The 59,468-nt window shown below is 39.9% G+C and overlaps 2 protein-coding genes and 1 pseudogene across 2 annotated transcripts; 1 reads left to right on the top strand and 2 right to left on the bottom strand.

Moving 5' to 3' along the window:
- Nucleotides 1-17,286: 17,286 nt before the first annotated feature.
- On the bottom strand, nt 17,287-20,300 carry LOC117031562 (olfactory receptor 1L1-like; annotated as a pseudogene).
- Nucleotides 20,301-36,371: 16,071 nt separating this feature from the next.
- Nucleotides 36,372-37,413, bottom strand: LOC117032384 (olfactory receptor 1L8-like). Its single transcript, XM_033123887.1, has one exon. It carries the CDS (start codon nt 37,335-37,337, stop codon nt 36,393-36,395), a length of 945 nt encoding a protein of 314 aa, XP_032979778.1. The 5' UTR covers nt 37,338-37,413; the 3' UTR covers nt 36,372-36,392.
- Nucleotides 37,414-50,572: 13,159 nt separating this feature from the next.
- On the top strand, nt 50,573-58,558 carry LOC117032150 (olfactory receptor 1J4-like). Its single transcript, XM_033123429.1, has 2 exons — nt 50,573-51,069; nt 57,625-58,558. The coding sequence occupies exons 1-2, from the start codon at nt 50,573-50,575 to the stop codon at nt 58,556-58,558; spliced, it is 1,431 nt and encodes a 476-aa protein (XP_032979320.1).
- Nucleotides 58,559-59,468: the final 910 nt, after the last annotated feature.

The following is a 59,468-nucleotide window of genomic DNA, read 5'->3' on the forward strand; positions in this document are numbered from 1 at the left end:
GAAGCCTGAAAAGCTGCTCCCATTTATTTCCCCATCTGCTTCTGACTGCCCCCCGCCCCCAGCCACACTCAGTGACCCTCCAACCCCAGGCTCCCCCCGACCCCCATGGGGATACTCAAGTGCCTGTTTTTGTCGTGGTTTTCAGTTCCTGCCTCCAAGACAGGGACTCAAGACAAATCCGTTTCCACCTCCTCCTCACTCACCCTATGGGAGGCAGTAGGGGGTCTGGCATTTTTTTTTTTAAATTGTGGTAAAATACATGTACATTGGGATTTCCCCTAGCATTTTATAGATGACATGACAGAAGCTCAGAGACAAGAGATTTCTATGAGGTCATAAAACTTGTAAATGGCAGAATCTGGACCCGAACCCACAGCCACGTGCTGTGACCAACCCGTGCTATCTGATGACGAAGATCTAAGCGTCCTTCCTGTGATGAACAGAGCGTAGGTTAGGGTGGTGCCTAAGTTCATGTTCTTTCCATTCTGAAGGTCATTGGTCAGAAAAAAGGCGGTTAACACATGTTCAAATGACTTCTGCACTAGGAATTTTCCAGGATCTGGGTGGAGCTCGATGACAAAATCCCAGATAATGTGACCCAACACACTGTCGGTGGCCTCCAAAATTTTGGGATGGTGCTCAGGGCAGCAGCATAAGAAATAGTGTGAATCCAGATGTGCCCCAGGCTGAGGGGCAGGCAGGGAGAGTGCCAGATGTCTTGGTTCTTGTCCATTGGTCATTTCCCTAAATGGGAAATTTCTCTTCAAGAACTTGGGCTCCTGGCTCCCAGGACCATATCCACTGACTTCCCTTGTGGTTCCAGAAATGAAACAAGCGATTGCAATTTCCTTGTCCACAAAAAGAAAGGGGGATTTATTAGACTTAACAGAAAAATTACAATATGGCATGTAATCAAGGAAATATTTTCTTGGCTTATGTGCTGTTAAGGCTACTCTTTTTTGGATTCCTTATCTTACATCATATTAAACGTATTAAAATGCATCCATACGTCACATTTAATATAATTTACCTATGTATCATTTACATATATGTTGAGGTGGGTTTTAGTTGACTAGTTAACATATTGCATTTTGTAGACATTTAATTAAACATCTATAATTTCAATTTTATCATTTTATTTTAGTATTTTGGGCAATATATTATTTCTTCCAAGTCTCAAAAACTTCCAGAAGCCCTTGGAAAGCTTGACCATCAGGTGCTGTGCCCATGGGTTTATTGAGTAACCTGGCTTTGCCGCCTCTCTGGGTGATCCTGCATCAATGTTGGCGAACCTTCTCCTTCATCTAAATTTGACTATTCTTTTCATGCAGCCAGACAAGAGATCAGTGGTGAGTTCTCTGCTGATTTGGAAAAATATGGACATAAGTTCCCCAAGTAAATGTCTCCAATGAAATATTTTTACATATCCTGCTTTATAAATATAGCTGAACTGGTAGCTGCCATTCAAAATGGCAACTGTCTCTTATGCATTAGCTGGTCTGGACCCGACTAATTGCTGTCAAACTAGAAAGTAGGGGATCTTACGCTGAATGGGCTTTGAGCAATGTAAAAGTTTGCACAGTGTAGGAGTGCCTGTGGACATAACCTTGCCACTGGAAGAGCAGGGACAGATAAATCACCTGCAACTACCATTCTGACCGCCAGCACCATAGATTAGTGTGTGTGTGTGTGTGTGTTTTTTTTTCCTTCTTGGTTTATTTATTTATTTTCCACTGTATTTATTCCCACTTTAGAAAAAATTGAGGTAGGGCGCAGCCGAATGGGGTCAGTTGGTTAGAGTGTGAGCTCTCAACAACAAGGTTGCCGGTTCAATTCCTGCATGGGATGGTGGATTGTGCCCCGTGAACTAAAGATTGAAAACAGCAACTGGACTTGGAGCTGAGCTGCACCCTCCACAACTAGATTGAAGGACAACATCTTGGAGCTGATGGGCCTTGGAGAAACACACTGTTCCCCAGTATTCCCCAATAAAAAATTTTTTTTTTTTAAATTGAGGTATGGTTTTAGGTACACAACATAATAATTTGATATTTGTTTATATTGTGAAAATCCTGTTCTTGAACTTCTTATGAATGGCATCATAGTATATATAGTTTCTGTTTCTTGCTGCCTCTGATCAATGTAACGTAGGATTCTCCATGGTTTGTTTTTTTTTAATCCTGGGTGGCTTTCTATTGTGTAAATATACAGAAATTTATTTGCCCTTTTACTTGTTAATGGATATTTGGCTTGTTTCTAGTTTCAGCTATTATAAATACCACTATTACAAACATTTGATACAAGTCATTTGTGGATATATGTCTTAATTTCTCTTGGATAAACATTTGAAGTAGAATTTCTGGGTCATATGGTGAGTGTATATTTAACTTTAGAAGAAACTTCTGAACAGTTTTCCAAAGTGGGTGCACCGTGTTGCACTCCTATTGCAAGGTATGATTTGGTTGTTCTGAATCTTTGGCAACATCTAGCTATTGTCAGTCTTTTAAATTTTAGATATTCTCCTTGATATCTCACTGTAGTTTTATTTATTATTTTATTGGGGAATATTGGGGGACAGTGTGTTTCTCCAGGGCCCACCAGCTCCAAGTCGTTGTCCTTCAACCTGTTGTGGAGGGCACAGCTCAGCTCCAAGTCCAGTCGCCTCTTTCAATCTTTAGTTGCAGGGGGCACAGCCCACCATCCCATGCGGGAATTGAACCAGCAACCTTGTTGTTAAGAGCTCACACTCTAACCAACTGAGCCATCCGGCTGCCCCTCCAGAAGCTCAGTGGCAGCTCGTTGTTCTCAATCTAGTTGCGGAGGGTGCAGTTCACTGGCCCATGTGGGAACCGAACCAGCAACCCTGTTGTTCAGAGCTCGTGCTCTAACCAACTGAGCCATCCGGCTGCCCCTCACTGTAGTTTTAATTTTCATCTCCCTGATGGTGAATGATGTTGAGAGTTGTTGATCATTTGCGTATCTTTTTTTATGATGTGTCTGTTGAAAATTTTTGCCCACTTTTTAATAGGTTGTCCTCTTATTACCATTATAAGTTACAGCTATTGCAAATATTTTCCCCTTATCTGTGGTTTGTTCTTTCATTTTCTTAACATAATTTTAAAGAACATAATTTAAAACATTTTTATAAAGTCCAATTTACTATTTGTCCCCTTATGGTTAAAGTTTTTTTTGTTTTGTTTTGTTTTTCCCTGATCCAAGAAATTTTGCTAACGGCAGTCACAAAGATATTCTCCTACTTTTTTTCTAGAAGCTTTATAGATTTTAGGTCTAAAGTCCACTGAGCTTTTGTGTACCACATGAGATAGGGTCAAGGTTTATTTTTTTTTTTTGCATTTAAGCATCTAGTTACTCTAGCATCATTTGTTTAATAGATTATTTCTTCTTCCATTGAATTGCACTGGCACCTTTGTAAAGAATTAAGTGACTGCGTATGTATGTATGGGTCTATTTCTGGAGTCTCTGTCATGTTTCACTGATTTATTTACCCCTATGACAATACCACACTGGCTTGTAGTTTTATAATAAGTAGCTTTTTGCTAAGTCTTGAAATTGTTTAGTGCAATTTCTCCAACTTTGTTTTTCTTTTTAAGATTGTTTTTGCTGAAAAAGACAAAACAACAAAGGTCCTTTGTATTTCCATTCAAATGTTAGAATCACTTTGTCAATTTCTGTGAAAACACCTGCTGAGATGTTGCTAAGGACAGTGTTGAATCTATAGATCAAGTTGGGAAGAACTGACATCTTAATATTGAGACTTCCAATTCAGGAGCTGGTGTATCTCTTCATTTATTTAGGTCTTTAATTTTTATGGGTGTTATTTTGTAGTGTTTAGTTTACAGGTCTTGCACAATTTTGTTCAATTTGTCTGGAAGTATTTAAAGATTTTAGATGATATTGGAAATGGAATTGTTTTTAAAATTTAACTTGGCTTGGAGTTTTTTCCATGCCTATGTGCTTTATTCATGACAAAGGTGGTACTATAGAGTAGTGGTAATCAGACAGTATTTTTAATAAATGATACTAGGCCAAATATGCAATTGTATATTCATATAGAAAAAAATGAAACTTTTTTCCTACCTTACATAATATATAACAATAAGTCCAGGTAGATTGCAGATCTAAACAGGAAATCAACACAGCTTTGAATAAGTAATACTATCTTAGACTATCAAAAGCATTACCCGCAAAACAAAGACTGATGAATTGGGCTGCATTAAAATTAAGAATTTCTGTCCATCAAATGATAACATTAAGAGAATGAAAAGTTATGGCTTGATTTTATTTTTTGCTATTTTTTTAAAATTGATTTTTGGATTCTATAATCTTGTTAAATTCACATATTGGTTTTAGAAGATATTTTCGCAGATTCCTTAGGCTTTTCTATGTAGCTAACAGTGTTATCTTCAAATAAAAACAAATTTACTTCTTCCTTTTCAATATATTTGCCTTTTATTTCTTTTTCGTGCTATGCTGTATGGCTAGGACCTCTATTACAATATTTAATACAATTAGTAAAGGATGGCTACCTTCCCTTGTCCCCACCTTAGGGTGACTGCATTTAGTGTTTTACCATTAAGTGTGATGTTAGCTGTATTTTGTGGGATGACCTTCATTGGTCTGAGAAAATTCCCTTCTATTCTGAGCTCACCAAGAGGTTTTCTTTTTCAATTGTTGATTTTTTTTTTTTTTTTGTCAAATGCTTTTTCTGCATCTATTGAGATGATATTTTTTTCTTTTTAAATCTGTTGATATGGTGAATTGCGTTGGTTGATTTCTGAACCAGCTTTGCATTTCTGGGATTAACTATCCTTGGTCATGAGACCTTATCCTATTTATATAGTATTGAATTCAATTTGATAATATTTTAAGTGGATTTTTGTGTCAATATTCATGAGAGATAGTGGTCTTCAGATTTCTTCTCTTGTAATATCTTAGTTTTTTTTTAAAAAATCAGGGTAATGCTGGTCTCATCAAATGGATTGGAAAGTGGTCATATCTCTATTTTCTGAGTTTATGTATAGTTGGTATTATTTCTTCTTAAACTGTTTGGTATAATTTATCAATGAAACCATTTAGGCTTGGAGGTTTTGCTTTGGGAAGGTTTTGAATCATGGATTTAATCTTAAAAGAGATATAAAATTATTTAGATTTTCCATTTTTTCTTGAATTCGTTTTCATAATTTGTGACTTTCAAGGAATTTGTCTATATGTTACTGAATTTATTGAACTGTTCATACTATTCCTTTATCATACTTTTAATGTCTGTAGGATATGTAATGCTGTTCCCCTTTATCATTCTGGATATTGATGTATTGGCTTTTTGCTTGAGTTTTAGCCACTCTGCCTTCTGCAATCTGAGTGCTCTTAGGAGAAAAGCTAATTAAGTCTGAATCTCACTCAGTGTGGTCTCTGATTGCAAGGTTAATTGCTCTCCATTTTCCACCTGCTTTTGCTTACACTCCAAAGTTTTCAAACAAATATTTTTTCCCAGAGTGTCCTTCCCAATAATTTATAATTATTAATATAGGAGGGTTAGTCTCAGACAAGCTGCTTTGCCATTACTAGAATCAGAATTTTACCATCTTGCTATATATCTTCTATTTATCCTGCATGTTTTTGTTCTTTTTTCTCTCTTTGCTTTTCTTCTTTTGGATTATTTTTTAGTATTCAAATTTTGCCTTTCTATTAGCTTGTTAGTTATAGATCTTAAACTATTGTGTTAGTGTTTGTTTTAAACATTACAACATACATCCTTATTAAAGTCCAATACATATTTGTATTTTTAAAAATTATATCCTGATAAATGCAAGAACACTTGAATGCTATTTCCTTCCTTTTTGCCTTTTGAGCTATAGTTTTAATGTATTTTAATTCAATGTGTATTTTAAATCTCACAAGACATCCTTACTATTAATTTAAACAGGCAATATTCATTTAGATTTACTCATAACTTCATGTCATTCCTTCCTGCATTTTGTGCTTCCATCTGGGATAATCTTCCTTCTCTCTGTAGTGTTTCCATTTAAGGCAGGACTTCTAGTTATATATGATTATGGGTCTTTGCCAATTACTCACTCTGCTCTCAACATCCCGGGCTATTATGTAGCTAAACCCTCACTGGTATCTATAAGGGGCAGGGTCTTTCAATTTTTTGTTTTGGCTAGTCTTACAAGTTCTATTTTTTGTCTTCCTGTTCTCCTGCAACTATCCCTACTCTTTTGTTTTCCTTTTCCCACTAGAGCACCAATACCATTCTTGTTTGTGGCCTGTCTTCTCAGCCCACCCACTAACAACTTCTCTCTAGAAGTTATTCTTGCACAGCACCCGAACACCCCAGATCAGTGAAATACCTGCAATGATAAGCTTATGGTAAAAGTGGACCCGAGGATAAGGAACAATGCTCAGAGAAAGATATAGAGGAGTCAGGCCTTGAAGGACGGCAACTAGGCATTAACTACGTGGAGAAGAGAGGCAAAGATATTACGATCACATGTGAAAACATGGAGGTGTGAAGAAGTGTGAAGTGTTTGAGGAATGCAACATGGTTTGGAATTTGGAATAGGGCATGGACGGTGAACACAACATAGCTGGCATGCTACATTCCATATCCATGGCAGACATTGCTAATCTATCACAGAGCTTTATTTCTCACTGGGATTGAGCAGAGGTTTTAAATCATTCTCAAATTACCACTCCAGGCACTTGATTAAATAGTGGTGGCATAAGAGATGAAATCTGTTTGTTATTCTGGGAATAGGAGGATGATAAGTCATGAAGAGAAATGAGGCCGGGGAGTTAGGCAGGACCCAGACTGGGGAGGTGATTTTGATGATGGCGTCAGTGATTATAAACCCTTGAAGAAGCCAGGAGACTTCCAATGTGAACTATCAAGAAAGTTTCAGTGCTCTTGGAGCTGCCTCTGCGGGGCCTGGTCTATTCTATGACCTTATTAATGAGGCCCTAGAGAAACACCACTTGAGAATCTCTTGGCTACCCTGCTTTGGCACTAATTAGCCACTCAGGGAAGTTCTTTATGGTTTAATTAAGTGGTCTCTCTGGTTAAAAGTTTGGCTTTTCCCAAATGAGCAGTGATCAGGAAATAAGCATGGTCTCTCAGTGGATCGATCTCTTCTTCGGAAACATAACTTTTGGCTATTACCAAGTTCAAGTACTGCAGGAACAGAGATCCATTCTTAGGCTCATTGGTCCCACTTCCCAATCAGACAAGCAGGGCCTACCTAGGTGTGGTCTAGAATTACACCTGGAATTGAGGCACCAAATTGTAGTGTGGGTTTTGAGTGGCCATAGTCATCCTTAATAATTTCCAGGTGTTGAAAGAGGCATGTACAGTATAAGATGGGATTGGTGAAAGCTCTGAGGCAGAAGTGTGCCTGGTATGCTTGAGGAATAATAAAAGGGTGAGTGGACTGGATTGAATGAGCAAGAGAGGTAGGAGATGAGGCCAGAGAGGTCAGAGGGCCAGTTCATGTGGGGCCTTATGGGCCATTGCAAAGATTTTGGCTTTAATGCTGAGCCAGCTTTATCAATATTTTCTTGTCAATTCATTTTGATCTTATTGAGAAATATTTTCTTAGCCCAAGGTCTAAAATATAACTACCTTTAATTTTCTACAAAGTATTTTGTTTCTTAAAGTCAGGTTTTATTGTACATGATGTATAATTTATGTACAATAAAACTTATCTGTGTTAAATATTCTGTTAGGTGAGTTTTGACAAATGTATGCTGTTATGCAATAAGCACAGTGAAGACACAGCACCTTTCCATTACTCTGGAAAGTTCTCTCCTGGCCCTCTGAAGTCATTACGCTTTTCCCACCCCCAGCTCCAGGCAAACACTGATCTGATTTCCTGTTTCCTTTTCCTGAATGTCATATAAATAGAATTATATAGCATGTAGTATTTTATGTTTGCTTCTTTCACTTTGCATCCTGCTTTTGAGATTTATCTAAGTTGTTGCACGTATCAGTATCAGTTCATTCCTTTTTATTACTGAGTAATATTCCATGTATGGATGTACCACCTTTGTTCATTCATTCATCAGTTGCTAGACTGTCTCCAATTTTTGGCTACTATAAATAAAGTTGCTATCAACACTGGCATACAGTTCTTTGTGTAAAGATATGTTTTTATTTCTCTTGGGTAAATACGTAGGAGTGGGATTGCTGGGTTGTATGATAGGTGTTATGTTAAATGTTTTAAGAAACTTCCATTTTAAGCAACTTCCCAAAATGGAAAGTGGCTATTCCATTTTACAATAGATAAGATTTCCAGATACTGCCCTCATTAGGACTTGGTATTGTCAGCCTTTTAAATATTAGCTATTTTAGTGGATGTGTAGTGGTATCTTGTGGTTTTAATTTGCATTTCCCTAATGACTAATGATGTTGAACATCTTGCCATGTGCTTGTTTGCCATCTTTTAGTTAAATGTCTGTTCAGATCTTTTGCCCATTGTTTAATTGGGTTGTTTTTCTTATTACTAATTTTGAAAGTTGTTTATCTGTTTTGGATACAAGTCCTTATCAGACATTTACTTTTGCAACATTTTCTCCCAGTCTGTAGCTGTCTTTGCATTTTCTAAAGAGTGTCTTTCAAATAGCAGAAGTTTTAAATTTTGATGAAGCTGAATTTATCAATTTTTTTCTATTATGGTTTGTGGTTGTTATTTCTTATTGAAAAAAATCTTTGCCTAATTCAAGGTTGCAAAACTTTTCTCTGTTTTTTTCTTCTGGAAGTTTTATAGATTTAGATCTTAAATTTCAGTCTATGATCCATTTTTAATTAATTTTTGAATATGGTGTGAGTTAAGGATTGAACTCTTCTTCTCCTTCTCCTTCTTTCTCTTCTTTTCCTTTTCTTCTTTTTTGTTTTTCCTCACTTTCTCAATTGAACTGTCTTGGCACTTCCTTCAAAAATCAATTGACTATATATATGTATGGATGTATTTCTCAACTAGTCTGTTTCTTTGATCTATATAACTGATAGCAAGCTGTTTTGATTATTGTAACTTAGTAAGTCTTGATATTGGGTAGTGTCTTTTTTTTTTTTTTTAAATTTATTCTGGTTCTTCTAGATTCTTTGGCATTTCCATATAACTTTCAGAATAAGTTTTTCAATTTCTAGAAAAAGGCCTGGTAGAATTAAAAACCTTTTTTTGGCTTTTGATGTTTCTATTTACTTTTGACAAATAAAATAACATATTTAAGATGTACATTCTTACAATTCTAATGTGATACAGTTTGATTGCGATTGCATTGAACCAATCAGGGGTTGGCAAACTATGACCCATGGCCCAAATCTTGACCACACTCTTTTTGTATAGTCTGCAAGCTAAGAATATTTTTCACATTTTTAAAAGATTAAAAAAAATAAAAAGGAGAATAATATTTTGTAACACATGGACATTATACAAAATTCAAATTTCAGTGTCCATAAAGTTTTATTGGGACACATGCATGCTCATTTGTTTATGTATTATCCATGGCTGCTTTGTGCTACAATGTTGGAACTGAGTAGTTGTGACAGAAACCACATGACCTATCAAGCCTAAACTATTTATATAATATGTAGCTCATTATAGAAAAAAAATTGCTGACTCCCACAATGGATCTACTATAGGATAATTGAAATCTTAATATTGAGTCTTAGGATCCGCTAACATGGTATGTCTCTGTATTAGTCAGAGTTCTCCAGAGAAACAGAACCAACAAGAGTATATATATCTTTAAGAGAGATTTTTAAAAATTTTATTTTAAGGACTTTGGCTAACATGATTGGAGGCTTGTTAAGTCCAAAATCTGCAAGGTAGGCAGGCAGGCTGAAGACTGAGGAAAGAGTTGTCAGTTCCAGTTCAAAGGCAGCCTGCTGACAGAATTTCTTCTTGTTCTGGTCGTAGGGGTGTCAGTCTTTGTTCTATTAAGATCTTCAACTGATTGGACAGGGCCCACCCACATTATGGGGGATAACCTGCTTTACTCAAAGTCCGTTGATTTAAATGTTAGTCTCATTTACAAAATATCTTCACAGACACATACAGAATAATGTTTGATCAAATATCTGAGCATGGTGGCCCAGGAGAGTTGACAAATAAAATTAACTATCACAGTCCCCCTTTTCACAAATGTCTCTATCTTCACCTTCAACCTCCACTAATGGACTACAATTTTACCAGTATTCAAAACAAAAACATTAAGTAGAATTTTACAGTTTGTCTATAATTTAAAAATATATGAGATGTGACAATTAAGTTCACGAACTCATCCTAGAAAAAGTTCCGCATACCTCATTGCTAAATATCACAATGGTCACCTTCGAAGTACTCCCCTTGGGAAGCTATGCACCGATGCCAGCACCTAATCCACACTTCAAAGCAATTTTGGAACTCTTTTTCTGGAATGGCCATCAAGTTGTCGTTGTATTACCCTTGATGTCCTGAATGTCATCAAAATGTCTTCCTTTCAATATTTCCTTTATCTTTGGGTAAAGAAAGAAGTCATTGGGAGCCGTATCAGGTGAGTAAGGAGGGTGTTCCAATACAGTTATTTGTTTGCTGGCTAAAAACTCCCACACAGACAGTGCCTGTGTGAGCTGGTGCATTGTGATGCAAGAGCTCCTTTGGGACCATTTTTGCACACACCTTCCTCATGCCAAGATTTTCAGTTAAGATTTTCCTAACTGTTTCTCTACCAATTGGTCTCTATCACTTGGTCTGCGATGCTTCTCACAGTCAGCCGACAAATTCTGATGCACAATTCGATGAATTTTTGCAATGTTTTAATCAGTTTTGTTCGTTACTGGCCACCCTGACCTCTCTTCATCAGTGACGTGTTCTTTCCCCTCAGAAAAACGTTTAATCCATTTGTACACTGCTGTTTTCTTCATGGCATTATCCCCATAAACTTAGATTAACATGTCCCTGATTTCACTTCCACTCTTGCCAAGTTTAACAAGAAATTTAATGTTTGTTTGTTGCTCTAATTCAAACTCAGACATTCTTGTGATGTCACACAAAAACACGCAACAATAGTGAATGCCACTCAGCAAGACACCGCCACATGTCGACACGAACACAGCTGTGAGACACTGATATACCAAAGTTATGAAACCTTACCAAGCTGTTTGTACAGTGCTGCCAAAGTAAGCACACAGCGGCAAGTTTGCGAACTTAAAGATCAGACCTCGTATTTTCGTATTTATAAAATAAATATCGTTTATGGTCAGAGAGTTGGGACATTTTATGAAGAAGCAAATTTTTAAAATCTATACTTGCACTACCCAGAAATAATCATTGTTTCTACATTTTGGTGGATTTTCTTCTTTGACTTAAAATTCTCTATATTTATACTAAGTCTTATTTCTGGAGAGTTTAAGCAGGCTTGAAAATAATGTATAAAATACAAGATAAAATAAACTGGACAAGGAAAAAAAGAGGGAATAAACAAGGGTGGGGATGTAATAGTGAGCCAGGAAAGACTCTGAAAATGCAGATAGAAATGACCCTTGTTATGGGTGTGCCTCAGATTTGGCTCCAAGTTTTCTGGCCGGAGAGTTCACAGTGAACAAAGATTAAAAAAAAAGAAAAACGTTGTTACTGAAATACTAACATCTGTGTTCTAAGAACAGACACATTGCATGTTCTTTCTTTTAATAAGCCTCAATATAGGCTTTTGGCATTCATATTGTACGTAAAAATACACATAAGCAATAGTTTGTAGGCAAAAATAATGTTGTCTAGGTATTCAGGTGATCTGAGTTGACAAAATATATTGGATTTTAGATTTTTAGGGAAGTATGGATGGGCTGCATGTCCTTTGGGCAATTTTCCCTAAATAATTTCCCCTTTAGTTAAACTTTTGGTAAATACTGTCAGTGAGTTCTAAATACGATTCCCTAGTTGGTGCTTCAGCTATGGCTGGTGTTTATTGTCAATTGCATATAGATGAGTTCTCTTTTGAGTTGGCAATCCATTGACAGTTTGTAGTACTGAGAGCAGGGTTTTGGGTCAGACAGATGTTTCAAAGCCTAATTTCATAACTCTATTAACTGTGTGTTCAAAAGCAAGTTATAAAATTTAACCACGTCTCAGGGTCCTCATATGTAAAATGAGAATAACATTAGTATTTATCCTGTAGTGTTCTTGTGGAAATTAAATAATACACGCAAAGTATTTAACACAATAACTAGTGCCTAGCAAGTGCTCAGTAAGTGATAGTTACTATTATTATTATCCCTTTATAAAGCTGATGGTCTTAAGGACTTGTGCCTGGAAAGAATGCCATCAGACTTCTGCTTCAAGGTGAGCTGAGGTGGCACTCATCAAATCTGCTCCAGGACCAAAATAAAATCTTAACCTTAGACTACACAGCTTGTGAACTACCTCCAAGTTTCCAGTGTATTCCACACCAATGTTTCTCAAATGTTAGCCTGTAGACCAGTGTTGTTCCATGATGAAGGCTCCATGGGTCTTTAAATAAATAAATAAATAGATAGATAGATAGAACTGCATATTTGCATTGGCTATATTCTCTGGGCCTTTCTCTATCTTTATGTTTAAAGCATATTTCTTTTTTTTATTTTTTTATTAATTTATTTTTAATTTATTGGGGTGACAATTGTTAGTAAAATTACATAGATTTCAGGTGTGCAATTTAAAGCATATTTCTTGTTAAACGCATTTAGTTCTTTCTAGGAAGAAGTCTTGACATGGTATTATATATAGACAACCCCAAAGATTCCACCAAAAAACTATTAGAACTGATACATGAATTCAGTAAAGTAGCAGGATACAAAATTAATATTCAGAAATCAGCTGTATTTTTATACACCAATAACGAACTATCAGAAAGAGAAATTAAGAAAACAATCCCATTTACAATTACATAAAAAAAATACCTAGGAATAAATTTGACCAAGGTAAAAGATCTATACTCAGAAAATTATAAAACATTGAAGAAAGAAATTGAAGAAGCTACAAATAAATAGAAGCACATACCATGCTAATGGACAGGAAGAACTAACATAGTTAAAATGTCCATTCTACCCAAAGATAGAGTCAATGAAATCCCTATCAAAATACCAATGGCATTTTTCACAGAACTAGAACAAATAATCCTAAAATTTATATGGAACCATGAAAGACCCCAAATAGCCATGGCAATCTTGAGAAAGAAGAACCAAGTTGGAGGAATCATACTACCTGATGTCAAACTGATAGTACAATGCCATAGTAATCAGAACAGCATGGTATTGGCACAAAAACAAACACATAGATCAATGGAACAGAATAGAGAGTACAGATATAAACCCATGCCTATATGGTCATTTAATCTATGATAGAGGAGGCAAGACTATACAATGGGGTAAAGATGTCTATTCAATAAATCATGTTAGGAACACTGGACAGATACATTAAAAAAAAAAAAAGGAACTGGTCCATCTTCCTAGTCCATACATAAGAATAAACTCAAAATGGATTAAAGACTTAAATGTAAGACCCCCAAACCATAAATCTCCTAGAAGAAAACATAGGCAGTAAACTCTCAGACATTGCTCTTAGTAATATTTTTTCTGATATATCTTCTTGGGCAAGGGAATCAAAAGAAAAAAATAAACAAATGGCACTACTCAAACTCAAAAGTTTTTGCATAGCAAAGGAAACCATCAACAAAATGAAAGGCCAACCTACTGAATGGGAGAAGATATTAACCAATGATCCATCTGATAAGGGATTAACATCCAAAATTTATAAAGAACTAATACAACTCAACACCAAAGTCTCCCTGCCCCAAACAATCCAATTAAAAAAAATGGGCAGAGGAGTTTTTTGGTGAATAGTATGAAATCCACTTGGATACCCCACTCACTCTGGAGCCTACAAAAAACATCCTGGGAAAAACTGGCAGAAGCCAGCAAAGGGAAAGAATTCTGACCAAAGCCAACAAAGTCTATTCTCTTAGATTTCTACTTTTGATTTTCCTGGTAGAGAGAAGAAGGTAAAAATTCCCATTGTCTCTTCCTTTTCCAAATTCAGATTGACAGGAAAAAACATTGGCTATTGATCCTTTCTCTCCCTGGAGACAGCTATTGCCCTCTTGTCTCATCTGTGCCCTGAGAACTTGGCTTGACAACTGGCAGGTTGGGGACCCCAAAATATGACCACACAGAAATGTCGGTTGCACTCCACTTGCAGCTAGCGTCCTATTGCCAGCTGTCAGGGAGAATTGTCTCTGTCTTTTATTTGCTTATCTTTGGGAGTAGCTCCGGAATTTGGGGAGGTAGTATCTTTTACACCCTCTTTGAGGACTTCTTTTGTGTCCATGGAGTTGTTCAGTACTGCTAGTGATGTTTACTGTTTGCCCAGGTGGAAACTTGACAAGATATTCGAAAGGGGTTTTTGTTTGTTTGTTGTTTTGCTTTTTTTTTTAAAGTAGCTCTATGATCAGAAGTTACCAAATTGTAAACTTTGATAATTAGAGCATGATAGGAACTATTTTTAGGCTTTCCCCCCTAAGCTAAAATGAAACTATTTGCCCAGGAGGAAAGACAAACATTGGGAAGCCATGTGGAAGGATTTAGGAAAACATTTCAAAGACACACAGCTCTAAATTTAAAACATAGGAATCTCTTGCATTTCCATCTTAGCTGAAGATTTTTCTCCCTGAAGGAGTCTGCACGCATAACAGATATCTCCTGCTGCACCTGGATCAATACCTCTGGTATTGTAACAAAATACAAGAAATTCCCAAACAGGTCACTTGGCTAAAATAGGTTGTTGCCTCTTTGGGTACATTCTGTGATTTATTTTATACCAACTGGTTTAGTTTATAAAAATAAAATAAAAATAAATAAATAAATAAATAAAACCACAATTACGATGTTATTATTTCATATTCAAATTGGCACCCTTTTAGACATAACCCTATATCCAAAGTCAGTGAAGGTGAGTTTGTAATACTTACAGAAGCTTTAAAAAGAATATATTTTGATCCAGAGATGCTACTATAGAAGCTCAATCCAAGATAAAAATAAAATATACACATAACATATATACCTAAGAATGGCTACTGGAAAATTATATCATATACTCAAAACTGAAAAGAAATTCAATATATAAAGAAACAACTAATTAAATAAATCTTCACATATCCATGAACTAGAGTACTCTGCTAGCACTGGAAATTATATTTTATAAAAATACTTAATGACACAAGAAATGTTATTTACTAATGAATTTTTAAATTTAAAAAGTCATGCTATAAAATAGGATTATTGTAAGATTAAAATGATAAATATATAAAACATGTTATATAAGTAAATAATGCAAGTTTATATGTACATTCACATGAGGGATATTAATGTCAAGGTTTTTTTCCAATTGTATTATTTTCCTTATTTTTGATCTAATTTAAAACAATTTGGGGAGATGACTTTGTTTGGAACCTTTGTTTAAAGTAAGATTTTCAAACTTGCTTCATTTATAAAACTCAGGAAAGGCTTTCCTACCTCCTTTTCCACCTCAGCTAAAGCCTCAAGCCTCAGAATACACAGTGGGATCCGATCAACATCATGAGAATAATCTGGGAGCTTGTTAGAAAACAGGGTCTTAGGCTCCACCCCAAGTGCCCTGCGTCAGGTTCTCCATTTTAACAAGATCCCGGGTAATTTTTAAAGACTAAGAAGCACTTCTCTAAAATATCGAGAGGAAGTTAATATATGTGTTACTTCTCATAAAGACTTGTCAGTAACAGAATCATTTCAGAAAAAAAAATTCAAAGTTTAAGATAACATGAGATTGGGATACTAATTGGTACGATCCTTTTGACAATTTGGTAATAGTTTCAGGAATCTTAAAATGGTTATACTCTCAGCCCGAGTAACCACACTTCTAGAAATGTATCCTGAAGAAAGTATCCAATTAAGTTGGTAAAAGCTTTATGTATAAAGATAATCATTGTAGCCTTATCTAAAATAGGAAAAAAATTAGAAACAAACTAAATGTTCAACAATATAAAAATGATAAGTAAATTATGGCAATGTATAGCATAGAATTTTCAAAATTATATATATATTTTTTAAAAATTAAAAAAAAAAATGGGCAGAGGACCTCAGCAGACATTTCTCTAAAGAGGACATACTGATGGCCAACAGACATATGCAAAGATGCCCTCGATTACTCATCATCAGGGAAACGCAAATTAAAACCACGATGAGCAAGAAACTCTCTGTAACTAGTAAGGATCAGTCATGATTGTGGGGTGCTTTGTGGAGGCATGAGAAATAGGAAAATTGGAAGGCTGATGGAGGCCATCTTTATTATTGACAGAGATGGCACTGGAGGACGTTGTGAGAGTGAATGTCACAATTAGGCTGTCTCACGTCCAGGCATAGAAAAGCAGAGGAGAGTGAGGCCTGAGCCAAGCAGGTGACCAGGGTGGTCTTAACGCTTCCCTCAGCTTGACTAAACATTAGGCTTCTTTCTGACTCTAGGCCCCTGACCTCCCTTTTCTTAGAAACTTATAATTGTAAATCCTTTTTCTGCCTCTCTAAAGTACAAAATTTTTAAAAAGCCTCTTGCCAGTTTTACAACTTAGCAATATCTTTCTCAAGGATCTGGGAGCCATCCCTTTGGAATGTAAAATCATCAAGGAAGGTTGTGCCCCTCCGCACCATTTTCCAGGGCTTAAAACGCCCCCTGCCTTTTGTTTCGGCGGAGTTGAATTCAGACGGAGTTCTGGCCTCTCTATTGCAATAGCCTTGAATCAAGTCTTCCTTATCTGTTTAACTTTGCCTGGTGCAATTTTTGCTTACATCCATACCAAACATATGCTTCCGAAATTTATCAGTCAGATAAGACACTTATCTTTCCTGGAGCAGAAACAGTAATAGGGTGGGGGGAAAAAAAAGGAAAGGCTTTACAGTAACTAAACTCCCTACATGTGGAAGGAAAGATTGAGACTAGGAAAGAAGAGTTCCTACCAAACAGTGATTTAATCTTTCTATTTTTAGATGTTTTAGAAGTGTCTGGACACTGGTGGTAACCACTCTGAGCACCTCTTGTAATTGCAGAAGTCAGTCGTGACTTGTATTCATCTTTTGTTATCAGTATATATTGAGTATTACAATTTTAATACAATTTTCCTTTCTTAAAATGTGTATACATATTTTTGGCACCCTCTGTATATACCAGGAATCAGCAGAAAAGCAGACTCACAGAAGACTCACTCGTGGGCCTGGCCTCGGAGGTGCTGCTAGGGTTTCCTTTTGCCCATCAGCTTCCTCAGGCCCCACTTAATGTCTTTGTTCTTCAGGCTGTAGATAAAGGGTTTAGCATGGAGGGCAAACTATGTAGAAGACTTTTGCCTCCCAGTCATTGACGGTGTAGCTGGACAGGGGTCAGAAGTGAATGGAAATAATGCTTCCATAAAACAGGGTCTCCTTGGTGACGTGGGAGCCACAGGTAGAGAAAGCTTTATGCTTCCCAGCAGCTGAGGGGATCTTGAGAACCAGCAGTGAGGATTAGTAGGTAAGAAATGATAATGCATATAAAAGGAGTCACCAAGTTTATCACCCTTTCTGTCATTATCACAATTTCATTGACAAATGTGGAGAAGCAGGACGATTTCAGCAGAGGGTTGACGTCACAGAGGAAGTGTTGAAAACACTGGAGTCACAAAAGAGAAGCTGATTTCTCAGGAGAACTAGTAAGGGGGAATGGAGGTGAGAGATGGAGCAGGAGAAAACCAGTAGCAGGACATATCAGCGATGACTCAGTAGGGACCTAGCAGAAGGGGTCACAGATGGCCACATGGTGGTCAGTGGCCATGGCTGTGAGGAGGTGACTTTCTGTGTTGGCAAAAGCCAAGAAGAAATTCACCTGGGTCATGCACCCAGCATAGGAGATGGACTTCTTCTTTGACAGAAAGGTCACCAGCATCTGGGGAAAGGTTATTGTGCAACAAACATCAGTGAAGGATTAGATGCTGAGGAAAAATTACATGGTGTCTGGAGCTGAGTGTCACAGCGGATGTCCAGGATGATGAGCCAGTTTCCTCCCACGGTGACCAGGTCCATGAGGAAGAACAGGACAAAAGGTGGCTTCTGGTCCTCAGGTGGGGAGGAGAGTCCCAGGAAAATGAGCTGCTGGCTTGGTTGACACTCTCCCTCAGCCTGCACACACCAATGCATATAGAAAATCCTAGACTGTTCAATTCAACAAGTTTCAATTTAGTCCTGTCTCCCCTAGGACTCCTATAAGTGGTCCCTGATTCTGCCTTCTCTTCTGCAATCCCAAAATGTAAGTTGAACAATAAAAAGCGTTGAACCTGCGTTAAATGCAGGGACGTTACAGTGGATTTCCTTTCAGAAAGAATCCCATGTGGGCCTCGGTGATGCATATTCCTTTAGTTCCCCATAAATACTTATTCAGGTATGTCAGGTAGAGGTTCATCTCTCTGCTATCCTTGCAAATAAAACCCATAAAAACAAAACAAAACAAAACAACTAAACAACTAATTGCATCAGGTAAATAAGACGAAGGCTGACATGCTGTTTATGGTCACCCTTTCATTAAAATCTAGCAAAAAGCTCTATTACATGTGAACATATTTATAAAAACATTCCTAGACAGTGGGGATTTATGCTCTCACAATTATCTAATACCATTGTATTAAATATTCACTGGGAACCAATAATGAGATTATGAAGGTAAACGACTCTCAGTTCCTAATCTTGAGGGTGGTTATAGTCTAGTGGGGAAACCACTTTGAAGCAAATAAAATGCTCCAGGTGTAGTGATAGACGCGGCAGAGCAACAGCGGAGCGTGGTGTCCTCAGTAAGAGCACACATTTTGGAACCAGCTCCTTCGTTTTCTGGCTGCGCAGTCTTAGGCTGACTATTGAACACCTCTGGTTCTTGGCCACCTGTCTGTCAGGTGGCGACAGTAAATACCTCCCCATGCCACCTCCTCTTCTCGTCCTTCTCTACCACTTGCATGACGTCTTCCTTGTCTTTCTGCCAAAATTCTCTTTTCTGTCACATGTTCTTGGATGCTCTTGAAAGCAATCAGTCTGTACTTCTTTGCAAAATCTTACAGCCTTCATAGGTTTCATGGTTTGACCACCCTTCATATGAGTTTGTGAGACTTTGTAAGAGAAACATTTATTTGTGCTTTGTAGGATTTTGGTGGTTACCAGAGGGAAAGGGGGGAGGGGGTGGTAGAAGAGGGAAAAGGAGGTCAAATATATGGTGATGGAAGGAGATCTGACTGAGTGGTGAACTCACAACGCAATATATAGATGATGTACTATAGAAATGTACGCTGGAAACCTATATCATTTTACTAACCAACGTCACCCCAATAAATTTAATAAAGAAAGAAAGAAAACGAGTATGCAATTACGCCTATGACATACTGAGCCCTTATTATGCATTGGGCACTGAGCTAAATACTTTATGTATATTGCTCAAAACAGCTGACCTGGCTGTCAACAGCACTACCCTTTAAACAGACGAGAACACTGAAATTAATGGTGTTAGGTGACTTTCTCAGGATCATGCAGCCTGGAAGGGCCAGAGCCTGGGCCCAACCAGGATGCTCTTGAACACAAAACAACACTTCCTGACTCTTTAGTAAAGCTTCAAGAATTTATGCCAGAAACGACGGTATAGGGGTGTAACTTTTCACTGTGGACATTTTCTACCTTAACATCTTTGTTTCAGTGACTGACAGGCTCTCAAAATCAATGGCGCGTGGAGTCGTTACTTTAGTTGCTAGAGACAGGACTTCTCTCAAGCCTTGTGTTGACCAGGGGCTGTGTTTCTACGGAGCTGTGGAGATGCAGAGGAAACTTTCGGGATACAGACACCAAAGAAGTGGCTCTGCTCGCTACTCACAATGGGTCTGTGGCAAAATCTCTTCACCATTCTGAGTTTCACTTTCCTCATACATGAAACAAAATAAAACCTGTTCTCAAGAGAAAAGGGAGGAACATGTGTGTGAAAGCAGTTTGGAAACCACAAATGTAATGTATGTCAGAGGAATGACTGGGAACCGTCTGATAAAGAAGGAGCCAGCAGGACGGGAAGGAGAGGCTGAGACAGACTAAACGCGGTGAAGGAAAGGCCTTTAGGCTGTAAGAACAGAGGGTCTAGAGCTGGAACATGAAGGGGCAGGTGTTTCTGGAGTCAGAATGGTTTGTCCATTTTTTTCCCATTCTATCTAGCACCTACCAGCATGCGCTTGGTTTCTTCAAGGATCTCCATGGCTTTACCTCCTATCTCTTCAATCTTGCAATTCTTGTCATCTCCCCCACCAGCACTCTGGCAAAAGCCATCACTTCCCACCTAGATTATTTCAGTAGCGTCCCAATGATGTAGCGGCTGTTCCCACATCACTTGCCACCTTCTCCCCCATCCGTTCTCTGCACTGCATCCACAGGGATCTTTTAACGTAACAAATTGATCACCTAACTCTTTAGGTGAAAATCTATATTTGTTTCCTAGGGCCGCTGTAACAAAGCACCACAAACCTGGTGGCTTAAAACAACAGAAATGTATTTTCTGAAAGCTAGAAGTCCAAAATCAAAGTGCGAGCAGGGTTTGTTCGTTAGGGAGGCTCTGAGGGAGGATCTGCTCCAGGCCTCTCACCTGGCTTCTGGTGTTTCCTTGGCTTGTAGATACAGAGGGTGCCCCCATACACACACACACACACACACACACACACACACACACACACATATATATCTATATCTATATATATATATATCTATATATATATATATATATATATATATATATATATATATTTTTAAGAAAGGAAAAAACTGTATTAAAATTGTAATACTCAACATATATCATTAAGAAAAGATGAATACAAGTCACGTTTGACTTCTGCAATGACAAGAGGTGCTCAAAGTGGTTACCGTCAGCGTCCAGACACTTCTGATTACGGCAAACTACTGCTTGAGCAACATGGACCAAAGTGTCCACTTACATACATTTCCATGTTTTTGGCACCCCTGGTATATGACTTCATCTCTGCCTCTGTCTTCACATGGCTGTCTTTCCTCTGTGTCTGTCTCTGTGTCTTTACGTGGCATTCTCCTTTCTATGTGTCCAAATTTCCTTCTTCTTATAAAAATACCAGTCATTGGATTAGAACCCACTTGAATCCACTATGAACTTATCTTAACTTGATCACATCCATAAAGACCCTATTGCCAAATAGGGCCACATTCTGAGGTTCTGGGTGAGTATGGATTTGGGGGGACACTACACAACTCAATACAAAGTCCCTCTTCATTTAGCTTTTATTGAGTTCCCACTCCTCACCAGCCTCGTCTCAGGCCTCCTTTCCCTTGGGGCTTCATCCAGTTCCTCAGTGTGTCAGCCTCCTTCCTACAATGGCTCATGATGGTCCTGTCCTTCATGCTTTTCCTCTCTATTGTCCTTTGGATCTCAGCTCGGCCAACACTCTTCTGGATCAAGTCACTCTGTTTTAAGCTCTCATAGCACTCTTTCCCTTCCTTTATAGCACTTCTAACAGTCTGTAATGATTCATTTATTCACGTGACATAATACAGAGGAATCCTCTTTTCTTTATTTCACCATTATACCCCCAGAGTTTAGTAGCATGTCTGGCAAATTAAGAGTGGTCAATAAATATTTGCGGAGAACAGAAAGTCATGTGGCTTACAACTGGGGGCATCTCAAGATGAAAGTCAGAACTGGGTGGTAAGCGGAAGGTGGTGGCTCTGCAGGGTTCTTTGTATTATACAACTTGTGCCTGTGATTGCCGATGGAGTGGTTGACGAGACTGCTCTGGCCACCTGTTTACCTGAGCTATCAACACGGACCAGATATCGCCTTCAACAACTCCTTTCCCACACCCCATCTATGACCATACCCTAGAGATTTTGCCTCTTCAAAATTTCTCGGCTTCCAAACTCTCTCTGTCTCCGCTACTGCTACTCTCACAGAAAACTTTTTCATCTCCTGCCTCCAAATAGCCTCCTTGCAGCCTTCTTGTTCCCGTTCAATTTCTTCTCTACACTGTAGACAGATCAATTTTTTAGAAATGCAAATTGGAGTAAGTCACCGTATTAGTTTGCTCGGGTGACTGTAACAAAGTGCCACAAATTGAGGGCCATAAACAACAAAAATGTATTATCTCACAGTTCTGAAGGTTAGAGGTTCACAATCAAGGTGTTGGCAGGGCTGGTTCCTTCTGAGGGCTGTGAGGAAAAGGTCTGTTCTAGGCCTCTCTCCTTGGTTTATAGACAGTGGTATTCTCCCTGTGTTTCTTCACATCCTCTTCCATTATTCATGGATGTTTCTGTGTCTAAATTTCCCCTTTTTATGAGGACACCAGTCAGACTGGATTAGGACCGACCCTAGTGACCTCATTTTAACTTGATGACCTCTGTAAAGACTCTATCTCCAAATAAGGTCACGTTCTGAGGTGCCGGGGGTTGGGGCTCCAATGTATCTTTTTGGAGGGACACAATTCAACCCCTAACAGTCACTTTCCTGCTGCATAAGCCTCCCTATTCGCCACAGACTAAAGGCCAGCTCTTTCCTGTGGTCTACGGAGCTTCCTGTGGCGGGGCTCCTGCAGGGCTATGTGGCCTCATCTTTTGTCTCCCTCCCTTTCCTCTTGCACCCCAGGCTCCAACTGTAAGGCATTTCTTGCTTCTTCTTGCCTTAGGGGATCCCTATTCCAACTGCCTGAAATTCTCATTCTCCCTTTTGTCAGCCCCTGTGATAAATCCTTACCTTTCAGGCTCAGATATCATGTCCCTTCGGAAGGCTGGCCGGCTGTCTTCCACCAGTTCCTGATCAGGCACCCCTCTCGTACACACAATATGGAACAGAACCTCAGTAGTTACAGCACCATCTTCTCCACTAGACTGTGAGCTGCCCCCATATGAGGACTGTGTCTGGTTCCTTGTTACCCACCTCCACCCCCTGGCTCCATGCCTGGAACATAATAGCCCCTTAATAAATATTTGTAGAATGAAAGAATGCCTGGATGGTCACTTAGGATTCTGAACAGACATTAGGAGGAAGGAGGTGGACCTCAAGCTGCCGTCTACAGAGCAGCACTTCACTTAATTGACCACGTGCGGGTGGGGCAGAGACCAGCCAGGATGCTAGGAGCCTTCTCTCCTGGAAGTTGCCTCTTAGTGTCTTATTGCTTCAACTTTCAAATGATTCACAGGAGTTCTGAGCTGGAGAAACTCAGAGGCCACGTGTTCCGATCCCTCACTTTGAAGAAGGGGGAAATTGAGGCCTGGTGGGTAGAAGGACCTTACTTATGATGTTTTTATTATTAGAACAAAGACTGGAATCCAGACCTCCTGGCTTCTCCCTGAAGAGAGGAAATGCTTTGCCTGTTACGGAGGACATACTGCGTGTAGGCTAAGAGCACGGCCTCTGGCTCACTTTCTAGGCATGGGGTCCTGTGCTTATCAGGTAAGTGGTCTAGGGCAAGGCACTTAAGTTCTCTGTGACAGTTTCTCCATCCATAAAGTGGGGATGGTGGGAGTACCGGTCTCACAGAGTTGTTGGGAGGACTCAGTGAATGAAAGCATGAGAAAGCACAATCGTGGTAGGTAGCGAGCATCCCCACCCCCAAAGTTAGCTATTTATACTATGATGCAGAGGAAAATATTTTGGTAAAGTAAGGAGCCAGTCACGGCCAAATCTTGGAAGTCTGCCTTGGGTGCACTTAGGTTAACCAAACATGTGAAAACCAGAGGCTTAATCATAGTGACCACTCATTCCTTTTTGTACAAATAGAAGGCTCCCAATTTTGTTGGGTTCCTTTTGACAATAACACATGGAAAACCCTTTCCTGATTCACCGCTATCTCATCAAAACACTCCAAATGATTTCTGACAAGGTTTGATTCATGGACACTTTGGAACTCCCTGTGCTCAGATGGCAGGCAGCGACGGAGGCATACCTGATAGGTGTGGGCTGGCAACAGGGAAAATTCAGTCCTGGTTGCTTCCTACATCCAGACGTTTTTCTCTCCACCACAGTCTCTCCAGATGTAGAAGCCTTTTCCGTACCAGGTTCTGCAAAATTGATTCAGAACCCATACTTCAGTTAAGGGCTTCAGCCTTTTCACCTCTGCCCGAGAAAACCGAGAAGAATGAGGAGAGCAGCCTGCATGGCCCACAGGGGTAACAGGTCCCCAACACTGTTCTAAGTTCCTTTCTCATTCCCCACCTCTGGTCTCCAGCCCCATCCTGACTCCACATTTTAGAAGACAGGGTCACCCAGAGTCACCGGGCTGAGGACTTCTGTGTCCTGGGACCTGTCCCGGCCTGTAATGCTCTAATCTTCTTTAACTGGGCCCCCACAGGGCCCTTTGTGCTCTGATGGAACAGGTGTTCTCTCTCCTTGCTGTTCCCTCAGGGAACTCTGCTCAGTGTCTTCTCCAAGTTTACACAGCAAACCACAGCCCGAGGGGATGGAGAATGTGAGGTCTCTCCTACTTGGTGTTGAGAATATTCCCAGAACCTCCTTGGAGTCAATGGTCACATCTCACAGGTGTGACAGCTTCCCCCATTAGTGGGTGACTAACAGCTGAGAAACAATGGTGGGTATTTTGGAAGAGGGAGATGTCAATAGAGGTGAATTGTTATTATTTTTTTGGTGTGGATGGGTGTCACCCAGGGCGGCCTGCGGGGTCTCTGGTCCCGCTCCCCACATAAGAACGCAGGATATAGTGAGGCCAAAAAGGAACACCCACGAGCCATAGGTAGGGGAGTCACACCACTGTAGTCTTGCTGGCGGCTGGGTTGGAAACACAGGAAGTAGGAGCCACACTTTCCGCAACCCGCCATCCTAACTGCAATCCGCGCTTGCTAGCTCAGCCTCCATCTTCTTGCTAGCCCCCATTTTTTCTGCTAGCATAGCCACAGCAGTTATATTAGTGGCCAATGGCTCACTGGTTACAGCTGATGGCCAACTAGCCACAGCTGATGGCCATCCAATCACAATTGATGGCCATTTACTACCTGAGCCAGCACCTTTCTATGTGAGGCCGAGAGCCTGGAAACTGCACTCCTGGCTCTGTCCCCACACTCCACCCCTATAGGGTCTCACCTCACAAGTTACGTGACAAGCATCTTCCGTGAGGGGCCCTGTGCAAGGAGCCTGGAGGTGAATGCAATTTCCTGGACACAGCCAGGCTGTCTGGGCACAGTCAGGGTTTCTCAGGGCACCACCAGTCCTTCTGGGCACAGCCAGACTTCTTGGGCTTCTTAGGGTACCACCAGTCTTCCTGGGCACAGCCAGGGCCTCTCACGGCACCGCCAGTACTTCTGGGCTCAGCCAGACTTCCTGGACTCAGCCAGGGCTCTCAGGGCACTGCTACTCTCTCTGGGCACAGCAAGACTTCCTGGACTCAGCCAGGGCTCTCAGGGCACTGCCACTCTCTCTGGGCTCAGCCAGACTTCCTGGACACAGCCAGGGCTCTCAGGGCACTGCCACTCTCTCTGGACCTCTCAGGGTACCGTGCTGGAACAACAACGGCTCACAGTCAAGGTGCTTACATATTCTCGATGGCGCCGGTCAAGCCACAAAAGCAAACATCCGCCAGTTCCACTACATGGTGGTATGTTCCCAAACAGTCAAGCAGTCCATTAAATTACGGATGGAAGGCAATTCCCCATAGTCCACAGTCATTTGCCCGGGCTGTCCTGGGGGTGAGGGACGACCTTGACCTCACCCTCATCTCCTGCAGAGGACTCAGCAAGTGTGTCCTCCTGGGACAAGTCCCACATCCAGGCTGCCTCAGCAAGCACTTCCCAGCCCACAGGGCTGCAAAGACCTTTGCTTTCTCTGGCCTATGCTGGTTGGGGAACCATCCACGTCTTCCCACCCCTCCACGGGGGTCCAGCTCTCCAGTTGCTCCTCCTGGTCTTCCTGAGACTGAGTGTTCAAACACACAAACTGCTCCACCGCCCTCCGGAGAGCGTTGGCCGGCACCGTACCCTGCTCGCTGTGGCGTTTGTCACGCGGGGCAGCCTGCGAGGTCTCTGGTCCCGCTCCCCACATAAGAACGCAGGATATGGTGAGGCCAAAAAGGAACACCCATGGAGCCATAAATAGGGGAGTCATACCACTATATTCTCGCTGGCGGCACTATAGTCTCACTGGAGGCTGGATCCATACTGTCCGCAACCCGCCATCCTAACTTCAATCCGCGCTTGTCAGCTCAGCCACCATCCTCTTGCTAGCCCCCGTTTTTCTGCTAGCCTTGCCACAGCAGTTATATTAGTGGCCAATGGCTCACTGGTTACAACTGACGGCCAACTAGCCACAGCTGACAGCTATCCAATCACAGTTGATGGCCATTTACTACCTGAGCCAGCACCTTTCCACGTGAGGCCGAGAGCCTGGAAACTGCACTCCTGGCTCTGTCCCCACAATGGGACAGATTAACATGAGGAGACAAGAGTTTTCAGGCAATGGAAAGGTGTGATGTGTGTGTGTGTGTGAGCGGGGGCACAGGTGCTCGGATAAGGACAGTGATGAAGGTAGACTAGAGTTTTATGTTGGTTTATGAGATAGTATCAGGTTCTTTAGGTTCAAGAGACATTGATGTTAGGGTTTCCTTCGTGATGGATTTTCAGTCTGGAGTCAGAATAGTGTTTGTATGGTTTACCCACTGGGGAAGCTCTTAGAATTGTGCTAATTTCAGCTGCAATAGTGGACCAGCAGCTCCCTCCAGTTACTAGCCTCTGTTAGCTGATGTGGAGTCATCTGTCCTCCAGAGAGCTCCTCTGGCTTTTGGGTCAAAGAGGAGAAGCAGGCCTCGCTCATATCCTCAGCTTGAGGATGCTAAGAAGCATCCTCAAGAATTTCTGTGCATTTCAGAGGAAGTGGGGCATGTTCAGGAGAGAGACTAGACTTTCTGTGAACCTATATTTTAGATCCCTGAAAGTTATACTCTGAGATTCTCCAGATTCACATAAAAACAGCTAGTCAAGTGCTTTGCTGGGTGGAGTTCTTCCTTTTGCTCCACCTTCCTCACTTGCTTGCTCTCTCCTGCCCTTCCTCCTTTCCTTTCTTTCTTTCAACTTCATTCTCTTCTAAAAGGAATGGGGTTGTTTAGAAAGATAGATACAACAAGATGAAATAAAACATAGCTGAGGGACAAGAAGCAGAAAAGTAAGGTGTCCGGAAGAAAACGATGGTAAGTGTGAATGCACAAAATTAGTAGGAAGTTCTGACACGTTTTGTTCGAAGCTCATTTAACTCTGAGCTCTCTGATAACCAAAGTGAAGAGGGTGAGGTCATTTATATGATTCTCAGTATCCAAGAGATGAAAAACAAAGCCGCTATTTAGGAGATGCACTACCAATTCTGGCTCCGTGTTCTGAGAGAAATAGCTCTTGTGGATTTCCATGAAGATATCACTGTGCACGCAATGACAAGCCTTGTTAGCAAGGTCCTGAGAGGAAACAACAGCACGTTCTCCTAAAGGTCCTCAGTGGAGACCTAAAGGCCATGCTGCCAAGATCCAATTTAGTCAAAGGGATCCTAAGGGGGCCCAATACATGCAGGTGTGCAGCTTTCTGGCTGTCCTCTATGTTAGTCTTTACTTAGGATAACGATTTTTAATGTAGAGACATCCCTGGCTCTGCTAGCGTGTCATTTAGAACATTATCAGATGGGCTACAGGGGACTGTGCACCCTCTGACATGGCATGTGCTTTTTGTATGTGTGTAGAAACGTGCTTTTTTTTTGGTTTGGTTTTCCTGTGGGTGATGGGCATCCCTCTCATTGTAATTTTAGCCTGGAACGTTTCCTTTTACAGCTCTGTTTTTAAATTTCAAAAGCATACACACTCATATTCAAATAAAATCTCCAAATGAATATTCAAACAAATCTAATGTTTAGTTAGTAAAAGTGAAAGCCTCCCCTCCCAGTCCTAATAGAACTCTTCCGTTTATACACAAATAAGTGCAGAACAAATGAAGCCATGAGAGCTGTGTTGTTCCACAGCTCCTTCCCCTTAGAGAATATTACGTCAGTGCATACAGACAGCACTGATATTCAAATTATTTAACAACTGTAATACTACTATAAATTAATTTATAAATAGAAATATATATATATATATATTTCCATTTAGTGTCTAACTAAACTGCATACATCAGGGGTCAGTAGGTTATGGCCTGCTGGCCAAATCAGGCCCACCAACTGGTTTTGCAATAAAGTTTTATTGGAATACAGCACATTCATTCACGTACGTATTGTCTATGACCGCGTTTACTCTACAATGGCAGAGTTGAGTAGTTGTGACAGAGACCATGTGGCCTGCAAAGCATGCACTGTCTACCTGTTTACAGATAAAGCTTACCGAACCCTGATAAATATTACAGCATTGCTTAACAAGTCATTACAAGCTGAAGGGCAAATACTTTGACCAATTATTTTAATAACTTCCAGATGATTTAAGAAGATTTTATGGAAGGGTGATATATATACAGAAAATTATGCAAGTCACAGGAGATTGATCACAAAATGAAAACACCCATTTAAACACTTCTGAATTCTTACCAGCACCTCAGAAGCCTCTCCCCTTCGTGCTCTCTGTTTATCACTGTCCTTTCCTTCTCCCACTCTTCTGACTGCTAACACTATAGGTTAGGCTTTCCTATTTTTGATCTTTCATAAATGAAATCATATCATGTGCATTCTTTTGGGCTTGGTGTCTTTTGTTCAAGATTATGTTTCAGAGAATTTAGTAGAGGTTTTCATTTTCTTCCCCGACCCTCCCCCCACCGAGATTTTTGCTTTGTGTAGCTGTAGCTAGTCCATTGTCAATGTTTTATAGAATTCTTTTGTATCACTATATTTTGATTTAATTTATGATTTTATTGTTAATGGACATTTGGATTGTTTTCAGTTCTTGGTTCTTCTAATGTTGTGATAAACATGGTTGTGAATGTTTGGAACACACTCACATGACTTTCTGTTTGGGCATATACCAGGGTCATAAGATATGCATACACTCACTTGTAGACAGTGCCGAATCATTTTTCCAGTGTGCTTGTTGCAAATTACCTCCTGTCAGTAGCATATGAGTTCTAGTGCTCTCTTCACCGACACATGTGGTTTTATTTTCCACTTCTCTGAGGACTAATGAGATTGAGCCCCTTCTCATTTGTTTCCTCGCCATTTGCAAATTCTCTTTTGTGAAGTGTCTGTTCACATCTCTTGCCCATCTGCCTATTGGGTGGTCTGTCTTTTTCTTAGTAGTTTGAGATTTTAAAATATATATTATGGATAATATATATTCATAACCCTGTTGTAGTCATACGTAAATGCAAATAATTTCTGCCACTCTGTGGCTTGCCTTTTCATTTTCTCAGTGGTGTCTTTTGATGAATGAAAGTTCTCGATTTTAATGTGGAGTAATTTATCTTTTTTCCCCCTTTGTGGTCACTATATTTTGTATCTAAGTAAATTTTTCTTAGATACATAAAAATATGCTTTTATGATATTTTCCAGAATATTTATTGTTTCACCTTTTATACTTCGGGCTACAAGTATGAAACATTTATTTTATATGGTGTGAGGTAGGGGTTTTCCTCCCAACATAGATATCCAAGTAACCCAGAACCATTTCGAAGAAAGATATCATCTTACAATTGCTTAGGGCCTGTTTCGGGTGTTTCTATTTCATTCTTTTGGATTATTTGACTACTTTTGAGCCAATATTACTCTAACTTAATGACTGTCGTTTTATAATAAGCCTTGATATCTTGTGGAATAAGTTTCCCATCTTGTTCTTTTCAAGTCAGTTTTGGCTTTCCATATGAATTTATGAATCAGCTTATCAACTCCTCCAAAAATAACTGCTTGGGTTTTGAATGGGATTTTACTGAATCTATAGTTTAATTTAAAGTGAATGCATCATTACAATATTCCATGTTCTAATCTGTGAACTTTTGTCTATCCTTCCATTCATTTATGTTTTATTAAATTTAATGCAGTCATGATTTATGATTTTCTGTGTTTTGGTCTTCCATATCTTCATTTGATTTTTAATGATATTTAAATGAGATCTTTTTAAAATTTTATTGTTTTGTAGCTTTATGGAAATACAGATTTTTGTACATCAACCTTGAATCCAGTGACTCTGATACACTCACATTAATTATAATGATGTATGTGTAAAAATTTTTTTGGATTTAATAAATTTACAACAATGGTACCTATGACAAAAGTCAGTTATTTTTTCCTTTCAAATCTTTATGCCTTTCCCCATCCGTGCCTTACTGCATTGACTAGAAATTCCAATACAGAAGTTGTAACAGTGAGCATTCTTGTCTCTTTCTAAATCTCAGAGTAAAAGCATTAAATATTTCATCTTTAAGTGTAATGTTTGCTATAGTTTTTGTAGATACTTTTTATCAAATAAAGAAAGTTTCCTTTTTTCATAGTTTGCTCAGTTTTATTTTTGTGTTTTATTAATTATAAATTGATGTTAAATTTCATCAAATGTTACATTTGTTAATTAACCTTATTATTTTCTCCTGTATTCTATTAATGTGGTAAATTACATCAATTGATTTACACTGTTTAAACAACCACGACTCTTTGAAAAAAAATATCCTACACATTCATTAGGCATTTAAAAAATAATTCTTGATATATTAATGTCTACAACATTTGATGTACAAAAATAGACATTTTAAAACTCCACAACACTAAGACTTCTATCGTCCATTAGGAGTTGGAATACTTTCCCTGTAATCACAATGAACCATGATTATATTCCCTCACAAGAGTTCTGATATATCTTTTTTAGTTGGATTATTTCTCTCCCTTGCATTTTTTAAGGTTTTGACACAGGCATTCAGTTACATATATTACTTTTCTAAAGCTAAATTTACTTTTTTCTCTAGCCAATACGTCTCCATGCATATTATATCAATTGCAAGTTTTAGTTTGACTTCCCAAAATATATTTTAATTCAGGCAACCATTTTATACCTATGTTCCATTTTCATTTATTTTTATAACTAGTGTAAAAATTCTTCACTATGCCATGTAGTTGTGGCCGAAAGATTAAATAATGTTTAACATGTCCACATTAGTTATTATAACCTTGACAATTTCCTAACCTTCCCTGCAAAAACCCATTTCATCATATACCATACATTTCCCATAACTGGTGTAATTACTAAACGTCATTGCTCAGTAAACTCTAGGTTCCATCTGCTCTGTGGGCATATTCTACTCCATCCACCAAGGAACTAGTTTGATATTAACTCAGGATTCATGAATCATTGTGACACACTGCCCATTTGTGTCTCATGGGGATGTTCTAAGGTTGATCCTTAACCTGTCCCAACTCCACCAATTGTATCGCAGAGGTCCAAAATTCTTTTCTACTTTTCGACACTGTGGCTCTAAGAGAGTATCAGTAAACTCCATGCTTACCGGTGACATCTTGCTATAGTTTAGACTGGTCAAGTGTTCCCACAAATGAACCTCCTCTTACCTGAGCCTGTAGCATAACTAGCCACACTGTTTAAATATATCAGATGCTGTTGCTATCAACATGGCATTGTCCCTTCCTGGGTGAGGATATGCGCTCCCTTCCAAAGTTATTGACAAGCAAGATGCTGAGTCAGTTTAGTAAATGCATGGTCCATTCAAAGGCAGTTTCATCATATTTCTGGGCCAAGTGCCAAGTTCAGTCAGTTTTCTGGAAGAGGACTCCCTCAAGTGACCAGTTAGACTCTAATGATTCTCCAGGAAAGTACTTTCAACTTGACTGAACACACTTCATCAAGCTCCTAACTCCCCAAGTCCCTCATAGTCCTCTGGACCAATGTTATGTGATCACAAGTATTGCCATGAGTATTTGTGGCATGGGCCTAAGTCGAGTACATGATGTGCTCCGAAAAAAGTACTGTGTTCCTCAAGAAATTGCCATATGAGCATGTCATGAGCATATTCACTTGGCAGGTGCAGTTCAGTTCAAGTACCCTAAAGGCTTCCCATAATCATTTTTTTTTGGAAGTTCCAGAGTGAAATCATCATTGATATGTGACAACCATGTCATGGCAATACTCCCTTCTCAGACATCACTGATTCCTTGAATGCCTGCCAGTATAGTTTTCCATCCACACTCATATCTGGTAGAGTCAAAAGAGCAAATTTTAGATTCCAACACACTGGGCAGACAACAGCAATGTGTCTTCCTCAAACCCAGGTACTTGCTTTCATTAGGGTGTCATCCTGGTTTACAGAAACATAACACAGCGGTTGTTAGTTGACAGTCACAGTATGTCCAGCGAAGTTCAAAGGAAGGAATCCTCTTAGGGCTACAGAGAATTGGCAAAATGTGACTAAAATGTGACATATAAAAGCAAAATGTGACTAAAATGATAATCCCAATCTACTATTATATAGGCAGGTCATCAAGGAACTCTGTTTGATGAAATACCCAAATTGTATACATAAATTCTCAGGAAATTATTGTAATATGGCTTTGGTCCAATTCTCCTTCTCAGGGAAAAATGAATCCTGGGGCATCTTCCTGTATTGGCCTTTACTCAGCACCACATAGGAGAGAAACAGCTAAGAATATTATTCTCTTGCTCTGAGGTAGTTTCTTGAGAAAAGAATGACAACTCCCTTCCCTGCCATTATTTCCCATTATGTCTCTTTTCAACTGCCCTGGTTCTCCCACTTTTCAAATGACTACCTGCTTAACCCAGACTGGGCTTCTCTGGATAGACATTTCTGGTTCAGCTATACTGCCCTCTACAGGCATGGAGCAGGATTAAGCTTTCCAGAGCTGCTTTTGTCCAATTCTAGGAAGGAGTAGAAAGGCAAAGGATGATGGGACTGTATAGTACATCTACCAAGACGAAGTGAGGCATCATCCATGGTCAGTCTTAATTTAGCTCTCGGTGAAGTCGCTATCCAGCCCATTTTTCCTTTAGGACTATGCACAAATTTAGAGGAATCTAAATAGAATTCTGAGCAAAAATGCAAATGTTATCCTGGATTCAAGTCAATTGGACTCACAAAACAGAAATTTGTGAGGTGAAGATAAGTTTTGTGAGGTGATAGGTAGCATCATTCCTGACTCTCTCATTCCCACCTCTGCACCTCCTAAAATTCCCAAAGATATTCCTTTCTGTTATCCCTTACATTTTGATGAAGCACACATTTGCCTGATATTAATCTATATTGTGTACCAGTGCAGAATCGTCCCAAAAGCCTTTGTTCATCACCTCCAGGTCATTCAACTTTTTGTAAAATTAAGGAATAATTTACATAGAGTAAAGTGACTTAACTCTTAAGTGTATAACTTTTTACTGATTATTTATTTGCTTTCCTGTTGATGAACATCTGGGTAGTTTTTAGCTTCGCTTATGAATAAAGAAAGCTGCTATGAATTTTTTTGCACAAGCTTTTTCTTAAAAAAATAGAAGTAAGGTAGTTGTATGTTTCATTTTATTAGGAATTGCCAAACTGTTTTCCAAAGTGATTCTATAATTTTACACTCCTAACACCAACATATGACAGTTTCAGTTGCTCCAAATCTTACCAAAATTTTGTATTGTCTTTTTAATTGTAGCCATTCTATTGAGTGTTCAGTGGTATTGTGTTGTGACTTTAATTTACATTTCCCTGATAAGGAATGATGTTGAGTGTTTTCTCACATGTGGTATTGGCCATGTGAATATCTTCTGTTGTAAAATGACTGTTCAAGTTTTTTGCCCACTTTAAGAAATTGAGTTTTGTACTTTTGCTTATTGATTTGCATGAGCTCTTTATGTATTCTGAAATGTTCTTTATCAGATATATGTATTGTGAATACTTTTCCCTTTTCACTTCCTAAGGGGTCTTTTGATGAGCAGAAGTTTTCAATTTTGATGAACTCAATTTAATAATTTTTCTTTTGTGGTTGGTTAGTCCTTTGTGTTTCCTGACCAAAAAAATCTTCATTCATCTCAAGGTAATGAATATATATATATGTATTTCTGTTTTCTTCAAGAAATCTTACAGTTTTAGCCCTTACTTAGGTCTATAAGCCACTTTGAATTAATTTTTGTGTATGGCATAGAGTAAGGGGTCAAGGTTTAATTGTTTTCTATGTGCATATCCAGTTACTCCAGCATAATGTATTAAATGGGCCCTCCTTTCCCCATTAAATTGCATTGGCATTTTTGCCAAAAAATCAAGTGATTATATAAATAAGGATTTACTTCTGGGTTCTCTATTCTGTTACAATGCTCTATTAATATATTCTTATACAAAGGCTACGCTGCCTTAATTACTTTTGCTTTGCAGTTAGTCTTGATATTTGGTTATATTTGTTCTCCAACTTTGTGATTTTTTTTTCTTCAAGATCATCTTGGCTGTTCTAGGTCATTTTCATTTCCATTTAAATTTTAGAATTGGATGTCAGTTTCTAGGGACAATGATCAGGCTCCCATACCTAGGCTTGGAATAAAGTGGGTAGAATTAGGGTCTGCTGTCCAAGGCCTGTAGACTGGCAGCGTGGCCATTTTTGGTGTAGTCTGTCTATAGACTGTGGTTAGGGGAGGAGAACACAAAGGAACACAAATGAGAATGACCTCTTGTTTCTCACTGAAAACACTTGATGCAGTAGGAGAATGCAGATATGTCTGTAAAGTTTCAAAAGTTTTAGTAACTAAATGCTACATCCTATCAAATTATCATTCAAGGGAAAGAGCCAAAAAATGTTTTTCAGACATGCAAGCACCTGGAACGTTTCTCTTCAGCTGGTACCTTACAAAGCAAGTCTTTCCCCATTCCATTGGTCATCTGATTTATGAATAGTTTTAAATTCCATGAGCAATAAATATTTATTTAAACAAATTCAGACATTATGAATGTGTATAGAGAAGTGGAAATTCTCTCCCTCTCTGTACCCCTGCACTTCACTTCTTACTCTAGTGACTATACACATATACATATTCATATACATATTTTAAACATAATGGATTCTTACTTTTTTTTAAACTAAATTTATTGGGGTGACATTGCTTAATAAAATTTATAGGTTTCCAGTGTACAATTCTATAATATATCATCTATATATTGCATTGTGTGTTCACCACCCAGAGTCTGTTCTCCTTCCATTACCATGTATTTGACCCCCTTTATCCTCGTTTACTACCCCTTCTCCCCCTTACACTCTGGTAACCACTAAACTGTTGTCTGTGTCTATGAGTTTTTGTTTGTTTGTTTTGTCCATTTGTTTCTTTCAGTTTTGTATTCCACATATGAGGGAAATCATATGGTTCTCGACTTTTTCTGTCTGACTTATTTCACTCAGCATGATAATCTGAACATCCATACTTTTATACTTTGCTCCCCATCTTGACTTTTCTACTTAATAGCTTTTCAAGGAAGTAATAGAGATCCATCTGATTCTTTGAACATGCTGCATATTGTTACAGTCTATATAATTAATCATAATTAATTTCTCCATTCCCTCTTGATAGGATTTTAGGTTGTTGCCAATTTTTACTTGTTATAAACTGGGATTTTACATATATGTATGTATATATGTATATTCAGTATACATTTCTGATAATATTTCTCTGAGTTAGATTTCTAAGGGTTGGAGTTTCTCAAATAAAGTATTAAATCATGTATTTTTAGACATACAGGTTTAGGGATAGCTGGATGAAGAAAGGGTGCAACCTCCCCAATGTGAAATGGATAATTTTCATGATACCATTCTTGATTCTTATTCTTCCTGGCCATTAGCATTTTTTAATTGTATGGAAACAAATTAGAGAAAATTTAAAAGAAATAAAACTGCAGTATAGAGGATAGGAAAATAAGAGTAAAAATTTTAGAAAGAGAAAAATAAAGAATTAAAAAACTCTCCCAAATTATAAAATTAGCTAAAATGTAATCCTCCTCCTCCTCTTCTTCCCTCTGTCCCTTCATTTTTTTCCCTCTTCAAGTATTTAAGGCATTTAACGGCTATAAATTAAGTAATTGTTTTCAGCAATATACTGAAATGGGAAGGGTTTTAGAGGATGTCTTAATAAAAAGAGAGAAGCTTGTTCAGGAAATATTTTGGAGAAAAGAATTAAGGCAGTAATTGGAATATGAGAAAGGAATGGATCTTTGTAGGAAAGTGGAGGAAGAGTATCATGATTTAAGCAGAGGCTGGGCCAGCTGGTGGGATGTCATCAATGGTTGTATGTGTCCACAATAGCCTTGTCTCACGTGGGTTAAAAATGCTAACCTCCAACAGTTTGACTGTTCACCAAGAACCAGCAGAGACCAGCTTCAAGTGGAGCAGACTCCAATGGGTTTGTCAAGAGGGTGCTACCTGGAATGTCCTGTTGCCCATCAGCTTCCTCAGACCCTGCTTCAGGTCTTTGTTTCTCAGGCTGTAGATAAAAGGGTTTAGCATGGAGGACAACACTGTGTAGACAATTGTTGCTATGTAGTCCTTGACAGTATAGGTGGACAGGGGTTGTAAATAGACATAGAAGATGCTTCCATAAAAGAGTGTTACCACGCTGAGGTGAGAACCACAGGTGGAGAAGGCTTTGCGTTTCCCAGCTGCTGAGGGGATTTTGAGAACTGCGATGAGGATTCGTATGTAAGAGAAAGTAATGAATAGAAAGGGGGTCACCAAAACCACAGGTCCTTCTGTCATTATCACAATTTCATTTACAAATGTGGAGGAGCAGGACAATTTCATCAGAGGGCTGAGGTCACAGAGGAAGTGATGGATAACATTGGAGTCACAGAAGGTGAGATGATTCAGCAGAAGTGTGTGTAGGAGAGAATGGAGGTGAGTAAATGAGCAGGAGAAGGACACCAGTAGGACACAGCGGCGATGGCTCATGGTGGTGACATAGTGGAAGGGGTCACAGATGGCCACATAGCGGTCAAAGGCCATGACTGCTAGAAGGAAGCTGTCAGTGTTGCCCAAAGCATAAATAAAATACATCTGTGTCAGACACCCAGCATAGGAGATGGTCTTCTCTGACAGGAAGTTAGCTAGCATCGTGGGGACGATGGTTGTTGTGAAGCAAATATCAGTGAAAGACAGGAAACTCAAGAAGAAATACATGGGGGTCTGGAGTTGGGGGTCAGAACAGATAACCAGGATGATGAGGAGGTTCCCTGTCATGGTGACCACGTATATGATGAGGAAGAGGATAAAGAGTGGCACCTGGTCTTCAGGCCGGGAGGACAGTCCCAGGAGGATGAACTCAGAGACACTGCTGGTTTGGTTGACTTTTTCCATTGACTTGGATCTAGTTATATACCAGAAATTTGGTTATTTAACATGCTCTGATTCCATAACCTAAATTGTGAGAACCCAGCAAGTCTGTGTTTCCTCTGTTTGGTCACAATTAGCTACAGGGACAGCTTGTCAACCTCATAGGCCTTGATGAGGTTCTCCCTTCCCAAATCCATGGGCATCTCCAGGGCTTTACATTCAAAGCTAGAGGGATAGATAAGAGTTTTCCTTTAGAAACCATCAGAGATGGACCTCTCTGATTCAAGTTCATTAGTTCCTATTCTTTGAAAAGCAGCGTTTCCCTGTTGGGGACGGAGGACTAAAACCAGACATCTTTGCTTTTGTGCAGTTCATGTCCTAGTTGGGGAGATAGATCATCAACAAACAAAATATGTGATATAATATCAGGTAGGGATAAAACCTGAGAACAAAATAAATCAGTACATAAAGGAATGGAGTGGCAAGGGGAGTGCAGATGGAGGTACTTTAGATAGAAAGGTCACAGGACACTCATTCCCTATCAAAGCAAATTCAGTTGTGTCATTCTGAAGCTCATCTTAGCATTGTCTTGGGAAAAAATAGGGTTTGCCAAAATGACCAACAGGGCAAATCTGAGAGGAATGTTGAACCCAGTTCAAAAAAGTGTTCTTTTTTTTTTTCTCCCCCTCTGGGTACAAAATGCAAGGTCATCCTCCTTGGCTCATGGCATTCTATCATCATCAGTCTTTGCAAGTCTCACCTCTTTTGCAAATTATTTTCCCTTTCTGTAACCCCCTGTCCTAAATCACATTTGCATAGGGTAGGCATCAATTGCTGAGTATTCAATGAATGTTTTTAAAATCCATCTTTCATCTATGTATCTAAAAATACCTATGAGAAACATGTTAATGTTTTTTTTTTTTTTAAAGTGAAATGACCATTTATTTGACATTAGGGTTTTAAGAAACATGACAGATGGAAGGAAGGAAGGAAGAGAGGGAGGGAGGGAGGGAGAGAAAGAGGGAGGGAGAGAAGGAGGAAGGGAGAGAAAGAGGAGCAAACAGTGTTTCGACAATTTCCATTTGCTTCCAGGTCTCCTTGTTATGGGTCCCACTGGAGAAACATGTTAATTTTTAAAATATATGGTTCTTTTTTTCCCCAGTCATATCCAGTTACCTGGACAGACATCAAAGTGGCCTCTGTTTTTTGCTACTACAAAAAAACTCTGCAATGAGAGATCTGGTATTAGCAAAGTCTTTTAAATCAATTCTTTTAGAGTCAGTATATTCATCCATACCTTGTGAATGGACATATTACATAGGGATTTTCCAACATTTTGAGACATTAGTTATTTATATATTCTTGGTTACTACAAAAATCTCTACAATGAATATACTTTTATCACCAAATTGTTTAAAAAATAATTTCTTTAGGGGCAGCATATGCTTTCACACATTTTGAATGGGCTTATTACATGGAACTTTTCATGCATTTAAAAACATTTTATGTTACATATTAATATACTAATTCATGTAACATTGATATGTTAATATATTAACTCATTTAATCATTAAATGCTGTAATTTCATTAACAATTAAATGATGCAATGTACAGCTTGATGACTATAGTTAATAATACTGTGTTGCATATTTGAAAGTTGCTGAGAGTAGATCTTTTAAAACATACTTACATTTTAGTTGTAACTTACTAAACATCTGTAGTACTCAGTTTCCTCATGTGTAATATTGGACCTAGATATCCACGTTCTTATGAGGATCTAGTGAGATAATGCATTTAAAGCACTTAGAAGAGAGACACCCATATTGTAAACACTCAGGAGAAACTGTTGATCTTCTCAGCCCCAGTGTCATCTTCCCCGATCTGCTATTCCTGGGTGTTCTCAATATCAATTAATTCACGTGCTTAAAATATTATATCCCTCATTCCAAACTGCCAGACTGATTTCACGAGTTTACAAGACTTTGTTATAGAAGGAATATTTATTTATGCATTGAATGATTCGAACGAATCAGCAATTAAAGTTAATACTAATAACCAATATTTATCGAAAATTTAGTACAGGCTTATACCAAGTATCTCACTAAATCTTAAAGGATTACGAGGCCCCTGCTGTTACCAGAGAGAGAGGTTTAGAGAGGTGAAGGGGTTTGCTCCAGGCCATTAAGGAAGTGAGTCACCATCAGGATGTGAGCCCCAAGCAGATTTAATTAGAAGCTCATGCTCTTAACCCGTATGTTCCACCTCTTAATGTTTTGGTGTAAATATTGGTCTGTAGATATATTTCACAGTCATGGACAGGCACTGTTTTCCTTACTCACGGTGATCATTTCCTCATGGACTACCTTTCTATCCCCTTTAACTGACAAGCTTTCTTCTCCCATCTATACAAGAATCTATCCTTGTGTTTGCAAGAGAGGTGACCTGCCGTTCTGTGCTGTACAGGTGGTAGCATTTGAAAATTTGAATATCCATGATTAACTGGCCAAAGTCAGGTGGGAAAAAACTGGCCATGCAGGCTGAGGTGTGTCTGGTGTGTGGAGTTGTGTCTGTGCAGTGGACAGTGCCCTGGACTTTACACAAAAGATGGGTGTTCGTTTGTCCTCCGTCTCCTGCCCCCAAGCTGATGCCTGATGTTTCATGAATAGCAAGTGAGATTCCCTGTTTAAAAAACAGTTTTTCAAACACAGATCAAGTCAAAAAATGAGTCATTCGTGAACGGGCTGGGCTGCCTGGGGAACGCGGACTACAAGAAATCAGGGGAGATTTGGGTTAATTACTGAGGTTGGGTGGACCGTGTCATAGACGTGGCGATCACCCATGCTGAGGACTAGAAAAAAGGGAAGAAGGTTTTCAATCTGAGAATCAGGAAGAACAATTCTAAAAGCACAAGGTGAATGGATGAGGCTGGGAATACAACCGTTTTGTTTTGTTTTGTTCTACTGATGGGGTTTTGCTTGCACCAAAACCTATGTTTTAGATGGCCTAGAGGTCAGACTGAATGGGCTGAAAACCAAAAGCCAGGTGCAAGTGTTAGTTGGACCCTATGACTTCTTAATACACAAAATATTTGAAACTATCAGGGAGGAAAGAATAAGTACCAAATGGAATGGCCGGCTTCCTGCAGCTCACCTTCTAATCCAGATGCTTTTCTTTCCTTCCCAGTTTCGCCAGAAGCTGATCTGCGCCACATCTGCTAATCAGCAACAAGTCTGCTTCTCAGCCAAAGCTCAGCTCCCTCATGTTTCTCCCATGAAATTCTAATTAACAAGGGGAGGAACAGGAAAGGAGGGAGGAACTAATACTCTAAAGGGATAACACGTTGTCTTGCACTGGCCTCAAACCCCCTCGTTTCTTTCCTAACGTCTGGTCCCCAGAATGTGGCTGCTTTCCCCAGCTCCTCATCTCAGAAGGCAGCGGCGCCCTGACTCTTGATAGTGGAAGCCCCGTCAGCGTCTTATGAGCTTCAGCTCCACTTTGCTGGCCTCTGGAGCCCTTGTTAGGGGAGGGAGTTGTGGTGTGATGACCTCTCAGGGGAATGTATCCTGTGATCTCTCCAGCCAGATAAGAATCACAGTTAGCAGAGCTGACTCCAAAGGGGAAGAGGACCCCGGAGGCTTCCTGCCTAGATGTTGGGGCTAATCTCAGAGCTTCTTAACCTTACTGCAACACCTCAAGGGCATACTTCAGTTTCCCCAGCTACGGGTTATCAAGGGTGGACAGATATTTATTATGTGGGTGAATATTTTTTACGTTTGGACATTCAGATGTAGACCAAGGTATGTTCTAGAATTGGGCTGGTCATAGATCATTACAAGGAGGTTGCAGTTGTCAGGGGATTCAGGGAGAGCAGATCAATGGTGTGTATGTGTGTTCCAGTGTCTGGAGAGGCACGTGGCTTAGACTTTTTTCTATGTGGGATTAGGTTAGTGTTGGTTTATGTATGTTTAAAACACTGGGTCAAGCAAAGGGGCTTTGCAAAATTCACATGTTTTCAGAGCGTAAGCTCAGAGCAGTGTTTTGAGGGTTACTGTTGAGGAAAGGAGGTATTTATTAGAATGCTGGCCTTGCCACTTCGCTGCTTTTAACAAGTTACTTTGCCTCTATGAACCTCAGTTTTTTTACCTGGAAAATGGGAATAACAACTGGCACTGACACCAGAGACAAATGTCCTTTTGGATTTTATATAGAGAGTATCGTGTATTCTGGTGAACATCATCCACAACAATCTTACAGGAAATACACATTCTTCTGTAGCCCTCAGTATAAACCACTGACTCATGCAACACGTGTGTCTTTTTCCTTAGCCTTGAGTTTAATTTGTAAATGTTAATCTAAACAAACAAACACACAAACAAATAAATATTAAGCTACATATTAAGAATAAGTACTACCAAGACAGAAAGCCCTGGGTCCTGCGTCCTCCACTAAATATTCATGTGGCCTTCCTTCTTTCTATTCTTCCATTCAACAAATACTTATTTATTTTCAGCTTTAATGAGATATAATTGACATATAACATTGTGTAAGTTTAAGGTGTGCAATGCAATGATTTGAAATAAAAGTCTGACAATTAGTTTTGTGAACTTGTTGCAACGATGTTGCTAACCTTTTTTGATATCAGAGGGATTATTCATTATGAATTTGTACCAACTGGACAAACAGTTAACCCAGTGTACTATTTGGAAGTGCTGAAAAGGCTGCGTGAAAAAGTTAGACGCCCTGAACTTTTCACCAACAATTCATGGCTCTTGCATCACGACAATGCACCAGCTCACATGGCACTGTCTGTGAAGGAGTTTTTAGCCAGTAAACAAATAACTGTATTGGAACACCCTCCTTACTCACCTGATCTGGCCGCCAATGACTTCTCTCTTTACCTGAAGATAAAGGAAATATTGAAAGGAAGACATTTTGATGACATTGAGGACATCAAGTGTAATACGACAACAGCTCTGATGGCCATTCCAGAAAAAGAGTTCCAAAATTGCTTTGAAGGATGGACTAGGCGCTGGCATCGGTGCATAGCTTCCCAAGGGGAGTACTTCAAAGGTGACCCTAGTGATATTCAGTAATGAGGTATGTAGTACTTTTTCTAGGATGAGTTCGTGAACTTAACTGTCCGACCTTGTATGCAAAATGATCACAACAACGCTAGTTAACACATCTGTCACCTCACATAGGTACAACTTTTTTTGTGGTGAGAACATTTAAAATCTACTGCCTTAGTAACTTTCAAATACACAGTACAGTCTTTTTAACTACAGTCATCATGCTGTAAATTACAATAAGAAGTTGTTCATTTTATACCTGTAGGTTTGTACTCTTTGACCACGTTCACCTGTTTCTCCCATCCCCCGTTCCTCGCTCCTGACAACCACTAATCTATTCTGTTTTTGAGTTCTGTTTTTCTTAGATTCCACATATAAATGAGATTATATAGTATTTATAGTATTTGTCTTCTCTGTCTGACTTACTTTACTTAGCATAATGCCCTCAAGGTCCATCTATGTTGTTGCAAATGACAGGATTTCCTTCTTTTTTATGGCCAAATACTATATATATATATATAATTTATTTACTTATCTTTACCCATTGATCTATTGATGGACACTTAAGTTGTTTCCATGTCTTGGCTATTTAAGAAAAGCTTAATGAACATGGTGGGGGGGGGTGCAGATATCTCTTCAAGATGGTGATTTTATTTCTAGCATTCAACCTCAGTATAAAATAGGTAATACCTAAACAGACCCAGCCATCTCCACTCCCCTTCCTGAACTGGCCCGTTGTGGGTCATCTTCCCAGTTAAACGGATTCGGGTGCAATGCCATGGTGTTGTGTTCCTGGGATGTGCTCTGATTTGCAGCATCTCTCGCTCCCCTACCTCATCACATTCCTGCTGTGCGCTTACTGTTTGAAAATGAGGTTTTACTTTATTTCTTTATTTAGGTCTTCATTTTAGGGTTCTATTTGGAGCATTACTGAATAAACGTCTTACCTAGACTCAGTACAGCATTATTATTCATATTTTCCTACAAAAATCTATGGCATTCTGCTCTTGAATTTAAGCTCATGCCCTGCTCCATTGGGTAAGTCTCCAGGTGTGAAATGTTTGAGAGAGCCTTTTAAAAAATTCCCAGACAATAGTTTAGTGGTTACCAGAGGGTAAGGGGGGTGGGGGGTGGGAGGTGAGGGTGAGGGGGATCAAATATATGGTGATGGAAGGAGAACTGACTCTGGGTGGTGAACACACAATGTAATTTATAGATGATGTGATACAGAATTGTACACCTGAAATCTATGTAATTTCACTAACAATTGTCACCCCAGTAAATTAAAAAAAAAAAAATTCCGATAACCATGGTCACTATGTCACACTGGGTATGGTATTAGGACCAGCGTGCCAACTGAAGTCACATGAGAGACTGCAGTCACCTTTGTCGGCCATTACTGTTGAGGATGAATCTCTGCTACAATTAGCCATGCCTTTCCAATCTACCAAAAGACTTCCTAGGCCTGTGGACCTTCCTTTCTCTCCGTATCCTGTCTTACTTGAGAAACTTACTTCACCTCTCCAGATAAGGCATTTAAATTTCGAAGGAATAGTCTTCCTAACGGTGTTAACAACTAAAGTCAATTATTTCACACCAATCCATACTCTAAAGCAATTAGCAGGCTCTACTTTTGTCATTTATAAATTTAGCTCTTCTATCCAAGATATATTGTTAATGTAAAAGCGCAATGTATCAGAGAGGGTCAGCTGCATGCTACCCTTTTTATGAGAATGGAAGAGAAATACAAAAATACGTCTGGGCTCGTTTGAGCAAAAAGGAACAGGGAAGGAGTCAGCAACTAGTGACTGGTTCCTGCAAGAGCTGGGCAGGAATGTGCAGGAAGGATGGGGAGATGGGTGTACCTATTTGTATGTTTTGACCATGTTATCTTTCACCTGCCTCAAATAAATAAATAAATAAATAAATAAATAAATAAATAAATAAATAAATAAATAGGATTGGGAACCAAAACAATAGGATAAAAACAAAACAAATGAACTGTATTTCAAATGAATAATGTGATTACACTGAAGGAGAACTTAAAATAACCAACCCAAGTAATTCCTGAATACAGTATTTTGTCTCTACACCCTCAGAATAAAGAAAAAAATAATTATGAAAAAATATCCCCAAAATATACAAGGAACTCATGCAACTCAGCAGCAAAAAAACAAACAACCCAATTGAAAAATGGGCAGAGGACCTGAAGAGACATTTCTCCAAAGAGGACATACAAATGGCAAATAGACATATGAAAAAATTCTCAACGTCACTAATCATCAGAGAAATGCAAATAAAAACCACAATGGGATATCACCTCACCCCAGTCAGAATGGCTATCATCAACAAGACAAATAATAACAAGTGTTGGAGAGGCTGTGGAGAAAAAGGAACCCTCATACACTGTTGGTGGGAATGCAGACTGGTGCAGCCGCTATGGAAGGCAGTGTGGAGGTTCCTCAAAAAATTACAAATAGAATTACCATATGACCTAGCAATCCCTCTCCTGGGTATCTATCCAAAAAATCTGTAAACGTTTATCCATAAAGACACGTGTGCTCCAATGTTCATTGCAGCTTTGTTTACGGTGGCCAAGACATGGAAACAACCAAAATGTCCTTCGATAGATAAATGGATAAAGAAGTTGTGGTATATATACACAATGGAATACTATTCGGCGGTAAGAAAAGATGAAATAGGACCATTTGTGACAACATGGATGGATCTTGAGAATATAATGCTAAGCGAAATAAGTCAGACAGAAAAAGCACAGAACCATATGATTTCACTGATATGTGGTGTATAAACCAAAAACAACAAAAGAACAAGACAAATGAATGAGAAACAAAAACTCATAGACACAGACAATAGTTTAGTGGTTACCAGAGGGTAAGGGGGTGGGGAGTGGGAGATGAGGGTAAGGGGGATCAAATATATGGTGATGGAAGGAGAACCGACTCTGGGTGGTGAACACACAATGGGATTTATAGATAATGTAATACAGAATTGTACACCTGAAATCTATGTAACTCGACTAACAATTGTCACCCCAATAAACTTAATTAAAAGAAAAAAGAAAAAATATCCAACTGCAGTTAGTTTGGTCATTCACAGTGATATGGGTTTAGGATTATGAAATTACTTAATCTGTATTCTAGGGTTTAGTGAATAAGCAAAAATACTGTTAAAAAAGGGGATGAGTCCTCACTATTGGGAAAAAGTGTCACATACATAGAAATAAAGAGGGCTAGAAAGAACTCTACGGTGTCAAACTGGAAATGGAGGTATCAGTATGAACTCATGATTTTTAATACATGAATAAATAGGCTGAAATTTATGTATTATATACCAAAATTTATACTATTCACATCCCCCCTTCTTTTCACTTTATTCCCAACCCGCCTGCTATGAGTAACCATTTCTACTGGTTTATTAGTTTCTTGTTTATACTTCCTGTATTTCTTTTACATATATTTTCTAGCTGCATCTTCTGAGATGGTCTAGAAGACTTGTAAGCAATGAACATACCTAACAAAATTTCTCTCTAAATACCATTTTTCTCTAAAAGGAACCCCGGTTACTGAGAAAGATGACTGATTCTAGGGTTGGAGACAGGACATAGGAAGATAACCTGGGGAAATTTTGCTGAGTCTGAAAGTAAGGAAATGCTCAATGAATCATGGGAACACAGGAGCCAGCTCCCACATGGCCAAATCTGGAATAATTTCAGCTTCAAAAGAATAAGAACTATAATGGATTATGTGACTCAGAGATTAAATGAGAATCTATGAATCCATAATGAAATAGATAAGTTGATTAAGAAAATGGTAGAGAAGGGAAACTTCCCTCTTACAGAGAACTAGTACATGTACTTTTGGATCGATGAAATGAGAAAAGTCACCATTTGGCTACCACCACTCCAATAATTGTTTCAGGCAAGAATCACCAAATTCTTATTAAGTATTATGTCATATATATCATGGCTGAAATTTTAATGAGAAATAGCATATTTTTCTATAGCCTCAAAATGTCTACCCAAGTTGTATTTACTAATTTCAAAGATAAAATAGTAACTTCACAGTAGAGAAACCTGGCTGATGCCACTTTAGTCAATTGGCCAATGTTAAAACCCCTAGTTATTGGAAAAATTGTTATCAGTCGCCTTCTGATAATAAGCATTGCGGTGCATCTGCCAAAGACCTCTATCCTGAATCGGAGATATATATGCGCACCTACATGATAATAAAGCAAACGTGGTTGAATATTTACTTTTGGGGACTCTGGGGGAAAGGTATATGGGTTTTTTTGTTTTTTGTTTTTGGTATAATTTTAAATTTCCTGTAAGCCTGAAATGATTTCAAAATAAAAAGTTAAAAAAAAAACTTTTGTCCACAATTGGTCAATAAGATAGAACAGAACATCCTGTAGTTACATCACTAAATTTAAAGTTGGCAACCAGGCAGATACTTATAATATTCCAAAATATTCTTGTCAGAGACAGAATATGAACGGCTGAGCCACGGGCAGGACACAGGAAGGTAATTCTATAAAATTTCACCCCTGCTCTTTAAGTGTTTACAGTCTCTATGATAAAACTGTAGTTTTACACTGAGAAAGGAAGCGTATGTGTAGAATAAAACGTACTGGCGTATTTGCCATCCAGAAAATGTTATCTACATTATCTATGATCTAATGTATGCTAGATATTCTCCACATGCCCCTGTAGGTCATTCCCCAGCCTTCATCCTGTTTTGTCTCAGGAGTCTGAACTTTATGGGTTGTATCAACTGGGCTCCCTGGCCCTTTGGCTTTGACCAACAGAAAGCATAAGCAAGAGATCAAAAGGCAGGCTGAAAGAGAGGCTGGGGCATATATTCTCCTGCTTTCCTCCCTGCTGGACCATGGGTTGATGGCGGCTGTCTTACACCCACAAGTCTCACTATGCTCTGATAACCACTCCCTCCTCTTGCATCCATTTTCCATGTTGCTAACCCTCACCATTTCTTAATAGTTTCCCCCAAGCTTGTGAAAACCTTTCTCAACAAGCCATTATAACTGTTTTTTAAAAAATCCTTTTCCCACCTGGAAGTATGTCCAAGAAGAATTGCATCACTGGCATCAGGGACACTGTTCCCCGGAGCTTCAGTCCCCTCTGGCTCCTGGACACTCAGCTCCCCTAAGCATAGTAAGACATTGGCCAATTATACTATGGTGGCTCCTCCCTAACCCAGGAGCTTGGGGACTTTGTGTCAGTCCTCTCACTGGTAATTAAAATGTCATCTTTTTGCTCATTGTTCTGGAGCTGTTTAAGGAACATGAACATCTGTAGAAATGCTGAGGCCACAGATGCTTCTTCTTTTCATCTGGATTCTGAGTCTCCTGAAGAGAAGCTGAGGACCTGGGCAGCAGCCTGGAGCAGGTGTCTGAACTCACCGACGATGAGTACAGGTCGGAGGAGCTGGAAATCTGCACCTGGCGATGGATCTGCCTGTGGGCTTGTGGGTGGTGTATGAGACTCTGTGCTCGTGAGTGTGCTTGTGTGTGTGTGTGTGTGTGTGTGTGTGTGTGTGTGTGTTTGTACTGTATGCCTGTGTACATGTCAGTTGGTGGCTGCATGTATGTGTGTGTACTACATATGTGACTCACAGCCTGACTATTTTCCTGAGTTAGATCCAATCTAGGCCTTTTTTGAGCGCATGGAAACCAAGTTACCAGCCTCCCAGCGTGTGATTAGGGACTCCTGACTCACACCCATGGTCATAAATTTCTGCATCACAGCTGAGCGATGACAGCTGAGCATCGGGATGAGAGTGTTGTCTCGCTGCTGGAGGAGAAGAGGCCCGAACTCACCAAGGAACTGAGCTCAGAAGGGCTCAAACCTCAGCTCAACAGCGTGTACTAGTGCACGTGGGAGCTGTGTCTGTGAGTGACAAATGCGTGTGAGAGCAGGAATGTGTATTGTTTGCTGTTGCCTGTGTGTATGTTCCCGTGGGTTCGTTACCACATGCATGAGGTGTGGGTGGTGGTTTAGTGACTGCCTGTGACTGAACAGGCTTCACTGCCCCAGCTGACTGTTCAGGGAAGGGGACGGGTCAGACGGCACCTCTCAGTAACGGGAGGGTGTGTGCTGTTGGTGCAGTGAGTGTGGCTGGGTGTGCATGTGTGTTGTTGGTATGTGTTTCTTGTAAGATTTTTGAATTATGTGTGGCCTTGAGTGTTTTCGGTAATGTGTGTGTATAGGGTTTGAGTTATGCATATGTGGTGAGCTGAGTGTTTACCAGATGTGTCATGTGTGAGTGTGTTGATGTGCAGTGTGTGTTTGTGGGTGATACATTACTGCAAATTGTGTATGTCTTACCTTGTGTGTTATTTATGATTTATATGTATATCAGTGTTTGTGAGCTGAGCCACATACTGCTAGCCTTCCCTTAGAATGGGGATTGGGAACATGACTAAAATCCTCACATCAGCAGAGTGTGTGTGTGTGTGTGTGTGTGTGTGTGTGTCTGGGGCTTCTAATTTGCCCCCATAACCTCAACTATTTCCTTCAGTACCATTCTTCTGGAGCACCACTGGCTGACATAACCAAAGCTCCAAGCAACTCCCTGTTTTTGAAATGGATCTGGTATGATTTTCATGAATGAGTATGACTGAGTCACTCAGAGTTTTTCACCCTTCACTTTCACTTAACATCCCAGGCAAAGACTCATGAGGTGTCATGCTGTGTGAAGTTAGAGTGCAGAACACCCACCAAATGGCGAGAAGGCCTTGGAAAAGTCACTTAACTCCTTGGCCTCAGTTTTCAATCTATAAAGTGGAAGGACTGACACTTGCCTCTTAAAACTTACAGGCCCTCAGTAAATATATATATTTTGAATAAATGACAATGAATGCAAGGGTCTTTTGTAAATTGGAAAACAAATGAATATAAATGAAGGGAATTATCTGGGCAAGAAACTAAGACAATTTTAAATTACTTGCAGCCATAAATAACAGGAGGTATCCAGCCTCCCCGACCAATGATGGGGGTGGCCTTCCATGTGTAATAGTTAACAGCGTGGACTCTGATTACGCAGACATGTTAGACTGAACTGCATGAAGCCGTCAACATTTGATAATTTTTCCCTTTAAATTTATTTTTAATTATAGTTGACGTGCTATATTAGTTTCAGGTATATAAAATATGGTGAGTAAACATTTATATACCTATCACCACAATTAGTCTAGTCATCATCTGTCATCATACAAAGTTATGTTATTATTGACTCTATTCCCTGTGCTGAATGAATATTTGATCATTTTTAACCTACAGAAATTGGCAATACATATAGTTTATATATGTATGTGGAACTTATATCATACTGATTTCTTTTTCCTAACAGCTAAAATAGGTGATGGAATGTTCATTCTTGGTGCAGCTGTGAAGATTTTATCTGGGAATGCACGGCTGATGTGCGGATTTAATTAGGCAATGTGTGGAAAGCCTTAGCAGAGCGCCCGGCACACAGTAGAGTCAGTAAAATACTCAGCATTATTAGGAAAGACAGCTTGAGCACTATTCTGATTTGGGCGCTGTTCTGGCTTCAAGAGGCTTTGACTGGCCCCCATTTCTAGAGTGTCCGTGAGTTCACAGCTGTAGGTCAGCGGGACGCGGCAGCTTCACAGGAGTGTGACAACGCGCTAACGCGCCTCAGCACTGGGGTCTCACGTGTTTCTTTAAGGCAGAAGCAACTGGTACCAGTTTGCCGAGGCTCATCCACTACTTCTGCCGCAGTGAACTATTATGGTTTGGCTCTGGCCTGGGCAGAAATGGTCTCTCTATGCTGATCATTTTCTACACGCACAGAGGGCAGGGACCTTCCTTTCTTGTTCACTGCTGCACCTCAGTCCTGGTAGAGGTCCCGACACAGACTCGAGGTTCCATAAATAATGGCTGAAGGAAACTGAACGCCCCCTTGCTTCTGCGCCATGACGTCTTGTTGGCTGATTAGGGTGCGATGTTTTCCTGGAGCCAGACTGGGATGGAGCAAAGGCGCCTGTGTCCACAGGAGGGAGGAATTAACAGGAGTGGACTTACAAGTTCATGGTTTCCCCAGAGCAGGACAACGAGATGTGACGGTCCTGTCATCCTTTCTAGGTTCCTGAGATTCCCAAACCTCCTCCATCCCCAGCAGACACAGGGCAGCATGAGGCCTGAGAACCAGAGCAGCGTGTCCCACTTCCTCCTGCGGGGGCTCCCCATCCGGCCCGAGCAGCAGGGCGCGTTCTTCGCCCTGTTCCTGGCCATGTACCTGACCACGGTGCTGGGGAACCTGCTCCTTATCCTGCTCATCAGGCTGGACGCTCGCCTGCACACGCCCATGTACTTCTTCCTCAGCCACTTGGCCTGCTCTGACGTTGCTGTTTCATCTGTCACCGTCCCTAAGATGCTCCTGAACATGCAGACTCAGGACCAATTCATCCCCTATGCAGGGTGCATTTTTCAGTTGTATTTTTTCATAGTTTTTGGTACTTTTGACAATCTCCTTCTAGCGGTGATGGCGTATGACAGGTACGTGGCCGTCTGTCACCCTCTACACTACCCCACCATCATGAGAGAGGAGCTGTGTGTGACGCTGGTGGCTGGCTCCTGGGTTGTCTCCTTTGTCCATGCCCTCTTGCACACCCTCCTCTTGGTCCGACTGTCCTTCTGCACTGACAGTACCATCAACCACTTTTTCTGTGACCTCACTGTGCTCCTGAAGCTGAGCTGCTCGGACATCTCCCTCAATGAGCTGGTCCTCTTCACTGAGGGAGGAATACTTTTCATCTTGCCTTTGGGGAGTGTCTTAGGCTCCTATATCTGTATAGGGACTATTATCCTGAGGGTCCCCACCACGAAGAGACTCTTGAAAGCCTTTTCTACCTGTGGCTCCCATCTCTTTGTGGTATCTTTATACTATGGGACACTCGCAAGCGTTTACTTTTTCTCTTCATCGTGGGACTCCAAAGACATAATTGCTTCAGTCATGTACACAGCAGTTACACCCATGCTGAATCCCTTCATCTATAGCCTGAGGAACAGAGACATAAAACAGGCCCTACGTGTGTTTGTCAATAGGGCTAACTTCTTCAAGTGACAATCACTAAATCCTCAGATCGCAGTCATGAGCACAGAGAGCTATCTCTCCTAAGATGATTGCGAGGTCGACATCTCCATATAACTTCAATAGAACATGCATTCTGCTGTCATATGTAGTGCTGTGAATATGTCAACTAGGCCAAGTTTGCTCCTTGGATTGTTAATAATTCTGTATCCCTAATTAATATTTTTGTCTGTTCATCTCTTATAAGACATGTACATAATCCTATGCAAAACCTGTCACAATTATAAATGTGGATTGTCTTTTTCTCCTTTTGACATATGTCACTTTTTGCTTATGTACTGTTTATAGTATGTTATTGAGGACACACCGATTTGGCGTCACAATATCGCAGTGGTGAGCTGAAGCTGGCTTTCATTGGCTTTAAGCTGATTGTGTGCTTCTTTTTCCAACTCACATTCAATGACATCATGTTGGTAGACTGAAATCAGCCATGATAAGAATAATTACAAAATACATGGGCAAGTCCTACAAGAAAGGCTTGTTAAAAAAAAAAAAAAACAGAAAGAAATTTTAAAAATACATTTAACAACAGCACTGCATTTATAATTAGGAGATATTTCTCTTATTTCTGGCATGGATCCTACACGAACATCTCATCTAATTCTTCTGATAGTAGTATAGATACTTGATATCTATATCTACATCTAGTAGTATAGTATAGATTGTTAAGATACAGGTTTCTTGAGGCTAGTGTATACATAATATTTCTTTTCCATCATTTTACTCTAAACTTTTGTATGTCCTTATATCCGTGAGGTGTTCACTGTTAATGGTGTAAAGGTGGATTTTGATCTTTTTATGTAGATAAACAATTATTATATTTCTGGAGAATTTAATCTAATAACATCGAATGCAATCATGATACATTTGAATTTATATTTTCCATATTACTGTATGTTTTCTATTTCAAACATCATTTTCATAATTATTCTCTTTTCTATCTCTCCCTTTTGATTAAATATATATTTTGTTATTGTATTCGCCATCCATTAACTTATTAATCATACATTATTATTATTTTATGACTATTCTGTGCTTTCTGTAGAAATTACTTCTTGCTTTCCCTTTAAATTTTTAAAAACTGTAGTATAATGTGCGTAACATGAAATTGACCATTTTAACCATTTGAGGTATCAATTCAGTGGCATTTAGTACCATTATCACCACCATCTCATTCTAGGTCCCCTGAAGGAAACTCTATGGAAAATCAATGCAATTGAGTACTTTGCAACAGTGAAAAAAACAGCAAAGATAACTATGAATCAATATGGAGGGATAAGCAGGATATGTTGTTAAATTTGCAAGCAATCTATAGCATGCTATTTTTTGTGTAAAAATGATAAAACATACATGTATCTGCCCATTTGATGAAAAAGAAACACAAGGAGAATAAATGAGAAACTAGTGAGACTGCTCTCCTAAAGGAGGTGGGTGGGACTGGGTAGAAAAGATGGGGAGATGAGCACATTTATTGGTGTAGTTTTGACTGTGTTACCTATTAGCAACTAAAAAATAAGGAGAAGAGGTGGTGAATAAAGCAAAATAGAATAAAAGAAAACAAGTGAACCTAACTACATTGAAAATCAATACCGTATTAGACTTAAGGGGAAAATAAAATAACTAACTTAAGTTTATTCTTAAACCCAGATTTTTGTCTACATGCTCTCACAATAATGGAAAAACTGGAAACAAAGTTTTGAGCTACAAATAGTGTGTCAGTAAAAGTGGTATGAATTTGGGCCGGCCCGGTGGCTCAGGCAGTTAGAGCTCCATGCTCCTAACTCCAAAGGCTGCTGGTTCGATTCCCACATGGGCCAGTTGGCTCTCAACCACAAGGTTGCCAGTTCAACTCCCCAAGTCCCACAAGGGATGGTGGGCAGCGCCCCCTGCAACTAAAATTGAACATGGCACCTTGAGCTAAGCTGCCGCTGAGCTCCCAGACGGCACAGTTGGTTGGATCGTGTCCTCTCAACCACGAGGTTGCTGGTTCGACTCCCACAAGGGATGGTGGGCTGCGCCCCCCTTCAACTAGCAATGGCAACTGGACCTGGAGTTGAGCTGCGCCCTCCACAACTAAGATTGAAAGGACAACAACTTGACTTGGAAAAAAGTCGTGGAAGTACACACTGTTCCTCAATAAAGTCCTGTTCCCCTTCCCCAATAAAATCTTTAAAAAAAAGTGGTATGAGTTTAAGATTTTGAAATAACGTGTTCAAAGATTCAGCAAATAAGTAAACATATTGAGGAAAGGGAATGACTCCACACCCTTGGGGAAAGGTGCTATGTACATGGTAAAGAAGAGGCTGGAAAGAACTCTATGGTGTGTACTTATGGGGTTTAAAACATATAAATACATTGAATTCTATGTTATATATCAACATACTGTTCCCACCCCCATTCTTTCTACTCACTCCTGACCCTACTCCTATGGGTAGTCATTCCTTTAGTTTCTTAGTTTCTCGCTATTACTTTTTGTGTTTTTTTAATATATATTTCCTAGTTGGTTCTCTGACATCATTTAGAAGCCTTGTAAGCAGTGAATACCTAAAATTTCAAAATGAATAACAACGGTAATGGATTATCACTCAGAGAATAAATAAGAATCTATGAGTCCATAATGATATAAATCAATTAAAAAATGAGTGGGGAATAAGGGAAAGTTCCTTCTTACAGGAGAATACAACTAATAAATATATTAATAGAAGAAATGTTAGAATTAGAAAATCAGCATTTGTCCTCCACATTTGCAATAACTTTGTCACAGAAGAATCACCAGTGGATGTTAAATATAGTGGGTGAAATTTTAATAGGAAAAAAATTACATTTGTATAGTCTCAAAATACCTACCCAAAATTTAGTGGTTACCAGAGGGTAAGGGGGTTGGGGGGTGGGGGATGAGGGTAAGGGGGATCAAATATGTGGTGATGGAAGGAGAACTGACTCTGGATGGTGAACACATAATGTAATTTATAGATGATGTGATACAGAATTGCACACCTGAAATCTATGTAATTTTACTAACAATTGTCACCCCAATAAATTTAATTAAAAAAATACCTACCCAAATGATACCTATTAATTTCAAGGTTAAAATGGTAACTTTACAGTAGAGAACCTGGCAGACACCACCTTGGCCAATTGATCAAGGATAAAAACACTAGTAATTGGAAACATTGATGTCATGTCTTCTGATGATATGCACTATAGTATATTGCCAAAAATCAAAGCCTGTGTTATATATATATATATACATTCGTACAGAAGGTAAACATAGTAAAATGTTCCCCATTAGGGAATCTGGGTGAAGCCTGCTCAGGAATTCTTTATGTCATGTTTACAACTCAACTCTATCTTTAGAATCATTTCCAAAATAAAAACTTGAAAAGTCCTTTGTCCCAGCTGGAACAATACCAAAGAACACAGGCATCCAGGTCACAGCTGGCATCAGGGACACCATCCCCTGGGACCCCAGAACCTCTGGCTCTTGGACACGCAGCTCCCCAAAGGACAGGAAGAAATTAGCCAGAAGCCTGGGGACTTTGTTTCAGTCCTCTCATTAGTAATTAAGTGTTACCTTTAGACTCACTTCTCTGGAGCTGATTAGGGAACACGAAAGTCTGTTAGAAATACTAGGGCCACAGATAGTTCTTTTCATCTAGATACTGAGTCTCCTGAAGAGAAGCTGAGGAGCTGGGCAGCAGCCTGGAGCAGGTGTCTGAACTCACTGACGATGAGTACAGGTCAGAGGAGCTGGAAATCTGCACCTGGTGATGGATCTGCCTGTGGGCTCGTGGGTGGTGTATGAGACTCTGTGCTCGTGAGTGTGCGTGTGTGTATGTGTGTGTGTGTGTACTGTATGCCTGTGTACATGTCAGTTGGTGATTGCATGTATGTGTGTGTACTACGTATCTGACTCACAGCCTGACTATTTTCCTGAGTTAGATCCAATCTGGACCCTGTTTCAGTGCGTGAAGACCAAGTTACTAGCCTCCCAGTGTGTGATTAGGGACTCTTGACTCAAACCCATGATCATAAATTTCTGCATCACAGCTGAGCGATGAGAGCAGAGCATCAGGAGTGAGAGTGTGGTCTCGCTGCTGGAGGAGAAGAGGCCTGAATTCACCAAGGAACCGAGCTCAGAAGGGCTCAAACCTCAGCTCAGCAGTGTGTGCTAGTGCACGTGGGAGCTGTGTCTGTGAGTGACACACACATGTGTGAGAGCAGGAATGTGTATTGTTTGCTGTTGCCTGTGTGTATGTCACCGTGGGTACGTTACCACGTGCCTGAGGTGTGCGTGGTGATTTAGTGACTACCTGTGACTGAACAGGCTTCACTGCCCCAGCTGACTGTCTTCCCTGGGAAGGGGATGGGTCAGAAGGCACCTCTCAGTAATGGGAGGGTGTGTGCTTTGGTGCAGTGAATGTGGTTGGGTGTGCATGTGTGTTTTGGGGCATCTGATTTGCATCCATGACCTCAAGTATTTCCTTAAGGGCCCTCCTTCTGGGGCACCATTGACTGAGATAATTGAACTCTAAGCAAGTCCCTGTTTCCTGAAACAGATCTGCTATCACTTTCATGTAGCTGAGTGTGAAGGAGTCATTCAGAATTTTGCAACCCTTTCCTTTCATTAAATATCCCCACAAAAAGAGAGAAAGGTAGAAAAAGACACCACCAACAACAAAACTCCAAGCTTCATCGGTGTGAAGTTATTGGGCTGAATCTCCATCAAATAGTGGTGAGAACTTGGGAAAGTTACTTAACTCTTAGCCTCAGTTTCCACATGTATAAAACGGAAAGAATTGCATTTGCCTTGTGAATCTTACAGAGGGTCTTGGTAAATATTTCTTGTATAAATAGAAGTTAATATATTTGAGAATTTTTTTCAGTTTGAAAGTTTATAAATATGAAGGAATAAAATTATCTAGGCTGGGGACTAAGAAAATTTTGGATACCTTTGGGTCCTCACAACTCTGAAATAATGTATCATGCTTGGCCCCCCCTAACCAACAGAAGGGAGGTTTCCTGTGTATTGGTTAAGAACATGGGCTCTGATCACACAGACGTACTGAACTGAACCCCATGGAGTAGCTAATATGTGGTAACTTTTAATCTACAGAAAATGATAACACATATCTATCAATTTATATATATTATATGTTTCATATATTATAGATAGTGATATACATGCGTGTGTGTGTGTGTGTGTGTGTGTGTGTGTGTGTGCCATTCTGTCCCCTACTGTACTGTTTTCTGTCTATGGAATTTTTATCATTTCTGTTTCTATAACTTAAAACTAAAATAGGTAAAAGAACACGAATTCCTAGGCAGCTGTGAAGAGGTTTTAAAATCTGGGAATGTAAAGCTGATGTGTGCATTTAGTTAGAAACGTAGGTAAAGTTTTAGCCTAGGACCCAGCTGTTCACCAAAAGTTCAGCTTTATTAAAAAAAAATATTTTGAGCACTATTATGATTTGGGATCTATTCCGGCATCAAAAGGCTTTGAATGGCCCCCACTATTACAGTGTCCGTGAGTTACACCTGTAGGTCATCGGGACGCGGCAGCTTCACAGGAGTGTGACAACGCGCTAACACGCCTCAGCACCGGAGTCTCATGTGTTTCTTTAAGGCAGAAACAACTGGTACCAGTTTGCCGAGGCTCATCCACTATTTCTGCCGCAGTGAACTGTTATGGTTTGGCTCTGGCCTGGGCAGAAATGGTCTCTCTATGCTCATCATTTTCTACACGCACAGAGGGCAGGGACCTTCCTTTCTTGTTCACTGCTGCACCTCAGTCCTGGTAGAGGTCCCGACACAGACTCGAGGTTCCATAAATAATGGCTGAAGGAAACTCTGAACGCCCCCTTGCTTCTGCGCCATGACGTCTTGTTGGCTGATTAGGGTGCGATGTTTTCCTGGAGCCAGACTGGGATGGAGCAAAGGCGCCTGTGTCCACAGGAGTGAGGAATTAACAGGAGTGGACTTACACGTTCATGGTTTTCCCAGAGCAGGACCACGAGATGTGATCGTCCTGTCATCCTTTCTAGGTTCCTGAGATTCCCAAACCTCCTCCAGCCCCAGCAGACACACGGCAGCATGAGGCCTGAGAACCAGAGCAGCGTGTCCCACTTCCTCCTGCGGGGGCTCCCCATCCGGCCCGAGCAGCAGGGCGCGTTCTTCGCCCTGTTCCTGGCCATGTACCTGACCACGGTGCTGGGGAACCTGCTCCTTATCCTGCTCATCAGGCTGGACGCTCGCCTGCACACGCCCATGTACTTCTTCCTCAGCCACTTGGCCTGCTCTGACGTTGCTGTTTCATCTGTCACCGTCCCTAAGATGCTCATGGACATGCTGACTCAGGACCAATCCATCCCCTATGCAGGGTGCATTTTTCAGTTGTATTTTTTTATAGTTTTCGTATTTTTTGACAATCTCCTTCTAGCGGTGATGGCGTATGACAGGTACGTGGCCGTCTGTCACCCTCTACACTACCCCAGCATCATGAGGGAGCAGCTGTGTGTGACGCTGGTGGCTGGCTCCTGGGTTGTCTCCTTTGCCCATGCCCTCTTGCACACTCTCCTCGTGGTCCGACTGTCCTTCTGCGCTGACAGTACCATCAACCACTTTTTATGTGAGCTCACTGTGCTCCTGAAGCTGAGCTGCTCGGACAGCTCCCTCAATGAGCTGGTCATCTTTACAGAGGGCGGAATAGTTTCCATCCTGCCTTTGGGGAGTGTCTTAGGCTCATATATCTGTATAGGGATTATCATCCTGAGGGTTCCCACTACGAAGAGACTTTTGAAAGCCTTTTCTACCTGTGGCTCCCATCTCTTTGTGGTATCTTTATACTATGGGACACTCTCAAGCATTTACTTTTTCTCCTCATCCTGGGATTCCAAAGATATAATTGCTTCAGTCATGTACACGGTAGTTACACCCATGCTGAATCCCTTCATCTATAGCCTGAGGAACAGAGACATAAAACAGGCCCTACGTGTGTTTGTCAATAGGGCTAACTTCTTCAAGTGACAATCACTAAATCCTCAGATCGCAGTCATGAGCACAGAGAGCTATCTCTCCTAAGATGATTGCGAGGTCGACATCTCCATATAACTTCAATAGAACATGCATTCTGCTGTCATATGTAGTGCTGTGAATATGTCAACTAGGCCAAGTTTGCTCCTTGGATTGTTAATAATTCTGTATCCCTAATTAATGTTTTTGTCTGTTCATCTCTTATAAGACATGTACATAATCCTATGCAAAACCTGTCATAATTGTAAATGTGGATTGTCTTTTTCTCCTTTGACATATGTCACTTTTTGCTTATGTACTGTGTATAGTATGTTATTGAGGACACACCGATTTGGCGTCACAATATCGCAGTGGTGAGCTGAAGCTGGCTTTCATTGGCTTTAAGCTGATTGTGTGCTTCTTTTTCCAACTCACATTCAATGACATCATGTTGGTAGACTGAAATCAGCCATGATAAGAATAATTACAAAATACGTGGGCAATAACTGCAATGCCCAAGGGACATAGGCTAGTGCTACAAAGCAAGGCTTTTAAAAAAAAAGAGTAGTTAAAAAATACATTTAGCCCCACACCGCGGCATTTATAATTAGGAGATATTGTTCAGTATCTCTAGCATAGGGTCCTATGTAAACATCTCATCTATCTCTTATAGTAGTATAGATATACTACTAGATAGTAGTATAGATACTTGATATCTATATCTATATCCCTAGATACTAGTATAGTATAGATAGTGGAGATGCAAGTTTCTTGTGACTAGTATGAACAAAAAATTCGTTTTCCATTATTTTACTTCAAACCTTTCTGTGTCCTTGTATATGTTTGGTGTCCACTGTTAATAGTGTAAAGGTGGATTTTGATGCTTTATGTAAATCAACAATTATTATATTTCTGGAGAACTTAA

The sequence above is a fragment of the Rhinolophus ferrumequinum genome, chromosome 12 (genome assembly GCF_004115265.2).
Source record: "Rhinolophus ferrumequinum isolate MPI-CBG mRhiFer1 chromosome 12, mRhiFer1_v1.p, whole genome shotgun sequence".
Classification (NCBI taxonomy): domain Eukaryota; kingdom Metazoa; phylum Chordata; class Mammalia; order Chiroptera; family Rhinolophidae; genus Rhinolophus; species Rhinolophus ferrumequinum.

Coding starts and splice junctions, on each gene's coding strand:
- LOC117032150 (XM_033123429.1), top strand. CDS start 50,573: ATGAGGCCTGAGAACCAGAGCAGCGTGTCCCACTTCCTCCTGCGGGGG. Junction 51,070..57,624: donor ACCCTCCTCTTGGTCCGACT/GTCCTTCTGCAC, acceptor GACACACGGCAG/CATGAGGCCTGAGAACCAGA.
- LOC117032384 (XM_033123887.1), bottom strand. CDS start 37,337: ATGGAAAAAGTCAACCAAACCAGCAGTGTCTCTGAGTTCATCCTCCTG.